The sequence below is a fragment of the Artemia sp. Qi Xiang Cuo genome, chromosome 1 (assembly GCF_049724085.1).
Source record: "Artemia sp. Qi Xiang Cuo chromosome 1, ASM4972408v1, whole genome shotgun sequence".
In the NCBI taxonomy this organism is placed as follows: Eukaryota; Metazoa; Arthropoda; class Branchiopoda; order Anostraca; family Artemiidae; genus Artemia; species Artemia sp. Qi Xiang Cuo.
The window spans coordinates 54,560,807-54,632,895 of NC_142794.1; the positions used below are offsets into that span (position 1 = coordinate 54,560,807).

Sequence of the window (72,089 nt, forward strand, 5' to 3'; positions counted from 1 at the left end):
CCTATGTCATCTTTAGTAAAATCACAATCTTTTTCACTTTTTTTTCTTACTTAAATTTATGTTAAATCATTACATAAATTGAATTTGGGTGCCCTTCCTCATTTTAGTTATTTCGTTCCCACTAATTTTTGATTGTAAATGTGCTTTCACGCTTATACTCTAAATGCTCGGTTTTTATTATAAAGGTGGTTTCATATTGATACTTAAATGCTAGTTGACTGTTCCTATACCCTAGTCCCTGGAGACATCTTAAAGAAAAATTTACTGGGAGTGGCGAGAGTTCTCGCGAAACTTATTCTATTGAGGTTGTGATCAACAGATTAGATGATATAGCTGTCTTATTGTTTTTCCACAAGTTTTTGCCAAATAAATTATTTGAAAGATTTAGTGTCTGAACCACTATTAGTTGTGTTTATCATAGGGTCATCAATTGCTACGATCTATGTTCGTGGCATTCTCTTCAGCATTTTCGGAGAAAAGAAAAGCTTCAAGCACCTTAATGCACTGTAATAATCCAGATAGTGCTTTTTATGAAAAAACTGGATGAAAAACTCTTAATGTAGACGAGTATTGAAGTCCCTTTTTTTTCCATTTTCTCAAAAGAAAAAAAAACTGAAGATTTTTGGGAAATGACACTTTTTATACAATATTGAAATTATTTTGCCACCCAAAGTGGCACGAAAAAAACCGGCTTAGTGGCAACCCTAGTAGTGCTACCAGTGTTGACTGCTACCTGCCTCCCAGTTTTCCAGAAAATGCCGAATGTTCACGCGGCCTAATAAACAAAGGGCTTTTCTTTATCGAGAAAAAGAAGAAAATAAACAGCGTGGCCTTGAATGTATGACAATTTATTGACAATCTTTAGTAGGCCTGTTTAATTTAGCTAATACTAAATTGCTTTGATTATTGTGCTGTCTGATTCCTCTTGTGAAGTAAACCAACTACCATAAGTGGAAAGATCTTATAGACAACACCCCAGTAAGCATCCACTCCTTCTCCCTCTAGAGGGCCCTGAAATTTGCCTAGCCTATATGACAGGTTGGGGTAAAATTCTACTTTAGCTACTTTTGGCTATCTTTGAAAGGGGTGGTAAATTTTTACCAAATCATATTATTGACACGAATAAAGTGAATATACCACTTGATGCCTTTTTTTATGCTCTTTCCAAAAATGATGATCATTTTTGTTGTAAATGAACTTCAGCCCCAATCCCTATATATACCAATTCAGGGTAGCCTATATATTTGGGTCAATATCTACGAAATCCTATTTTTGAGTTAGGACAAAATTTAAGACACCATTCGATGCCTTTTTTTATGTTTATTACGAATAGCCTATTATAAGCATTTCGGTAAAATTCTACTTTAGCTACTTTTGGCTATCTTGGAAAGGGGTTAGGTTAAGAAAATGAAACTTTCAGGGATGGGTCTACAGGCTAAAGTATGTCTTGGGAAGATATTTTGAAGTACTCACCTCCACTCCTTCTCCCTCTAGAGGGTCCTGACCTTTGATGACCTTTAAAAATATGTGAGGCATAGAAGTGAAACCTTACAAAATAGATATTCTGCTTAAATGAAGTACATCAAAATTGTTTTCAGCTTGACAACTTTGCTCAATCCCAATTTATAAGGTTTTAAAGATATGCAAATACATTTCCTAAATTTTGAAAATAAACTATTTATATGTCTTAAAATTCTGCTCAAATAACTGAAATTGCATTTTCAGAGCTAAAACCAGAGAAAAAGAAACTGATAACTGAAAATTAAGGTAAAATGTTGTTTTGTCAAAATTTCAATGGGTATAGACCTGTCATTTAGGCAAATTTCATGACCCTTTAGAGGGAGAAGGAGTGGAGGTAGGTACTTCAAAATACCTTCCCGGGACATACTTTAGCCTGTAGATCCATCCCTGAAAGTTTCATTTTCCTAACCTAACCCCTTCCCAAGATAGCCAACAGTAGCTAAAGTAGAATTTTACCAGCATTTCTATCGGAAATGAATTTCAGCACACCCCCCCCCCTTATATAGGCTAAACCTAACCTAACCCTGAATTGGCATATATAGGGGGGGGCTGAAATTCATTTCTAATATAAATGCTTATATTTGTAATCAGCATAAAAAAGGCATCGAATGGTGTATTCACTTTAGTCCTAACTCAATAATATGATTTGGTATATATTGACCTATATTTGCACATCAGGGGGGTGGGGAGAAAGTTTAATCTTACCTCTCGTTTACATCAGAAATAAAATTTACCCCCTAATGTGCAAATATAGGTCAATATATACAAAATCATATTATTGATTTAGGACTAAAGTGAATACACCATTTGATGCCTTTTTTATGCTGATTACGAATATAATAAGCATTTCTATCAGAAATGAATTTCAGCCCCCCCCCCCCCTATATAGGCTATACCTAGGGTATAAGACCTCTTTTTGGGAAAGACCACTTTTCTTTGGCATTTTGGAAAAATAGCAATGGGTTTTTGGACTGCCCCTTTTTTACTACAGTATGACACAATGCAAGTGTAGACCCAATCATCTCACTAGAGCCAGCCCAGTAGGAGTAATTTGTCATCATAAATCCAATGTGTGGTCTCTGTTTTGACAAGCAAGTGAAATGAAAGAAATATATATTTAATAGGCTATTTGTGATTTATAGAATAAAAATCAAGAAATAAAAGTTATATTTTAAGAATCAGAAGACAATCAGCTTTCTATTAATATGTGAATAATACTGAAACACTAAAAAGATATTTACATCAAAATAGGATAATTGGTATTTCCAAAAAGAGGTCTTTATAGGCAAGTCAATAAACTAATCATTTTCAGTGAATGATCTTAAATAATTTTAACAATAACCATGTTGTTGCATAGCTTGTATTTTTAGCTATTCATTGGCCTATACAAACCTTTTCAACTCTAACTTGATAACAAGATATGAGGTTTTAAGTTTTACATAATCTTGCTCAATTGGATACTGGTCTTTTACCCTAACCTAACCCTGAATTTGCATATATAGGGGGGGCTGAAATTTATTTCCAATAGAAAATCTCATTATATTTGTAATCAGCATAAAAAAAGACATCAAATGGTGTATTCACTTTAGTCCTAACTCAATTATATGATTTCGTATATATTGACCCAAATATGTACCCTGAATTGGTATAAATAGGGGTGGGGGTAAAATTCATTTCCAACAAAAATGATTATTATATTTGTAAAGAGCATAAAAAAGGCACCAAGTGGTATATTCACTTTAGTTGTCACCCAATAATATGACTTGGTAGCCTAAATATATACCAGGTCAGGACCCTCTAAAGAGAGAAGGAGTAGAGATAGGTACTTCAAAAGACCTTCCCAGGACATAATTTGGTAAATTTTTCACAGTTCATACTATTGACTTACAAATAAAGTAAACATACCATTTGATGCCTTTTTTGGTAAATTTCTACCAAATCATATTATTGACTTACGCATAAAGTGAATATACCACTTGATGCCTTTTTTTATGCTGATTACAAATATATTAATCATTTCTATTGGAAATGAATTTCAGCCCCCCCTATATATGCCGATTCAGGATGTATATTTCTACAACCTAACCTTGAATTGGCATATATAGAGGGGGGGGGGGGCTGAAATTCATTTCCAATAGAAATGATTATTACATTTGTAATCAGCATAAAAAAAGGCGTCAAATGGTATATTCACTTTATTCCTAACTCAATAATATGATTTGGTAGAAATTTACCCCTTTTTTTGCTCTTTCCAAATTTAATAGTAATTTTTTCCACAAATGAATTTTACCCCTGCCCCATATACGAGGGCAATTCAGAAACTAACCTCCAATTGGTCACAGTGCGTGTAGTGAGGGGAGTAGCGCGCCATCTGTGCATTCATGCGCTCAGCAGGTCAGTCGGCATCAAGCCATAGTCGAGTGAACATTGTACCTGCACTAGTTTAGTTATTGTGGTAGTTTGAAATGTGTGCTGCAATAGAAAATCCCGCCAAATGTGAAGTGCGTGCTGTTATAAGGTTTTTTACAGCCAAAGGATACTCTGCAGCAGCTATTCATTGTGAGCTTTGTGCTGTGTACAGACCAAAAGTTATGAGTGAAGGAGTTGTCTGTGAATGGGTACGTTTATTTAAAAGTGGACAAGAAAACGTTCATGATGAAGAGAGGAGTGGTAGACCATCCTTGGTGACTGACAAACTTGTTCAGACAGTTGATGCAAAAGTTCGTGAAAATCAACGTTTCACAGTGGCAGAGTTGTCTACTGATTTTCCACAGATTTCTAAGAGTCTTTTGTACGAGATAGTGACAGCAAGATTGGGTTACCGTAAGTTCTGTGCATGATGGGTGCCCAAAATTCTTACCGACCACCACAAAACTCAAAGAATGGCCTCTGCATTAGACTTTCTGTCATGTTATGAGGACGAAGGAGAAGCATTGTTAAACAGAATCGTGACCGGTGATGAAACCTGGATTAAGTACGTGAACCCTGAGACAAAAGAACAGTCAAAGATGTGGGCACATTCAGATTTGCCTACCAAACCAAAAAAAGCCCGGCAAGATTTTTCTGCCAGAAAACTGATGGCAACAGTGTTTTGGGATGCCAAAGGGGTGTTGTTGGTTGAATTCATAGAACATGGGACGACCATTAATCAAGACGTGTACTGTGAAACACTAAAAACATTACAACGGGCTATACAGAACAAATGCCCCCAATGCATCAAGCACCCCATATAAAATACCACCTTCTAAGCCCCCTAGCTCAAATCCCTATCAGAAGGAATCACCAAGCCAACAAGCCTCCTTGTCCGGTGAGATGAGGCCAGCCTGGCCCTCCCTCCCAAGAAGAAACAAACCAGAAACACTACCAGGAGTCAATCCCTTAACCAACAAACAGGATGCACAACCAAAAATGCAATCCCCAAATATATGCTTATTCATTCTAAACTGTAATGCAGTGCAGGCCATGAACATACATCAACTACAGAAAACAAAAATTATTGCAGAATTGGCAAAAATCTACATCCCAGATGATATGCTCATTCAAGCAAAAAAAGATCTTGCTTTACTCTTAACAAAGCTGAACATTGATACACAGTCATATGAAGAATAAATCAACAACTCAACATTTATCAATACTCCACTGGAATGTAAGATCACTCACAGAAAATAAGCTAAATGAACTAATATCATTTATGAATAATAATTCAATTAATATTGCTTGCCTCCAGGAAACTCATTTAACCCAAAATCAACAAATTAAGTCTCTGGGATATACTATCCTGAGAAAGGATAGATCTTCAGAGAGAAAAGGAGGTGGTGTAGCTTTATTAGTTAATAATAATATAAAATTTTGTGGCATCAATTTTCCAGATTTTGAAAATGATGTTGATGTAATTGGTATAAGTGTTTGGCTGAATAATTTAAAAACCTACATAATAAGCTTTTATAACCCTAATGGCCAAACTACAGATGCCAAGGATTTCTTTAATTATATAAATAATTCTAATATGTTAAAAAATATCATTATTTGTGGTGATTTCAATGCCCACAGCCTTTTGTGGGGGAATAAACCAGCAAATAAAGCTGGTAAATTTATTGAGCATATGACTTCAAATAATAATGAATTAGTTGTTGCTACCCCTCCAAACCTGAATACTTATTTCAACCCCAAAAGTGGCAATTTCTCCACAATTGACCTACAAATTGTGTCTTTAAATTTTTTGAACAAAATTTACATAAATAAAATTGATAGTCTATGTACAGACCACTTTGCTATAGTTTGCTCCCTAAATGAACCTGATTAAACTTTATCTCATACATCCAAATATATCAACACTAAAGCAAATTGGTCTATTTTCCAAAATAAGCTAAATGATGAAATTACAAGTTTCACCCAAAGTTCATGCATTTCTAACACAACAGTTGACACATATGCTGAAGCGTTGACATCTTTACTAATAAATACAGCTAATCATGCTATCCCCAGGACAACACCTAAGAAAACATTCCCTAAACAAATTCCTAAAGCATGGTGGACAAATGAGTGCCTAAATAAATGGAGGATAAAAAAGGCAGCTGGGACAGAATTTATAAAAAGCCAACACCTACTACATATTTAAAAAAATTACAAGCAGAATCTAATCTAAAAAGGACTATAATAGATGCTAAATATAAATACTGGAATAATTTTGCAAATAATCTCTCCAGAGAAACAAATGAGCCAATTATACATAAAGTCATAAGCCACATATGTGGGAAAAAGACTTCTCCCAACCCACTCCTGTATGAACTTATACATAAAAATACCCATTATGACAATGATAATGAAAAGGCTAACCTATTTGCAACTCTTTTTGTTAATAAGCTAACATCAAATAATCAAAGCAAACTGTCCACAATTCCTATGAACCCAAGTTACCAACCACGCCCAGGATCCGAATACATAACTAATCCATTTTCAATCCAGGAATTGAATAATGCAATACATCATATTAGGCCCAAAACTAGCTGTAACTATGACAATATACACCCTACATGGATAAAGAATCTCACACCTTCATACAAACAAGAACTGCTAAATTGTTATAATCACGCTTGGGTATCTTCTAGGTTCCCCAATATATGTAAATGTTCGTCCCTCCTACCAATCCTAAAGAAAAATCAACCAAAATATAACCCTGAGTCTTATAGGCCCATAATGATTACACCTGTGATGGGGAAAATAATGGAGAAAATGATTTATCACAGACTCCTCTGGTTTGTTGAGAAATAATATGATCCCACACACTCAAACTGGATTCAGGAAATACCACTCCTCAACAGATGCTTTCATTTTGCTAACAAATGCAATAAATGAATCTTTCTCAAAAAATAATATCCTAGTGGCAGCTTTCCTAGATTTTGAAGGAGCTTATGACAATGTGAACCACCAAATACTTTTATATAAACTTGCAAACCTTTGAGTACCTCCTAAGCTAGTATCCTTTATTAAATCCTTCATAGAAGTGCGAAGTTTTATTGTTTGTGTTGGTTCAGCCTCTTCACCCCAAAAGACAATAACCAAAGGCCTACCTCAGGGAGCAGTCCTCAGCTGCCTCCTATTTGCCCTATATCTCTGGGACATGAACCTACCCCACACAAATCTACAATATGCTGATGATCTGGTGCTATAGTCATCTGGCAAAACCTTTGAGATAGCACAGTAAAATCTGCTAAAGTCACTTTTCTAGTTTGGAAAATTCTCTCAACATTCAGATTTACCCATTGCACCCACCAATTCAAAAATAATCCAATTTCACCGAAAGCGAGACCATGTTGATGCAAAACTAACTCTAAATAAAACAACTATTCCAGAAGATAATAATATTAATTACCTAGGTCTCATGCTTGACCAAAAACTTAATTTCCACCTCCACATTTCAAACACAATAAAAAAATGTTATAGAAAAGCAAATATACTAAAAAGACTTCTTTCCACACCCTGGAGAAAACCTTACTCCAGTTTTATAAATCACATAGAAGACCCCATATTGACTATGGGCTCATTGTCTATGGTGCATGTGCAAGACCCAGATGCAAAAAATTGAAACAATACAAAATGATATAATACGTCTCATATTTGGTCTTAGGAAACCCACAATCACCAAGTTTCTGCTTATGTAGAGTTGATTAACAACAATAATGGAGAGACGTAGCTTTCTCTTGATAAAACATCTTACAAAAATTGAATCAAATAGCTCACACACATTACATAATTGGTTAAGAAATCCAGCCATGTATAGAGGTATTGCAGATGAGTATGCCAATATTCAAAAGAAGTTCCCTGTACCAGCAAAGTCTATTGCACCTACTTTCCCCCAATCCCCTCCATGGAATTGGTCATTTCACATAATAAATACTGAATTTTCAAAATGGAATAAAGATTTAACCCCCATTTTGTCCAGCTTTTGTCCAGAAAAAATTTGCAGAACTTAATACAATTACTTATAAAAATCACTTCCAAATATTTGTTGATGGGTCAAAAATGGATGAGTAGGTTGCAAGTGGTGTTTTCCTTCCTCACCTGAAAATTGCAATGGGCGAGAGATTATTTAATAATTTATCTACAATGTCTGCTGAGTTAAATGCCATAATCATGGCATTAGAACACCTTAAGCAAAACCAACCTTTGATTGAAAATTCGAATAATATTATCATCTATTCCGACTCTTTATCAAGCCTTGAGTTGCTGGCCTCAGCTCCTCAATATAAGTTGGACATTGACACTTATCATTGTCTCAGTATTATTGATAATCTTGCTTCAAGTGGCATAAAAACTTACTTTCAGTACATTCCTAGCCACTCTGGCATAAGTGGTAATCATCAGGTTGATGAAAGAGTAAAAAATTCTATAAATATTGACCAGCCAAGTGGGAGACCAATTCCGATTAGAGATATTTACCAATGGAGGCTATCAGATATTAATTTTAATAAGATTAATCCTATCCTTTCCCCCTTTCCCAATAAGTATCTTTCTAAAATTTATCATAGAATTCGTTCTGGAACAAATGGACTAAATTTCCTTGCTTTCTCATATAAGCTTTCTAATTCAAGTGGTTCAATTCCCCTGTCCCCTCTTTGCAGGCATTGTAATATGAATAATGAAACAATTGACCATTGCCTTTTTGAATGTAATATGCTGACGTCTGCACAACATACCTTGCTTTGTAAACTGTTAAAATACTTCAAACACCACAAAATCCCACTATCAGTCAAGAGCCTAGCCAACTATACCTGTACACAGAGCATAGAAATCGACATCTATCATCTTATATTTGAACTCCTAGAGTCAAAAGATCTGCTGAAAGATATCTGAATATATCTAATAAATATGAGGCAATCAAGCCAGTAGCTCTGTAGCCCACAGAGTGAAGCAAAAGGAAAAGGGCTAAATAGTTTTACTGAAAAGCCCGCCTGCTGTTAAATAGAAGAAGAAGAAGAAGAACAAACGCCATGGTATGCTGACTTCTGGTATTCTCTTTCTTCTGGTATTCTCTTCTGACTTCTTTCTTCTGACTTCTGGTATTCTCTTCTGGTATTGTTTTTTTCCACGATAACGCCCGTCCTCACTCTGCTCGCAGAACAACAGCCCTTCTTGAGTCCTTCAAGTGGGACGTTTTCAACCATCCACCTTACAGCCCAGATCTGGCGCCAAGCAATTATCACCTCTTCATGCATATGAAGAAATGGCTTGGGTCCCAGCAGTTTGATGACAACGAAGAGCTCAAAGATGCAGTCACAGGCTGGCTCAAGGCACAAGCGGGTGATTTTTATGCAGAAGCAATTTCAAAGCTTGTGAAGAGATACAATAAGTGCCTCAATTGTTATGGAGACTATGTCGAAAAATAGTGCAAAGATGTAGTTGTAAGATGTATATATTAAAATATTTTTACTTAACTTGGTGTATTTTTTTCAATCAACTGGAGGTTAGTTTCTGAATTGCCCTTGTATATACTAATTCAGGGTAGCCTATATATTTGCAAACTAGAAGGGGGTGGTAAAATTCATTACTGATGTAAATGAGAGGTAATTTTAAACTTTACTCCAACCCCCACCCCTAATGTACAAATATATACCCAGAATTGGTATATATAGGGGTGGGGGTGAAACTCATTTGTAGCAAAAATGATTATTATATTTGGAAAGAACACAAAAAAAGGCACAGCATGGTATGTTAACTTTACTTTTAAGTCAATAATATGAACTGCAACAACAGGCCTAACTCCTTTCCTGGATAGCCAAAAGTAGCTAAAGTAGAATTTTACCAAAAAGGCATCAAAAGATGTTTTCACTTTCATCCTAGGCTAGCTAAATTATGGGGACACCTAGAAATTTACCACTATTTCTACCTTATGGATCTAAGCATCAGGAACAGACAACTACTATAGCCTACCAGTGAACATGCAAGCAGACAAAGAATAAAAAAAAAGCTTAATCCATAAGCTTAAAAAGCTTAATCCATATGTACTTGAAGGGTGACTTATCGGTAAAGTTCTACAAAATCATATTATTGAGTTAGGAATAAAGTGAATACACCATTTGATGCCTTTTTTTATTAATATTATAATATTGTGTTAGTATATATAGGGGTGGGGGCTAAAATTCATTTCTGACAAAATGATTATTATATTTGTAAAGAGCATAAAAAAGGGCATTGAGTGATATATTCACTTCAGTCATAACTCAATAATATGAGGTAAATATTTACCAAAATGAAACTCAGGGTTGGGTCTACAGTCTAAAGTATGTCCAGGGCAAAGTACCTCCACTTCTTCTCCCTCTAGAGGGTCCTGAAATTTGCCTAGATGACAGGTCCAGACCTATTGAAATTTTGACAAAACAACATTTTAACTTAATTTTAGTTAGGCCTATCTGTTTCTTTTTCTCTGGCTTTAGTTCTGAAAATGCAGAAGATCTATTTTGCAAGGTTTCACTTTTAACACACATATTTTAAAAGTCAGGACCCTTTAGAGGAAGAAGGAGTGGAGATAGGTACTTCAAAATATTTTCCCAGGACATAGGGTAAAAAACCAGTGTCCAATTAAGCAAAATTATGTAAAACTCAAACTCTCACATCTTGTTGCCAAAGAGGAATTGAGAAGAATTGTATATGTCAATGGACAGCTGAAAACTTAAGCTTTGCATCAATATGGTTAGCCTGTTATTAAAATTATTTAAGATCAAACACTTGAAATTCTTAGTTGATTGACTTACCTAGAGGAACCTATTTATAATCATATCAATTATCCTATTTTAATATTTATATCATTTTAGTGTGTCAATGGCATTCACATACTCATAAAGAGCTTATTTGCATTTGGTTATTAATTAGTAACTTTTATTGCTTGATGCTTATTCTAAAAATCACAGATATTAAACGCAATTTTCTATTCAATTGCTTTTCAAAACAGAGACCACTTTTTTAATTTATGCTGAAAAACCAGTGCTGAAAATTTGATCAAGAAGGCAGGGTTCTTGTTACTGCCCTCACATTGCTTCATGTTGTAGTAAAAAGGGGTGGCCCAAAAACCCATTGCTATTTTTCTGGAATGCCAAAGAAAAGTGGTCTTTCCCAAAAAGAGGTCTTTTACCCTACTTTAGCCTGTAGACCCATCCCTGAAAGTTTCATTTTCCTAACATAACCCCTTTCCAAGATATGTCTAGGTTCAAAACCCCTATGTTTTCTAATAGTCAGAATATAATTTGCACTTTACTGAAAAAAATTGTTTTAAATGTTTTCACTTTTATAACTTTGAAAAATCAAAACTTAATTAAGATTTTAAGGAATAAATAGTAGCATATATATATTAAACTGACAATGAACATTCATTTGAATTTTTTTCAGTAAAGTACAAATTATATTCTCGCTGTTAGAAAACATAGGGGGTTTTGAACCCTACTCATATTAATTTCTGCTTGTTTTGAGTTTGACTCTGTTATTTATATTAATTTCTGTTCATTTATTTATAGATACTGATTTGTGGAAGTTGTATGCTTTTGGTTTAATGGAATTCTTTACTTTTTTTTGAAAAACTTGTTTTGCGGAGAAAGTTTTTTAATTAAATTTTGTTCATTTTATATCAACATCATCTTTTTCAGGCAAAAGGAAAATGTTTGTTTGAATTTTTCCAGTTTTCCTTAAAGAATTTATAGTGTGGCCTGCTGTTTATATGCTGAAGGAAATTTTTCAGCAATTTTTAACAGCATTAGCTTTTTTAAAAAGCATGACACAAATAGTAGTTTTTAATTTAGTCATATACATCCTCTAGTTGACCTAATAAATAAAAGTTAATACCATTCCCCAAAACTTATATCTATGCTCTTTCACAGCTTGGATACAATTACACTCTTTTGATTTAGTAAAATTATAAGACCGGAAGTAGTAATAGAGGTAACCCCAAAAATTTGAACTTAATACACTCAGTTGTTCTTGGTATGTTGATGAGATGTCTTATTGGCAACCAGCATACAAACATTGTATTTTGATTTAATTTTAAAGCAACATTTAATTTTTAAGCAGAATGGGCAAATTACACAACTGTGTGGGGGTTGACCTACCCAATAACCCTAGAGATATAGTTACTAGACCATTCAGCTATGCTGAACAAAATGGCTGTCTTAAAATTTTGACTGAAAGTGTCCAGAAAATAATGAGCTAAAGAGGAGGGCTGATTGCCCTCCAATCACTGTTGACTCTTAAGAGGGCACTAGAACTATTAAATTTCAATCAAATTAGCTCCTTTAACATATCAATGGGATTACTAGCCATGATAGAGTATTGCTGCCTGTGTCCTTTTATGCCCTGTAGTGCTTATATGCCCTTTTAATTCCTGCATGCATATAGATTTTTTTTTAAAGTGAAACTCCTCCTATAGGTTCCCTAAAAGTTTCAACTTAATGCCATTAGTGTTGTTAGTTACAGTAACTGTAGAAGCAGCATCAAATGAAAACACACAGTGTCATCTGGCTAGCTCAAAATCCACAACCTATGAAGGTATGAAGGTGAAGTTTTCAGAGAATTTTTCTGTTGTATGGATGACAACTGGTCATCTGTATGCAGATTGTCAAAAGGGCATATCAGTAGTATCTTAGGAACAGTTTTGTGTGTGAAATTAAAACTTACAATGCTTGTTTTTTGGTATGTTGAACTAACCAAAAGACAATATTTGCATCATAATACTAATGCTTCTACTCCTTCAACTACTGCTACTATTACTACTATTAACTGTACTTGTACTCATACTACTATATTTACTAGTGCTACTACTACAACTAATTAACCTAAGGGTATTAATACAAAAATGTTGGGCAATATTCTCACTGTATTGAAATAAATCAAAACACACCATGCCTATATAGGTTGTCAAGAGGACATATCAGCAATGCTTCAGGACTGGTTGATGGTATTAAGTAAAAAATTTTACTGTGTGTTGAAGGGGATTTGCATATTGCTACTACTGCTACTACAACTATTGCTATGTATAATTACTGAACCTTTCAACAATGCTGAAAAAATTGATGTCTCAAAACTTTGTTCATTACTTACAACCTTAGCCCTGCAACAAAATGGCTATATCAAAATTTTGATCAGAGGTGTTTTGGCAAATGATAGGTGTGGGGGGGGGGGGCATTTAATCTCTGATCGCTTTTGATTATAAGTAAGGGCACTATCCCTCTCAATTCCCAATTGAATGAGCCCTTTGTGAAGTTTCTACAACAACACTTTCAATAAAAAACCTTATATGCCTCCAGGGTATAACTTACAACCTTTGGCCTGGGGGCTGTGGGGGGTATGTCATCCTCAGACATAATTTCCAGACATTTCAACTATGTTGAACAAAAAGGCTATCTCAAACATTCTTATTGGATGTGTTTGGGGAAATGGTGGACATGAGAGGGGGGATAATTGGTTAATCCAATCACTTTCGACTATAAAAAAGGGAACTAGCCCTTTCAATTTCGAATCAAATGAGCCCTTTTTAAGTTTCTATGACAATGCTTTCTATAAAAACCTTATATGTCCCCAGGGCATAACTTACAACCCTTGCCCTGAGGGCTTTGGGGGGATTGTCATCTTCAAATACATAATTTTAAGACCTTTCAGCTATGTTGAACAATATGCCTATCTCCAAATTTTTATTGGATTTGTTTGGGGAAATAGTGTGCACAAGAGGGAGGTTAGTTGCCCTCCAATCACTTTTGACTATTGAAAATAGCACTAGCCCTTTCAATTTCCAATCAAATGAGCCCTTCTTAAGTTTATGTTACAATGCTTTCTATAAAAAACCTTATATGCCCCCAGGGCATAACTTACAGCTCTTGCCCCTGAGGGCTTTGGGGGGAGTGTCATCCTCAAAGACATACTTTCTGGATCTTTCAGCTATGTTGAACAAAATGGCTATCTCGAAATTTTGATTGAATGTGTTTGGGGAAACGATAAGAGGGGAAGGGGTGTTATTTGCCCCCCAATCACTTCGTACAATTAAAAATTTCTAATCAAATGAGTCCTTTTTGAAGTTTCTATGACAACTCCTTTGATACAATGTGCCCTGATCTAAAAGGGAAAAAAAAATAATAAAGAATACATTGTGCCTGCATTGTTCTTTATTTTGGCAGTGCTATTGTGCTGCCTATGATTGGAGTTTAGTTTTCAATTAATAAGAATTTATTTAATTTTGTTCTTATTTTTAATAACATCAACAACAACACAACAAAGAAAAATGACATCTGAGGATTAATAAAAAAAAAATGTAAAAAAAAAAAAATTGTAAAAAAAAATGGTGCTTTATTTCACTTTTCTTTTACAAATTATAAACTCTATTTAATTGAAAACTATATATTGTTTGAGCAGTTTATTTTTTTTATAGGGCCATATGTAGGATTAGTTTTTGGGGGAGGGGTGTGATTTATTGGGGGGAGGGTGTGTTTACAAAAAAAACTTCACAAAACACATCAAAATTTGTTTATATGCATTTTTGAAGCCCTTTTACGAGTAGAATTGAGCCTTTTGGTGAGCGGAGAGGGGGGGGGGATTGAAGCAAGATAACACCCTTCACTTTAGATAAGCCTTGAGTCTTTATGTGACAAAACATCCATTTTTTATTGTTTTGTTTTCAGTAAAACATGAATGACACTCATGCTATTATTGGTGTATAAAGCAGATGACTTTCCAGTTCATATATCTAGTAATTTCTGTTTTTTTTTAGTTTAATATCAATTTTATTTTTGGTATATCATAAGTTATATATTGTTTTCATTTTTTATTAAGTCTAATATGTGTTTCTTTCAACTTTAATATCTGTCTTTTAAAATCTGTTTTTATAGCTGTAGTGTCTTTTAATATCTGTTTTTTTTTTATTGTAGTGGGGTAAAAGGGGAATGACTTTCCAGTTCATATACCTAGTATTTTCTGTTTGTTTTGAGTTGAATACCATTTTTTTTTTTTTGGTTCTTCATAAGTTCATTATTGGTTTTGTTTGTTATAAAGTCTATCATCTGTTTCTTTTAATTTTTATTTCATTGTTCATTATAATTTCTGTTAGCTTTTTTGCTCTGCTCAAGAAATAGCTTTGCTCTTTGCTTTTATTATACAATTTTTTTGTTATTATTATTTAATCTCTGCTTGTTTTTAAATCATTTCTGTAAAAATAAAAAATATAAAAGGCAGAAGAAGTAAAAAATGTCTTGAAGATAACAATAGAGTAATTTATTGTTTTATTCAAAGGCCCTAATTGAATGAGCAATTAATATTAACCTGTAACTGTGTGACTAAATTAAAAAAATGAAATCAGAATGTGTGCAAAAATCTCTAATTGTATAATTTTTTAGTTGCCTTGTAAGCAAAGAGTAAATGAATACAATCTTTTAGTATTTTTAGAGTTAATATTTTGGGATGGTTTTACTCCAAAAAGTATTTAAACATTACCTTTATCATTATATTTTCACTGTCATCAAACAGACTACAGATTAAATTATAAATTAATTTCCCATCAGTCCAAGTAGTGCTATATTCTCTTTGAATGGTCACTATAAGCAAGTTGCTGGGTGTCAAAACATTACAAGTTTCATCCTCCTTTAAAGAAAAAGTTTCAACATAAGATGTAAGATAATATGGTAAATTAGAATGAAATGAAACTTAACCTCTGGGAAGGTTAATGTCCAGAAAGACCAAAAATGACATCAAAATTGGCAAATTCAATCACTTACTACCACATTTCTACCCTAAGCAAAGTCAGTGGAGGATAAAAAATCTGAATCTTATTTTGTGTAGTATCTGGTGGAAAAGTCTTTCCCTATTAATTCAAGGTTGGGGAGACCAAATTTGACATAAGAATCGACAAACTTATATCATCAAGTATTCAATTTTGACCCTAGACAAGGTCAGGAGGAATAAATTTCAATATTCTACAAAATTTTTCCCTTACTACCCTTAGCTTTAATAGTAGTAGTAGTAGTACCAATAGTAATAGTAGTAATAGTTGTAGCAGTAGTAGTAGAAGAAGCAGTAATGTTAAGATGCATGTATTTTCTTTTCTTCAACATTCCCCTCAACAAGCCCTATAAGTTTTAACTTGACACACCAAGCCATTCCTAAGATATTGCTGATATGTACTTTTGACAACCTGCATACAGACAGCATGCTGTGATTCAGTTCAATTTCCCCCTCAATAATTCCTTAAGATTTTGTCCTCATACCATTAGGCATAGTTGTAATAGTAGTCACAGAATTAGTAGTATTAGTGCTAGCAGTAATAGTTGTAGGAATAGTATTAGTAGCAACAATAGCACTAGTAATAGTAGCAATAGTAGTAGTATTAACATGTTGCCTTTTGGTGAGTTGAAAATCTCCAGCATCAAGCCCTAGAAGTTTCAACTTAATATAATTAGCTGTTGCTTTGACATTGCAGATATGCCCTTTTGATAACCTGTATATTCGCAGTTTTAATTTAGTTCAAGTTCCTTCTCAACACTTCCTGAAATTTTCATCCTAATACTCTTAGCCTTACAAGTAGTCACAATAGAAGTACTAGTTGGAGTAGTAGTATTAGCATGCAAATATTGCCTTTTGGTCAATTGATCTTTCCCTTTAAGCATTCTCTAAAAGCTCAGCTTAATACTCAGATCCATTCTTAAGATAAGCCTTTGCACAAACTGCAAGCATATAATGTGTTTGGTTTAGTGCAGACTTCCCCTTAATATTCTCTCAATTTTTCACCTTCATATGCTTGGTGTTAGTAGTACTAGTATCATAGTAGTAGTGGTAGCAGTAGCAGTAGTAGTGCTGTACTATTAGTAGTAGTAACATTAGAAGCAGCAGTATTGATAGCAGTAGTAGCATGTACATGTTTCCTTTTGGACAGTTGAACATCCCCCTCATGATATCCCGGAAGTTTCATCTTGATATGGTAAGCCATTCAAAAAAATGTTACTGATATGCCGTTTTGACCCCCTTCTCATGTTAATACTCTTAGCCTTACAAGTAGTTGCAATAGAAGTAGTAGTTGCAGTAAAAGTAGCAGTGGTAGGAGTATTAGTAGTAGCATGCACATCAGTGGAGTAATTTTGTCAAAACCTGGGGAGGGGGTAAAGTTACAGCCAAATTTCCCAAATAAAGTGGAAATGACAGTGAAAAATGAGCCATATAGTACTATAAAGACAAAGATATACTAAAGAAAACTGACATGTTTCTCTGGATGATTGAATTATGCAGGCTTATCTTAATTTTGACAAGATTTTTTGTAGAAACTAAATTTCAGGTGGGGGGTAAACTGGGGTCGGGGGGCAGTTCTTCCCCCCCCCCCCCTGCGCCATAGCAAATTACGCCCCTGATGTACATACTGCCTTGTGGTTAATTGGTCTTCCACTTTAATCATTCTCTGAAAGATCCAACTTAATACCCAAATCTATTCTTGAGATATGCTCTTTTGACCATCTGTATGTGCATAGTGTGTTCAAATTACTTCAAATTTCCTCTCAAATTTTTACCTTCCCATGCACCAATGGAACCAAAACCACCAGCCATCCCTAAATGTTTTTGTCCTGGTTCCCAGATAATAAATATTTAAACGAAATTTCTCCTCAGGCTTGTCTCTAAAATATTTATTAGCTTTATCTCTCACCAATGAATCCACCCAGTTTCCATTGAAAGCTATTACTTGAGGCCATTATATTTGATCTAGGTATATGTGAAGAAATATTATGATTCAAAATTAAGATATATCTGGTACTAGTTCTTCCTAGGATCATAAAAATTTAGAGACCAACTGAATGTATTGCTTCAACAATATGTGACATTAAAGTTGTCACTAGACAGTGGTAATATGCAGGGCTGTACAATTCAGACAAACATTTAAGGAAGAGGTGGTTCAAACTCCATAACCCCCCCCCCCCCACCTCCCCCCTGAATACAGTCTTGGTTACATGCCAGACATTTTGACAAGGTAATCATAAAATTTTGTTCTCTAGCCCATAATAACACAGATAAACATTTAAAAGGGGTGTCATAAGATTCAAAATTTAACTTTATCCGTATAATAGCATCGTTTGCTCATTTTTTTGCCTCTTACTGCTTTTGGCAAGAAGACTTTGGGGAATCTAATTTCTATTTTTTAAAGGTAAAGCAGGAATGGCAGGCCGTGGAGCCCTTTTAGAGCGCCTGAAGATTAAACGTGAAGAATCAAGCAATGAAGAAAGACCAGGTGATGTTGGAACTACGCCACGACCAGTGCCAGTTGGTCGAGCACAACTTTTGCAAAGATTTAATGTACAAAATCAAGCTGCAGCAGCTCCAACTGGAGGGCTGCAACCTATTGCGCCAGAGAGGGGTGCAGGTAAAACTTACATTCTTATGCTAGAGAAATACTTTTAGATCTAGATGTGTCATTTAACTAAGTTGTGAGTTTGCTTAAAAGCTCTTTGAATCTTTTGAAGTTCAGATTATACTTTTAAAATTCTTGTTTGGTTATGCTGAATTTCAAAGTAGATTACATCTTTTCTCTGCTCATATATTTGCTTGCCTTTGTGAGTGAATCAAATTATAATTGAGTGACTATAAAACAGAAGTAAGGAACTATCTACTAATAAGAGGCATGGTTGGTTCTGATTTTAATGTATCAATCAGTTGCTGATTGGTCTTGTGGCTTTTGTGTTTCTGTAAATTTGTATCAATGCAACAAAAAATTCTGCTTTTGGCCGAGTTGTCAATTTTTGGACTTTGGTGTTTCATTTTCACTAAAATTTATATTGGGAGGGGAATATTTAGATGCTGCTTATGGACCAACAACAATATCAAAACATTTCTTGTTTTAACTTGTTTACTCAGCCAGTAGTCTGTATGTCTGCTGCCATCTTGGCAGGAACTACGGTTCCATTGTAAGTATTATTCTTTTATGTAGAATTGAAACAGATTTTGACCTCAAATTATTCATATTTGGAGTCAATACTGACTCGCAAAATACAACAAGAATGGAAACTTATGAAACATATATCTTTTGCAACCTATATTCCTTAAGTGACTTTACTGAAGTGACAAAAATATAAATTTTCTGATGTTTTGTCCCAAATATTGACCTAAAATAAAATTTTAATGTGCTCAAGATTTGTGTTCAAGTTTTCTAAAAGGGAATACATTTAAAATGGCACGTTTAATCTTTTGGATTGTAAAGCTGAGAACTTCAATCCTTCTATAATATAGGTTTGGTTCTCTTTTATTCCTTCCTCTTGATGCTTGGCTGTTGAGCAAATTATGAACATTGATAGGATCATTGACAAAAATTTATGAAGCTTCTTATAAGGCCACAAGTTTTGACCACCTTGGTTGAATTAGGGATTTTTTATGATAAACAAGTTCTGAGGAACCAATGTTTTGTCAGGACTGTTGATTACTGATTTACTGGATAGAAAATTGCTCCAAATTGCGATTAAAGCTTTAAAAAACCAGGAATTCAGATTAAAAGGAAATTTTATTGCATGAATTAATGCATAGTTTTTTGTCCATTTTAGGTCGTGGTCGTGCGCAACTCTGGAAGAGCATGGCCCAAAGACCTGGTGAAGGAGCTGTAATGTATCCAGAAATAAAAAGCCAAGAAACACCTGTACAGAGACCAGCCACCCAAGGACAATCTTCTCAGCCAGATGTTACGAGGGTACAAAGTCAGCTTGATTCGATGAGCTTGCAGAAGAAGCGGTATGAGTCCATCATTCGTTCAGGTGTAGAAGGGCAAAAATTTACTGCAGCAGTTAATTATATAAGACTCATTTCGAAAGAAAATGCTCAAATATATGAGTATTTTGTTGGTTTCACTCCTGAAATTGATTCAAGAAGATTCCGTTTCATAATGTTGAAGCAACATGCAGAAGCCTTACAATTTGTTGGAAATGCCTTTGATGGAGCCAAATTGTATCTGAGGCATAAATTGCCGCTACAGGTAAGTTATTTTTCTATTTCTTGATCTTCTTTTTGCTAGTTGCATTGTTGCAGCAGCTTTCCCTGTGGGAAATTCTCCCCAAATGCAAAATTGAGTAGCCAAAGGGAAATTAAGACCAGTAAAAAGAACGAAGGAAGGCGTTTTTTTTTTTGTGAAACAGGGTTTAAGGACCCATTGTAAACTTTCTTTGCTGAAAATATTGCCTGCTCATTTGGAATAAGGACATCTGTCAATTTTGAGTTTGCTTGGTTTTGACTTCGAGTTTGACTTCATGCTATTTAAATTAAAGTTTGGAATAAGAATTTCTTTCAATTTCAAATTTTGCTGATGTTGATGCTGATAATTAAATTAATATAAGATCAAAAGGCAAGTCAAGTTTCACATATAAGAGTGATTCTTCCCTTCTTATATTGATGACTGGATAAGACATCGAGTTTTTCGGTTTACATCTGCTCCCTTCCTTAACACAGAATCTAAGGTCTAATCGACATCCAACGTTCCTTGGAAGTTCCAACTCAATCTCTCAAAAATTTCACCGGGAATGGTAGACGTGCCCAGTGTCTTCTGATCTACTCTGCTATGTGTTTCGTTCTCAGAGAATACTGTTTGCAAAATATTGAAATCTTGGCGTAGCAAACGACCCATAGAAGTTCATAGCTGATAAGACAACCAAAACCAATTTTGACTGCTTTTTTTGCTATTAAACAAGCAGCAACAAGTATTATCATGGAAAGCAAAGAGCAACATTGAGTCCTAAAACAAGTAGAATTTATTCTGTATAGGATGGTGGTTGCCCCCTCTTCAACCTTTCTCCTTGGAGTCGTAGAAACTTAAGAGGGTGCTCATTTGATCAGAATGTGCGATCAAAGACCTTGGGGTTCCAGTGACGTGAAACTTTAAGGATTATTTTCTTGGTTAAAATGGTCATCAACATTTTGCTGTGAGAAGTGGAAGCGGTAGGAGCCCGGAAATGAGCAAAAAAAAAAACTAAAACCTTTTTTCCCTGGTTAGTTTGGAACTTAGGCCTTTAATTTGGAACGCAAGTCCTTAGTCCAAGGGGACTCATGTACTAAAAATTATTCAAAGGATTAGTCCTTTTGATATTGGTCCCTCCTCTAGCCAATGGGGCTAAAAAAAGGGCCGTTTTCAAACGGCTTGGTGCTGCGGTGAATTGTTAGTAGTAGTAGTATTTTCAACGGAGGGAATTTTCCGTCGTGGGAGGGGGGATTTCCCGCAGGGGAGTATACGGCTAGCACCGTAATGAATTTTTTAATACTGTTAGGCGTGCTTTAGTATTTCTTATTACTTTTAAGACCTTTAGAGCAGTAATGTAAACATAGCCTCTGGCAAAGCAAAGTAAGGTTTTATTAGTGAGGACTGGAGGCTAAAATCGCCAACCATAGTAATTGGGCCTAAGTAGAAAGAGGTCCACAAAACAATTATCCCATTAGACAAAGTACTGGCCCTATGAATAGTGTTCTATATGGGAACCTACACTCCGGAGGGGTTGGAAAGGGGTGGTGTCTCCTATAAAATTGAATAACTGTGGCTTAACAAATTTTTATAGATTTATTCGCATTCCCATGGTTCCAAAACTACTTTGCATTAAGATCACGTTTATAGCTTGAATAGTTTAGATCCAAATCACTAGAAGGATAAATAGACACTTGTGTTTATGCGTATATAGAAGATATACTAGCGAAAGAACTGACTTTGCCTACTCTTGACCTAGCTTCCCTTTCCTGGGAAGAGCCTTTGGCCCTCGCAAGTGGCCCTTGATTTGCTTGACATGATATTCTGGCTTATTTACTTTCACTGTCTTAACCTGATGGGCCGGATGTTTCCTTAGTCTCCTAAGGCTTACTCGGACCTTCGACCCTCGCTTATTTCCCGCCTCGTTGTTGTTTGAAAAAAAACCTGGCAATGAAACGTCATAGCTACAATCCTGTGTTGTACATAATAACAAATGAAATATTTAAGCTAAAAATGTTAAAAGTTTTGCAGAAAATATTGGAAACATGATATGGCTGTAAAATATTACGATCAATAACATTTTACTTCAAGGATATTTTTTTTAACTTCACTTTGAAGTATGGCATGCAAGGGCAGAAGGCCTGAGCTGTCTGGATAGGCACAGGAGGCAACAAAAGCCATCAGGAGTTGCTTTTTGGTAGACTGTGATATATATGTATGGTATATTCATAAAATTAATTGTTGTTTTGTTTAAACTGAAATAAGCTAAACTACTTAAGCTACAAGCATCTATTGAAACAGAATTGCAAATATACACCTTTTTTAGTAGAATTGTCATTATTTTTGTGTGATTATTAAAAAAAATAATGTAATCGTTGGTTGAGTCTAGTTAGGACTAATTATACAGTTTCTGCAAGCTAAGGCATTCAGGTGAAATTATTGTAACTCAAACCATTTTAGAGTTGAAGATGATCCCTTCTCTATTATAAGCTCTGTACAACATTCAAGTTTATTCTATATGCAATGAAAAACGTTTACTGATTCTTTTTTAGCCTTATAAAACGTTGAAACAACTTCTCATGCAGAAAAAAAAGCTAGAATAATGCTCAAAATGGTTGAAAAAAACGTTTAATGTTTAAAGCAGTCATGAGATGCAGCTTTCAGCTTGAGTTGGCTTATTACGCATTGTTTCTTTTACTATCGCACTCAAGCAAATTACAAAACTTGGGTGTTTTTCTTTGTAATAGAGTCAAGAAATTTCTTCTTTATAGTTAGTTTTGCTTCGTTTATAATTATCCTTTTTATACCCCTGTTGAATCGTCTCAAACCGTTTGGTTTTTGTCGCTCTTTCTTCTGTTTTTAGGTATGCCCATGGTTAAACTATTTATTTTGTTCAAGGAAAACGTTTATGAATGTAGTCATCCAAGCGACAATTCTGCGGTTCAAATGAAAATTATCTACAAGAACCAAATGAAAATGTCCGAAGCAATGCATTGGTGTGGTATTTTATTTCGTCGAGTATTAGACTCCCTTAATCTCACACAAATTGGCAGAAACTTTTATGATACGGAGACACCCACGCCAGTGCCGCAATACAACCTTGAAGTAAGTTCATGACAGATTTCTTAGGTCTGGCATTCTTAACCGAGGATGTCTTTACCCACTTGAGGTGCGGGATGCGGGGATGAATCTGTTGATGCTGGTTTTGTTTATTTAAAATTTATAAATTTATGCTTGGATAGAAAGTTAAGGGGTTGCTTTGGTATTGAGTGAATGAATAGGATACAGGACAATACCAAGCAATCCATTATAGATCTCTAGTCGGATCATCAATAAGTTAAAAATGACACACGAAAGCGATTTAAAAAAAAATTTATTCAACTGGTAAGACAATCTAAATCAATCGTGACTGTCTGCACTCCTTTGACTTCATCTCTTCCTTAAGAGAATTAGGATCAATTTTATACGATATTGGACACCGGTTTATATGCAATAGATATCGGAGACGATGACCAGAAACAGTATACATTTTTGGCTTTGTCCAATATCTATTGTACTATTTTTAAACTGTTTTTACCATTCTGAAAACTGACCAAAACAAGAAGGATGTTTTTCCTTTAGTCTGAAATAGCTCAGTTTCTGGATGGACTGAGTTTTTTTTTTCGTTATCTACTGGCCAGAACTAAAATATGTATCACATACTTCAGTTGACGTCCACTAGACAGTGCTTTCACTTCACTTCTCTTTAGGGGTTTCCTCTGCTCATTTATTTCCCACTCCCTTAAAGTGATATATTCACTATTGCTTTAAATCTAAACTTTTTACGCACTTTTCTTAATCTTAGTTTAAGTAACCTGTTTACTTAGCATCAGTAAAGTGCACGATCTTATTGAAGCAAAAAAGAAATTGGTGCCAAGTTTCATAAAGTACTTTCTCATGATCTGAAAAAAGTTTCTCTTATATTTTATTCTTACCATCAATTTACTTTTGCTTGTAAAGAGGGACATGTGGCTTGATAAACTAGTAGAAAAGTTGGCATTTTTAATCCCATTACCTGGTAGTCTCATTCCTCTGTGATTCCAGAATCCTATTCATGTTTAAATTTAGTGTGTGATATTATCAGTGTTATCTGCATTTAGTAGGAACGAAATGGGGTCAGCGGTGTAAATAGCCCCCCCTCCCCTACGTTAAAGGTTATGTTTTAAATCTTAATTAACCCAACTTTTAAATATATGAATAGGATTTTTAATTTAATTTGTTTTTTTCTTCTGATTTTTACATCAGGAGATAAGTTATTCATCTGTCAGAGCAAAGTTACATACCCTCTCTTATTTGGCCATAGTTAGAATTTCTTTTCTTTTTTTATGCTCGCATGCCCCGTTTAAATAGTTATTGCGCCTGAGGAGGCTTTGACTTATTACATTCCCCCATCTAGTGCATGATTTCCCTGGAGAATGTTGCCCGCCATTTTCCAAGGGGTTGAAATCCTTGATACTCATTGTGAGTGTACTTGGCGGAAGGCGGAGTAGAGAGAATCTCTACTTGAGTAGAGAGTTTTGTCTCCTTGAAGGTCGTGAGGATTTCAGTGTTGGGGCTCGTGTTATACCAAGAAACCTTCAACTAGACGCAGAGTAGTTGACCGGCATTGATTTTTCTTAGCTGGGTGTGAGTTGCCGACTAGGTCTCAACAGAGTACACTGATACCTGAGACGTTGCGACGTTGTGATGTGGTGTTGTAAATTCAAATAGCGACGAAGACCACACTGCCTTTCCATCATAAACAAATAAGTAGAACAACAGGGAAATTTTTATACAAGACAGTGGAACGCAACTTTAGATGAATATTTCGACCGTATATCCAAGGGCCGTCCTCAGCAAAACAGACGAAGAGAATAAAAACACTATAAAAGAAACTTACATTAAAATTCAATCATTAAAATTGTTTAAAAAAATTTTAGAACAGCCCTAATATCATTAATTCAAGGAAGTTCAACCAGGACTGGCACTCCAAACGAAATGGACAGAGAACAATTCATTCAGATGGAATTAAAATATTTACAGACAAGCTTTTAAAGCTAGTCTCGCCTTCTTGGCAGCCAGCCTAGAAGGTCTATTCGTAATAGGTTGAGTGGAGTTATTACTGTTTTTTTTAATATAATTAGTCAAATCATTTTTAATTAAATTTGGAAGCGAATATTCCCCCAAATCTCTATTTAAAGGAATATTACTATTGATTTTTATTTTAATTTCAATTGCCTCTCGAACGACCTGTTTTATGCCTAAATCATTGCTAATAAGGCAAGTTTCTTCAAAAAGCATTTTATGACTAGGGTTATCATATATGTGACTGCTTAAAGCATAATCAAAGGAAATATTTGTATTGTTAGAATTTAAAGCTTTAGTTATGTCATCTTTGTGTTGTTGCAGGTGTTTTTCTAAATTTTCCTGCTTCCAATATTGGAAAGTGGTTATGTACAGTCTTCAAACAGTTGCTTTATTCCCAAAAATCGTACATATGTAATTCGGTAGATTTAGTAGAAAAACCTAAAAGTGCCGGCATTTCAGAAAATACAATAGTAAGTAGTTTCTCCATAGTTCAAATGTACACAAATATTGATGTAGCAATATCTGAGCAGTTACTAAAAAATAAAATAGAAGAAAACTATCATTTAATTGAAGATTCAACAACTGGAATAGATTGTGAGGTTTTAATGTTCCTTAGTCAAAATTTGTAATAAGTATTCAATGTATTTTCAGTTCCGTAATTCTTTTTATCAATAAAAAAATGGTCTCCCTATGGGGGCGCCGCTATCCAGGTTTTTAGCAAATATTTATGTAGAACAGATCGAAAATTGGGCCTTAAATTCATATTTTTTAAAACATGTATGTTGGGGGCGTTATATGGATGATGTAATATCGCTCTGGAATTATGGGGAAAATGAACTTAGGGGCTTTCTAGATCACCTTAATACATATGACCGAAATTTACAATTTACCTTAGAAATTGAATATGCAAATAAATTACCGTTTCTGGATGTTTTAATTATTCGTGACATTGATAAACTGGATTTTACAATTTACAGAAAACCCACACAAAATAACAGATATCTACATTTTAAATCCAATCACCCCCCACAAGTTAAAAGAGGTGTTGTTACATCTCTTGTTGACCGTGCCCTAAACATTTACTCTGAATCTTACATCACAGGTGAACTAAATTTTATTAGACACATACTTTTTGGAAACGGTTATCCTATTGTCTTTATTAACAATACAATTAGCCGAAGATTGGCAAGACACTCCCGTAAAATTAAGGGTCTTTTGCAATGCGAAGTTCCCGTCAAGCCCTCTAATATAATTTTCTTTCCATATATTCCAAAAGTCACTACAAGTTTAAAAAAAGTTTGCACACAAAATAATGTTTATGTCGTATTTACAAATAATTTTAAAATCATGAATTTTCTAAACTCTGGTAAAGATATAACCCCAGTTACTCGCCAGAGAGGGGTTTATCAGATACCATGTGACTGTGGCCATTTTTATGTTGGTAGAACCCATCAAAATTTATAAAAACGCCTGCAACAACACAAAGATGACATAACTAAAGCTTTAAATTCTAATAGTACAAATATTTCTTTTGATTCTGCTTTAAGCAGTCAAATATATGATAACCCAAGTCATAAAATGCTTTTTGAAGAAACTTACATTATTATCAATGATTTAGGCATAAAATAGGTTGTTTGAGAGGCAATTGAAATTAAAATAAAAATAAATAGTAATATTTCTTCAAATAGAGATCTGGGGGAATTTTCGCTTAATGCCCTATATACAAATTTAATTAAAAATGAGTTAACTAATTATATTAAAAAACCAGTAAATAACTCCACTCAACCTATTACGAATAGACCTTCTAGGCTGGCTGCCAAGAAGGCGAGACTAGCTTTAAAAGCTTGTCTGTAAATATTTTAATTCCATCTGAATGAATTGTTCTCTGTCCATTTCGTTTGGAGTACCAGTCCTGGTTGAATTTCCTTGAAGTAATGATATTAGGGCTGTTTTAAAATTCTTTTAAACAATTTTAATGATTGAATTTTAATGTAAGTTTCTTTTATAGTGTTTTTATTCTCTTCGTCTGTTTTGTTGAGGACGGCCCATGGATATAGGGTCGAAATATTCACTTAAAGTAGCGTTCCACTGTCTTGTATAAAAATTTCCCTGTTTTTCTACTTGTTTGTTTGTGTTGTAAATTAGAGCTTCGTTCTTTTTTTTTTCAAAAAATTGAAGTCTGAGAAAATACAGAAGAGAAGACAGAGGTATAGAGAAGGAGGAAGAAACGGAACTTAAGAAGCATGAGAAAATGACAAGGAGATTGAGAAATAGGACGAAATGAAAACTAAGTGACAGTAACCAGATTATATAACTCGAAAGACTTGAAGTAGATATAAAGAAGTAAAGGTTTTTGGGGGGAATTTCGAAGTATGAAATTTGAAGCTGCTGGGGTTGACCTTAAAGCCGGTATAAATACAATTTTGTTTGGAACATGATGAAGTTAGAGACACTTAAACGCTATTAGGACCTGTTAATAGATCTTGTCATCAATTTCGTATAATTTTTTAGCAAGAACAATAATCATATTTTCAGAAAAATTGCTGGGAATGTTGCAAGCTTCCTAGAAACTTTTATCATATGTTTGACAATCCCCATAAAGAAAGAAAAAGAAATCCAAAGGGAAAAATTAGCTGATACCATTACCAAGCTACAGACTAAAAAAAAAAAAAAAAAAAAAAAGAAGCTGTAGAGCTGCTCTGCAACTCAATGATTTTCTGTGTGTTATTAAAAAATCACTGTGCAGTCAGTTAATTTCTTTTGTTAGAGAGGCTAATTTGTTGTTTGTAGTTTGTGCTTAATCAAGGTATATCAAAGAGATAATACACCCACTGTGCTTCTTGGATCTGTATATTATAGTGTTTGTGATTCCGAATCAAGATTTGTATATATATATATATATATATATATATATATATATATATATATATATATATATATATATATATATATATATATATATATATATACACTACTACTACTAACAACTCATCGCAGCACCAAGCCGCCTGAGGCCAATGCAGCTACGCACGCTCCTCCTCCACCCCAATCTATTCAAAGCCTCCTTTTTACACCCGTCCACGAAGTTCCCATTTCCTTTAAATCTTTCTTTATGACGTCCTCCCAACCCAGACGGGACGACCTGCTTTCCGTTTAGCCCTAGATGGTTGGCCGAAAAGAACACTCTTTGGCAATCTGTCATCCCTCATCCGAACAACATGCCCTAACCACCTCAATCTTTCTTTCATTATAGACCTAGAAAGCGGTATTGAACCACATTTTTCGTATAGCCTATTGTTTGAAATACGGTCAGTCAGCCGGGTACCGAGAACAATCCTTAAGCTATTTCTCTGGAAAACATCTAGCAAATCTTCATCCGCTTTTCGGAGCGTCCATGCTTCAGAGCAATATTTGACCACTGTCATAACTATAGCTTATAAGATTAAAATATTGGTTTGCAGACTTATCTTCATATGCTTTCATACTTTTTTTAACTTCGAAAAAACACCCTGAGCCTTGGCTATTCTATTTTTAACATCTTCACTGCTCCCACCATCTTTACTAATAATACTACCAAGGTAAGTGAAACTGCTCCTCCTGATCAATCTTTTCATTACCCAACGTCACCTTTTCATCTTCACTTATTCCTAGCCTTAGTGACTTAGTCTTCCTAACATTAATTTTCAAACCAATACTAGCACCCTGAACTCGCAAAACCTCTAACACTTCAGTCATTTTGCTCACACTTTCATCTAGGATGCTTAAATCATCAGCATAATCCAAGTCCAGGAGACTTTTTCCTCCCCATTTGATTCCGTGGTCTCCCATTGCCTTTCCTGTGCTTCTTAAAACAAAGTCCATCAAAATAATCCATATAAAGGGGGATAGAACACAACCCTGCTTAACTCTTGGCTTAACACGAAACCAGCTGGTAGCCTCATTTCCTTCCTAGACCGCAGCTGTATTACTCTGGTATATAGTACTAATCATTTTAATGTGTTTGTTTGATATACCATACAAGGATAAAACCTTTACTAAAGCTCCTCTATCAACAGAATCGAACGCTTGCTCATAATCTATAAAACTGAGGACCAAAGGTGTTTGAAAACTTAGGCACTTCTCAATTATTAACCTAAGAGTGAAAATTTGGTCAACACATCCTCTACCTTTTCTAAAACCGCACTGCTCTTCTCTTAAAACTTTGTCTACGGCATCTCTCAGTCTAAAAAGTATCATATTACTAAGCAATTTGCTACCTACAGAGACCAGACTAATGCCTCGATAATATATATATATATATATATATATATATATATATATATATATATATATATATATATATATATATATATATATATATATATATATATATATATATATATATATATATATATATATATATATATATATATATATATATATATATATATATACAAAGATAGAGCTTTAATGTCTCTGCTGATGTCTAGTAACAGAAATTTATTAATACCTGTTTAGATTTTGCCTGGGTTCGTGACTGCTATTGCAGAATATGAAGGTGGTATCATGGTCCAAGTTGATGTTAGCCACAAAGTATTGCGTCGAGCCAATGCTTTTGAAGCAATGAAAAGCATTTACAAACGATTCCCGAAAGACCAGGTTCAAGAACAAATTAAAAAGGAGTTGCTTGGCCAGGTCGTTATGACCCGCTACAATAATAAAACATACCGTATAGATGACATTGACTTCAGCGTAAGTTTTTTATTTTTGTTGCTTGGCATTTTACTTGGGATCCTTGTACTGATCCTCTTCTTTATATGGAGAAAAAAAGAACAATATAAAACTATTAAGATTAAAGTTTAAATTGATGAAAGTGGGAAATATTGTCAAGTTCTTCTAAATTTCTGGGAAATATTATCAAGTTCTTTCTTCTAGTTTTTTTTTTTTTTTTTTTTTTTTTTTATTCCTGCCTTACTGCTTTTGACGTTAGTTTTTGATATACCCTGATTCATTATTACTGATTTGCATTGCCACGAAGTTACTCTATTTTTGCGGTTGTTATATACATGTATCTAGATCCCGGCGCCGCGCCGGGGGATCGACCGAACGCCGCCGACAATAAGCCCGGTCGACCGCTGCCGAAGTGTTGCAACGCCGCTGGCAGAGGTGGCGGCGTTCGGTCGACTTTAAATTAATTTTGCGGCAATCCTTTATTGTGTCAACCGCAAAGTTGGAGCTTTTCCTTCTCGTGTGGTTTAGTATTTCGATTTTCCTGATTAGAAATCAAGACTTGCTTTCACTTTCCCGGAATTTTCGGGTATTTCCCCGAAAATCTATGCGTCACCCCGAAAAAAAATTTGGTTCCCCGAATTCCCGAAAATCACGCAATCACGGTGCCACCCCTAGCGATTTATCACCAGTGACTTTCCCTGCCAAATATTACTTTGAATACCATAATTCTTCACTAGTATCTTATTCGTTAATTTTCGTCTCTTTTGTTACTTTGCATAAAAACCAGACAGATGCAATATGCAATTGCAAATATTACAATATACACAGTTCTTCATATGTTGACAAAAAAAGTATCGTCTTTTTGAAATGAGTTTAAATCATTTGGAATGCAGTTTCCCAATCGCTATTTCTTACATCATTCGTAGTCAAGAATTTTATTTTCAAGTTGAATAGAATTATAGAACCCATTTACTACTATACAACTCCAGCCTTTAGTTTAATTTTAAGATTGACAGCCGACAAATTGTTTCTACAACTGAATTGTAAGTTTGCTGATTTTTTTTTATTTTTTTGGCTGTTTTTAGATAAGATTTTCTTAATGTTTAATACTCAATTGTTGAACGCCTGATAGAAAATACAATCTTCTTTCTGAAACTTTTCTTTTTAATTTATAGCAGAGACGGCATTTTATCAAGGTGGTATCCAGAGGGGGGAGGGGGGGGGGGGTAGTGAGCAATCATATTTAAATGATAATACTTCAATTTTTTTTGAAAGCAGGGGTGCCAATAAGTTAATTATTTTTTATATTTAAAGCAGAGACGGTATCCTATCAAGATAGTATCCATAGGGGGGGGGGGATAGGGAGTTATTATATTTAAGTGATAGTACCATGATTTTTTTTTTTTTTATTGAAAGCATGGATGCCAAAAAGTTGAGAAGTTGACAAAAATTAGCAAGATTCTCGTGAGTTATACTTGATACAGCACTTGCATGTTTTTATTGTCCAAAGGGAAAGGGACATGCGTCCAACCGGTTTTTTTTTTATTGATGAAACGGGTTTAATTTGAAAACATTCATTCACAAGTACCTGGCAGATTCACACTAAACCCCCCCCCCCCCCCCAAAAAAAAAACCCTTCTATGGAGACAAAATTTAGCGATAGACTAAGCTATGTACAAGGTTGGGGAATTAAAGATTGAAATTGAAGTTACCCCAAAAATATGATTCATAAAAATTGTAAATTATTGCCTATAGGGGGGGGGGGGATAGGAAGCTATCATTTTAAAATGATAATACCTAATTTTTTTATTGAAAGCAGGGATGCCAAAAAGATAATTATTTTTTCATTTAAAGTGGAGACAGAAAAAAAAATGATATAAAATTCCCGGGGAAGCCATTGAAATATTTTGATAGACCCAGGGCCCCCCCTTGGAACTTGTTCAATGTCTTGGGTATGTTGCGATTTCTCATAGGCTACTGGCCTAATTTGGCTTTTGTGTGTGCTCCCTTTTAATTATATTCTTTGAATTTTATTGAATGCCACGGCGAATCTATGACTCAGTTTTCCAATAATTTGAGGTATATCTGAATAATTTCGACATTTTTGTTGTTGTCTTTGTACCCCTTTACTCATACCCTCAATTTTTTTTTTCAATGAACACTTAGCTGTTTAACGTTATTTTGCGTGTTTGTTTCAACTATATAGTGACCTAGTTAATTATTAAGTAAATTAATTTTCTAATGTAAAGCTGAGACGGTATCCTATCAAGGGGGTATCCAGGGGGGGGGTAGGGAGGTATTAGATTTAAATGATAATATCTCGAAATTTGTTTATCGAAAGCAGGGATGCCAAAAAGTTGAAAAGTTGACAAAAATTAACAAGATTTTCGTGAGTTATACTTGATACAGAACTTGTATAGTTTTATCGTCCAAAGGGAAAGGGACATATGCGTCCAACCCGTTTTTTTTTTCTTATTGATGAAATGAGTTTACTTTGAAAACATTCATTCATAAGTACCAGGCAGATTCGCACTAAGACGAATTGGTGTGACGAAAGTGATATCGACATCCCCACCTAACATTGCGCTCGGGTGACAATGGCGCCCTTGGTACCAGTGCCAAAGTTACATTAAAAGGCCAGGTCATAGTAAAAGCTTTCAATTTGAGAGGTTCAAGGAGGATTCTTTGACAGTCTTATGACCTCAGGGTACTAGGTGTTGCAACGTTCTTACGTATCTACAATGGTTTAAAGAATTCGATCACCCCACAAATGGTTACCAAAAATATGCACAGATATAACAAATGTAACATTTGGAATATTATAAAACTTTTATCAAAGCTTTGAAGAAAGCAAAAAAGGTTAAATACCCCTAACTACGCTTGAAAGCGATTTTAAAAAGAAACTCTTTGGAGATTTCCATGGATATGGCCATAACAGAAGCTTTGAGCCTGGGTGGGGATCAGAGAGGAGTCTTTTTGACCACAGGTGACTCATTGTTGCGACTTTCTTAAATTTGGTAATTTTTGTGAGCATTTGGAAATCAAAGCTTAAACTCAATAACTGATACTAAGCGTCCTAATATTTTGCTTGGATTAAAAGTGACGGACTAGGATGAAAATCTCAACATCTTCCTGGAGCTATTTCAGTCTGCATATTATTTCATTTAATTACATTTAAAACGCATGAGCTTTTCATTTTTTACCAGAAAATAGCTGGCATTTAATCTGTCTTCATACCGAATAAACCATTAAGTGTTTTTTGTTTCATTGTAATTAAAGTGTTCATCATGTATTTTTCAATTTGATAAATTTACTCCTTTTAGATGCAGTTTATAATTTGACTGATATTAGGTATTTATGAGTATAATTTGGAATAAATCCCTAAAAGAAAAAATGAATAATATCTTAGACAGCAGCCAAAAGCAATAAAAAAGCAGCAGCTGAGCCTTAGCCAACTTGACATATATTCTATAAAGAAGCCAAAAAAAACTTTAAATGCATTTTTTTGAATTATTAGAAACCAGTTTTTAATACAAGAAGGTTTTTTAGGAATCCAAAAGAGCAAAAAAAAACAAAAAAACAATCAATATCAAAGTCGCCCATTTCAACTGTTTTAAAGGTGACAAAACAGATATAGGCAAAGGGCATTATGAAAAAATTAAGCTTTTAAGTTCAAAGTTATATTCAAAGTTTTTACCAAGATAACTGACGAATTTTGTGATACGGTATTTGAAGTTTTGTATGCAGTAATGCTCGATGAAAAAAAAAACTACTAATTTTGATAATTATTTATGTTAAGACTACATAGCTAATAGATACTTCAACTTCTCATATTATGGAAGGGTTCTGAAACGCCACAGCCATTTCGTTTCTACCAGATTTCTACTTCCCTTGATGAATAACGAAGAAGACCAGTTTCCAGCCAGCGACTTGCGAATTTTTGAACTCATTAATAGGCTCGAATCTGTTGTAAATTTAAGCTGTGATTTGAGGAAGACTGATAAAAACATTATTGTTTGCGGTCAACATTGATCGCGCCGGCGGCGCGCCGCCGACAGCTTACCGGCGGTGCGGCGGCGGCGCGCTGTTTTGGCTTAGCCGCCGCCGGTCTTCCCTCATTGGCGCGGCACCGGGGTCTACATGTATCTATATATATAATATACATATAGTTTTCTTTCCTTTTCAGAATTTTTTTTATCCAATGAAACATATATGACTGATATTTTTTATTTTTCATTTATTTTTAGTTAAATCCGAACGACACCTTTCAAAAGAGAGACGGTAGCGCTTGCTCTTATAAAAAGCATTTACTAGACCAGTACCAAGTCCGAATAGTTGATGAGAAGCAACCCCTTTTGGTTCACCGGCCAAAAAAGAAGAAAAGGGGACAAGAAAATGTAACCGAAACTATTATCCTTGTTCCCGAAGTTTGCTCTCTAACTGGTATTACGGATGCAATGAAAAATGACTTCCGTATAATGAAAGACATATCTGGTTTCACAAGAGTTAAACCAGTTGATCGTATTGGTCGATTGGATGACTTCATCCAACGAATAAATAACTGTCAAACTGCAAAAAAAATATTAGAAGATTGGGGATTAAAGCTTGACACAAAACCATTACGAATGGAAGGCCGAAATTTTGGGCCAGAGAAGATTTTGGTTGGAGCTGGAAGATCGGTTAGTACCGGTGATAAAGCTGACTTTTCCAGAGATTTGACCAGGGCCAAGATGCTTTGTTCTGTTGATCTTTTAAACTGGGCTGTGGTTTTTTGTGAAAAAAATCGTGGAAATGTAAATAATTTTATTGATACTCTTTTGAAATGTGGCATGGAACTGGGCATGACAATTTCGAGGCCTAGAGTTGAAGGTTTGAGAAGTGATAGCGCTTCAGAGTACATCAACACCTTGAAACGTCTTATTAAACCAGAGCTCCAGCTTGTCGTTTGCGTTTTTCCCACGATGAGGGAGGACAGATATTCAGCTGTTAAGAAGCTTTGTTGTGCAGAACAACCAATTGCGTCCCAATGTATCAATGATAAAACCATCTGCAAGCCGGACAAGTTGAGGTCAGTCACCCAAAAAATCGCATTGCAAATCAACTGCAAGCTAGGAGGAGAACTTTGGGGTGTTGGAATCCCACTAAAAAAGACCATGTTCATTGGTGAGTGTCTGCACATTTTATTATTCAGACAATTTTAGTAGATACAAGCCTGAAGTGCAAGTTTATTTTCTCTACAGTATGCAGGAGAAATCTAAATATTGTATAAAAGTCTTTTATCCACTAAAATTACGCCTTTGAATTGTCGTTTTAGCAAAGCACAATTTTTTATTTTTCACACTTTCTGCTTCGAGTTCCTTCAGCAGAACGCACTACGACATAACACTGTTCCCTTGGAAACTGGAATGTTCTATTATTGGTTATTCCATGCGTCAAGACTGATATCTTAATATAGAAGGCTGACCTCAATTGTCGTGCTGTTAGAGATGCTAAATCCGGTGGTATACATTTGACCAAGATTGCACTCTTTTTCACATATTTTTATAAATTTTCCGTTGATTTTGAATTGAAGTTATCAAGTATTTTGCAGTAGGTTGCATAGGTTGCATCAAGACATGGCTAATTGTAGAAAGAGAAAAGCCAAGACAGATAGTCCAAGTAATCACATTTTTTGCACTCTTTTTCTAGATTTTGTAAATTTTCATAGTTCGGGAGCTTTTGCTAGATGGCGTAAATGTCGCGTAAAATAACTGGCTAAAAATCGAGATTTGATTTTTGTGTTTTAATTCCTTTCAAATTTTCGTTAGTTTTTTTTTTCTTGTCTTTGGTAGGACGGCTCTATAACATCTAGCCAACAAACTATTGTGCCCTCGATTTTCACTTCATTGTCAAAAGTGTCATAACTTTTTGTTTTATGTGGTGTGTGTGTGTGTTTTTTTATTATTATTTGTATGTACTTTTGCCACATAAATTCGACACCAAATTTTCTACCAGTTCCGAATATTCCTTTGCTTTCAAATAATATAAGCATATGCACTTTAGATGACAGTGTAATAATACAACGTCAAGATTCCCCTGCCTCGAATACTCTCGATCCCAACTTGTGGCAAAGCTCCGTCATAATATACAAGATATACACGAATGACGTCATATATTGCAGGCTTATGCCCGTGCCACATCATAGTCGCATCTATCGATAAAGAAAGCCAAATATCATGAATAACAAGGCTATTTTCTTGATTTTAGCGTCACACTTGCATTTAAAAAGCAAAAAATTAAAATTGCTAGAAATTATTTTAAATAGTTTGCACCAACACTAATTTGCGTCCAACTGTTCTCTACTAATACTAAGTCTTCTTGACTTTTGTCAGATTTTTCTCCCAGATAGAAAGCCCACTGTTCTACGTTCTATTTTTTCTAGTTGTAAAAATTATGAATTAAATCTTGACTCTGATTGGTCAATAAAAAAAAATTAGTTTGAAAGTTGAACAATGTTCACCTCGAGAAATTATGAACGAAGAAATTATGTCTTTTCTTTCATAATAACAGCGTAGACCAGAAATATTCCTAGAAATCAAGGGGGATTCAATATTAGTTTCTAACTGCCCTCCACCCCTTCCTTAGAACGAATTCTGCATTTATCTGAAGGCTCAATGAGATTCAGGATGTTTTGGCACTGAAATGCACCCTTTGATGTATCTGCCCCCTCCAAAGTTTAATGTCGCTGTAGTCATGCATAATTTTGATTTTATCGACAAGTGTGACTATAATCTGGCGCGGGAATTAGTCTCAAGCGGAAGAATCAGTAACAATATAGATGAATGAAGCCCCTGAACTAAAAAGACCTCGCTTAGAAGACCAAAGAAAACGACAAAGACCAGTTCTAGCCACTGAATTGCCGCAGGACCAATTAAATTGATAGATTTAATTATATCTATGGTCAATGCGGCTTTAAAGGCCATGCAGTACGTTTTTGTCCTTTGCATTTTTGGTCAGCCAATGCTGCCCAGATAATTTTCTTAGAGCACAAATGTATGATGATGATGTGGCGAGTGTTTGCTTTGATTTTAGAAAAAATGGAATTCGTCTAGTAAAACCGCAATATGTTCTATTTACTATAAAAAAAAGACTATGGAACCGTTGAGAGAAGATAACTTCCATTTGCTTTCAGTTGGGCATGTCCTATGTGTAAAATATAAAAAGGTCATCAAGATCATCAAGTGATTTTCTATCTAGGTAAAAACAAATTATAAAAGGCCAAGAGCATATCGCATTGAGCTGGTTGCAATCTTTAGAAAGATTGCGAATTAAAGAACTAGACTTTGACAATATCAGTAAAGACACCTTGCAAAAAGGATGCAATCAAAGAGAAGGAACCAATTTAGAATTTCCAGCCTCAAAAGTAAAGATTCTCGCTAATAAATTCGCTCCATTTTTCTCTCTTTTCAGGCTTTTATTCTTCATTTGTTTTGTCTTTGTTTTTGTTTGTTGATGTGTTTCTCTTTTTCTGTGTCATCGGCTGCAGTGACAGCTGCAACCTAGTAAAGAAAAAACCACGTCTCATAGTAACCAAAAAAAAAAAAAAAAAAAAAAAAAAAAAAAAAAAAAAAAAAAAACTCTGTGTTTCAATGAACTCTGGTCTGTGACAAAAAAATTGCCATTTGTTGCTGATTCAGGAATGGTAATGATTAGTCTTAATTGTAAAATATTATTTTGAATGCAAATTTATGGGGATTCCGAAAAATAGCCTGAAACACCGTATAAAATTGCGTCGGATTGAAATAAAAAGACATTATTAGAGTTGCCATGGCCGAGAACCTTCTACAGAAGATTTAGAGTCCCCTGGCTATGATTATAATATACTACTATGACTCATACCTTTAACTTTATTGTCGTAAAATGAACAACTAGCATCTACCTTTAATAATTTCCCAACCAAAGCATGAATTAATATTTTCACAACCTAAATTTATAAATGAAATATAGGCCACAAATTGTTTTACGATGTATTATATTATTTTCTTTCTCCGTTTTCTTAGCCATGGAGTCTCTCGGGGGAGAGGAGGGGGGATGTGCTTTTTTGTGTACTCTTTGTCAATTTATTATTCAACAAGTAAACTGAGCCTTGCAGCTTCGTTATTTATCATCAGCCCTACTCCCTGTCTAAGTATCCCATCCTTTTGGTCAGATTAAATTCTCGGGCATAGCACTCATCACTTTACTAAGCACTAGTCACTTTAACCTACTTATCTGGTATATCACGAAGGGATAGGACTTTTGCTAAAGCTCTTCTATTGGCAGAATCAAGCACTCGAGAGAGTAAATTCATGAGAACTAAAGGGTCAAAAGAGAGCAAATTACTTAGCATGATGATATTTTTTAGACTTGTTAATGCTATAGATAGTTTCAAGAGAAGAACAGTGGTTTTAGGTAAGGGGGGGGATGTGTCCGCCAAATTTTCCCTCCTAGATTAAAAATAGAGAAGTTAACCGTGCACCGACTAAAATGCGCTTTTATGGTTACAATGGGCCGTAGTTCCAGCTGCAACTATAATAAATAGAAAGGGCTTTACTAAATAATAGGGGTCCCTGTTATTCCCAGGCATGAATTTTAACGTTGTGAAAGAATCTAAAAGTTTACGGATTAACAAGATTATTACTTAATTATTTTTAGTATAAATGAGAGTATCATTTAAATACAACTAAAGTATTGTAATTATATCAAAAATTATCAAATGTAATGTAATAATTATTATAAAATAAAAATTAGTTATGATTAAGCATTTATAAATATTTTGTTGTACTGTATGCAGCATGGTTTTGATCGGGATTACCGGTGAATTTAGAACAATATTCAATACAGATAAACACCGCGCACTCACTGTCCTCTGTCTAAAACGGTTGAATGTAAAAAAAAACAACACTTAAACAAAAATGTAGAAAATTTAGTCCTTTTTAATACTTTTAATGAATACAAATAGCATAAAGCCCACCGGACCCAAGATATTTAAAAAAAAAAAACTTGCAAAACACCGATTTTTTCACCTCTAAATTCTGAAGTCGCGGCAATACTGTGATAGATAGGGTCGGAGACAAGTTTTAGGGTGTCATAATTAAGGTTTTTACGAGTTTATAGCTGGCTGTCTCAAATTCTGAGGTCTAACCACTAATATGACTTGACTAATATCCTTCCAGTTGACCGTTACAGATTAGTCCTAAAAACCATGTGGGTGGTCGAAGGCACCGAATAGAAAAGAGTTTTACTGTATTTAAAACAATGACACCTTGTCCCATGACAAAAAAAGAAGATGACACTTTGTCCCGATGACCAAAAGAAGGAAAAGAAATGAAACTCATTACAATGGTTCTTATTGTGATTGCCAGAAAACAAATCACACAAAAAATGTCGAAACGAAATAGATTATGTAAAAATCCAAAAAGAGATTGTTGCCAATTCATAAAAACATGCGGGAAAGAGGAGGCAAGGATTGTTTCGATTTTTAAAACAGGACATACTAAACAGATTTTTTTTTCCAAAATGTAGGGGTCTGTGGTATTTACTTTTTTTTTATTGTTTAATGGAAATTAAAAAAATAACACTTGTATAATCTACTAGGGCAATTGTTCCCTCCCCCTCGCCCGAACAGTAGCTTCTCTAATCTTCCCATAATTCTTGAATTTTAACGGTATTTGTTTCTACATTTTTGCACATGGTTTTCGAGCTTTTTTAGTCTTCGAATTTGTGCCTTCATTAAAATATTTTCAAGCGTCCATGTTTTATTATATGATTTTTATCGTCCCTTGATGTCAGTCGTGTATATCGTTGTAAAATTTATAATTATTAATATATATTAATTATATATGCGGCTTGTTGTAATCTCCTATGGATTAAATCATTAGAGTATCAATACATACTAACTATATACCAGAGTATTTGTTGCAATCTCCTATGGATTAAATAAATCTCTGGAAATCATGTCTATCGTTGGAAAAGTTGGAAATTCTTCATTCTATGATTTAAAGGCGATGATACCTTTTGAACAGAGAAAAAAAAAATACAAGGAAAGACAGTGGAACTTCGTAAGGTTACAGGAAAAAAAAGCAATGACACTTTTTACAATGATAGAAAAAAACAAAAACAATTTGTCCATCGGTAGAAAAATACGATTACACTTATTGCCGTGACCGAAAAAACAACAGGACTTTGTTCAAAGACAGGAAAACAAAGACACTTTTTGCTACAACAGAAAAAAAATCTATGACGTACTGTCTGCAACAGAAAAAAAGACGACAATTTATGCAATGACAAGAAAAATCACGCTTTGTCTGAAGACAGAAAAAACAACAACAGTGCGACTGTGTCCTTTGACAAAAAAAACCGCAACAAACAATGATACTTTTCAGATTAATTGTTAGCAATGACAGGACAGTCAACGACATGAACCGTGATGACAAAGAAATTTTGTGGCAGTTCTGTTATGATCCCAAATTCCCGCTTTAAATTAGCCTTGGATTCTAATACGTTGTGATACCTACCTTTAAAATGAATAATCATCATACCTTTACCCCTTGATGTTCTGTATTGTTCCTTCCAGTCTTTGGGAAATTCCATATTGTTGTAGATGTAGAGGTGAAACCCTTACTACATGGTTCTTTGACATGTTAAGTTTGATCGTGTAATTGTTATAAAGATAGAACTGTTTTACGTTTTTTTTCTTTCTCCAAAATCTCGAGAATGTAATTCCATAAGTATTTTTTAATAAGTAGCACTACAAACCTGTGTAGAATCAGTATAAAAAGTAGATTTGTTTTATGCGTACGACTGAAAACACTTTTGTTTCATAGAAGTCCCGTTACTATTGATAAATATCGGTTATGATAGATTGATGACATTATTGTTATCTAATACAAAAAACTGTACAATGAGAAAAACTTGTGACCATATATCATTTTATTCTTAAGGGATGGATACGTACCACGATCCGACAAGGAAAGGACGTTCAGTGGTGGGATTTGTGGCCAGCATCAACGATTTTGCCACCCGTTGGTTTTCCAAAGCAGCTTTTCAAGAAGCTGGACAAGAGCTTGCTGATGCATTAAAGCTGGCATTTCAAGGGGCTATCAAAGCCTATTTTGATGTAATTATTTCTTTGAGTATTCTTCTCTTTGATTCTAAATATACAGGCAAATGCACAGTTCGTTGGAAATGGGATAAATTTTACATTATGCTGCGGTTGCTTTTGGTAGAGTTCTATATTTTTAACATGGATGATAAAAATAATATTGAAAGACCAATCTTTGCTGGAGACAAAATAATAAAAGTAATGACGGCTTATTCAGACTTAATGCTAATACGTTGTGATATCTACCTTTAAAATGAATAATCATCATACCTGTACCCCTTGATGTTCTGTATTGTTGTTCCAGTCTTTCAGTAATGCAAAACAAAAAATGTTCCTGACCATGTTTCGTATTTTCTTCCCTCTTCTTTCTTAAAACAATAAGGCAGTGAGAGCTTTAGCTTAACACGATGCCCAAGAAATCAGTGTAATATACCTCAAAGTTAGACATTATAGATGCGTAGCATATGTTACTTATCTGGCAGGAACAGGTGCTGTGTAAGGGCTTATTTAATTTTTGACATAGGCTTATTTAATTTGACATAAGACTGCAAGATCTCAGACTTAAGTAGCTAGTTCATTTTGCTCGAAATCTTTTCTAAACAGGAATTGAATGAATCCACTCGCACTCCATGTTCCGTTACATAATCTGCAATGCAGTATGCTTTTAAGCGACAGCTTATCATATTGTATTTGTTCTTGTTTCTTGGATAGTGGATCCCAGCTTTTGGATCCAAACATAGTATATAGTATTACCTTTAAGCGACGACTTATGATATCGTACTTGTTTCCTTGGATAATGGATCCCAGCTTTTGGATCCAAACATAGTATATAGTATACTTTTAAGCAACAGCTTATGATATTGTACTTGTTCTTGTTTCTTGGATAGTGGATCCCATCTTTTGGATCCAAACATAGTATATAGTATACCTTTAAGCGACAACTTATGACATCGTACTTGTTTCCTTAGAGTAATTAAAAAAAAACTTCCCGAAAAATAAGTTTTTCAAAGAAAAGTAAAGGTCATTTTAAACTTGAGCTCAGCAGATGCAAATATCTTTTAAAATTCAAACTCAAAACGACCAGAAATTACTATTAAAGGATAAATGAAATCCAAAACGAACAGAAATTAAATAAACAATCATAGAAAAACATACAACAAGTAATAATATAAACGAATAAATAGATCTTAAAGCTAGTAATGCTTAGATTGAATATGGATATCAAGTTTAAAACGAAAAAGAATATTTTCCTATTGAAGTATAAATAAAACTTAAAACAAACAGAAATTAAATAAACAATCAATGCAAACAAACATACAATAGATATTAATCTAAATTAATAAATAAATTTTAAAACAAGTAAAACTTAAATTAAATATATAAATCAAGCTAGAAACAAACAAAAATCACTACAAACAAGAGTTTGGGTATGACCTCCATCTCTTACTGTTAAAGTCTAAAACCTACTGCGACATTGGCGCTTTACTGAAAACCAATTTTATGACAAATATTTTCTTTTGTACTTGATATTGAAAATAAACATTAAAATTATAGTAACATTTTGAACTGATGACCTTTCAGCAATTGATATCATTATACATCAAATATTCAGTTTAATTTATTGGCTCTTTTTAAATTTGTTAAAGACGAATATAGTCTCCCTACAAACAAGTGTTTGGATACTGCCTCCTTCCCCAACTGTAAATAAAAACCAAAAGCCTACTGCGTCATAGGCGGTTTACTGAAAACGGATATCATTATACATCAAATATTCAAATTGATGTTGTTTATACTTTCCAAGACTGTTCTAGACGCATATAGTTTTCGGTAAAGCGCCAATGACGCAGTAGGTTTTAAACTTTTACAGTGAGAGAAGTAGGTCATACCCAAACTCTTGTTTGTGGTGATTTGTGTTTGTTTCAAACTTGATTTGCATATTCATTTTAATTTTCACTTGTTTTAAGATTTATCTATTCATTATATTAATATCTATTATATGTTGGTTTGCATTGATTGTTTATTTAATTACTGTTGGTTTTGAGTTTCATTTATACTTCAATATGAAAATATTCTTTTTCGTTTTAAACTTGATATTCATATTCAATCTATTACTCGCTTTAAGATATATTTATTCATTTAGATTATTATTTGTTTTATTTTTTTTCTACGATTGTTTATTTGATTTCTGTTCGCTTTGAGTTTCATTTATTCTTTAATAGCAATTTTTGATGTTTTCTAGTTTGAACTTTTACAGGTATTTGTATCTGCTGAGCTGAAGTTTAAAATGGCCTTTACTTTTCTTTGAAAAACTTAATTTTACAAAAGTTTTTTTTTAATTAATTTTTGTTCGTTTTTGATTGCATAAAATTTCAAGTTTTAAAAATTCCATATTTCGAAGTCAAACTAAAAAAAAAAATCAAATATTCATCAAAGTATCAAAACTGATATCAAAGTAACAATATCAAAGGGAAAAAATGGGTCTGTGTCAACCTAGCAGTTTTTATTATCTGATGTTTGAACTATTTTTAACAAAATTGCTATCTCAAAATTTTTATCGGATAGGTTTGGGGAAAAAGGGCATGACTTTTGACTTTTTAAAAGTGAACTAGAACTTTCTATTTTCAATCAAATGATTCGTCTCTGAAGTTTATACGAGTATCCCTTCTATAAGAACCATATATTTCCCCAGAGTATAACTTACAACACCTGTCTCTGGGCCCTGTGGGGTTGTGTCGACCCTGGAGTTTGAATATCTGATGGTTGAACTATTTTTAACAAATGGTCACCTAAAACTTTTATCGGATGGGTTTATCCATCCGATACACCCAAAGGCGTGGAGGGCGGGAGGGGCTAGTTGCCCTCTGATCTTTTTTCGCTCTGAGAAAAAAGATCTGGGCTTATCTAAAGATCTTTCTTATCTGGGCATTGAACTATTTTTAATGAAATGACCATACGTTAAGGAGTTTTTGTTATATGATCTTTGAACTAGTTTTTACAAAATGGCTACCTCAAATTTTTATCAGATGTATTCTGGGAAAAGGGTTGGGGGGCCAGTTGCCCTCTGATCACTTTTGACTATTAAAAAGGACACTAGAACTTTCGATTTCCAATCGAATTAGCCCCTTTGAAGTTTAGACGACGACCCCTTCTATATGAAGGGCCTCTGGGAAAAAATAAATGGAGTGTGGGGAGAGGCTAGCTGCCCTCCAATCACTTTTGACTCTTAAAAATTGAATTACAACTTTCAATTTCCATTCAAATGAGCCCTCTGGGATTCTTATACGAGCATCCCTTCCATAACAACGATATATGCCCCCAGTGTGTAACTTACAACGCCTACCCCCGGGCCCTGGGGGGCTGTGTCGACACCGGAGTTTTTTTTATTTGGTCTTCGAATTACTCTTAACAAAATGTCTATCTCAAAATTTTTATCTGATGCACTTAGGTCGTAGAGGGGGGAGGGACTAGTTGCCCTCTGATCTCTTTTGACTCTTAAAAAGTGTACAGGAACTTTCAATTTCCAATCAAATGAGCCCTCTCCGAAGTTTATACGAGTATCCCTTCCACAAGAACTATATATCCCCTTAGAGCATTACTCATAACGCCTGCTTCCGAGCCCAGGCGGGTTCTGTCGACACAGGAGTTTTTCTTATCTGACCTTTGAAATATTTTTAACGAAATGGCTATTATAAAATTTTTATCGGATGGGCTTAGGGAAAAAAGGGTGTGTGTGGGGGGGGGCTAGATGGCCTGGGATATCTTTTAACTCTTAAAAAGTGAACTAGAACTTTCAGTTTCCAATCAAATGAGCCCCCTCTGAAGTTTATACGAGCATCCCTTTCATAAGAAGCATATACGCCCCCAGGACAACACTTACAACGCCTATCCCCCGGGCTCTGGGGGGCGTTTTTGTTATCTAATTTTTGAACAATTTCCAAAACTCTGGCTATCTCAAAATTTGTAGCGGACGGGTTTGTGGAAAAAAGAGTGCGGGGGGGGGGGCTAGTATAACTCTCTCGACTCTTAAAAAGTGAACTAGAACTTTCAATTTTCAATTGAATGAGCCCTCTATGAAGTTTATATGAATATCCCTTTCATAAGAACTATACATGCCCTTAGGGCATAACTTAGAACGCCTTCCCCTGTGCGCTGGGGGGCTCTATTGACACCAGATTTTTTCTTATCCGACCTTTGAACTATTTTCAACAAGATTTCTATCTCAAAATGTTCATCAGATGGATTTTGAAAAAGAAGGGGGGGGGGGGGGCTAGCTGCTCTCGGATGCCTGTTGACTATTAAAAAGTATATACAAGTCGTCCCTTATCCGCAAAATAAGCCCTCTCTGAAGTTTAGACGAGCATCCCTTTCATAAGAACAATATAGGTTCCTTTGTAGAGCAAGTACCACCTGCCCCCAGGCCCTGGGAGATTGTGTCAGTCCCGGAGTTTTTGCTATTTGGCTTTTAAAATTTTTAACTTAATGGCTATCTCAATTTTTATTGGATGCATTTGGGGAAAAGGGGGTGGGGGGGGGGGGCTAGTTAACCTCCAATCTCTTTTTACTCTAAAAAACTTAACTAGAACTTTAAATGTTAATCAAATGAGCCATCTCTGAATTTTTTACGAGCATCTCTTCAATAAGAACTATATATTCCCCCAGGGTATAACTTACAACACCTGCCCTCGGACCCTGGGGGGCTGTGTTGACCCCTGAGTTTTCGTTCTATAGTCATTGAGCTATTTAAAAAAAAAGCTATCTCAAAGTTCTTTTCGGATGGGTTTGAGGAAAAAAGACTGTGGAGGGGGGAGGGGCTAGGTGCCCTCCAATCTCTTTTGACTCTAAAAAAGTGAACCTCCGATCACTTTCGACTATTAAAAAGGGCAATAGCCCTTTGAATTTCTAATCGAATGAGCCTTTTTTGAAGTTTCTACGACGACGCCTTCTATAAAAACCTTATATGCCCCCAGGGCATAACTTAAAGCCCCTGCCCTGAGGGTTGTGGAGGAGTGTCCTCCTCAAATACATATTTTCTATCTGGAAATCCACTACGCTGAACAAAATGGCTATCTCAAAATTTTGATTGTATGTGTTTGGGGAAATGATGGGCGTGGGGGGGGGGGGTAGTTGCCCTCCAATCACTTTCGATTATTAAAAAGGGCACTAGCCCTTTGAATTTACAATCGAATGAGCCTGTTTTGAAGTTTTTATGACAATGCCTTCTATAAAAACTTTATATGCCCCCCGGGCATAACTTAAAACCCTTACCCTGAGGGTTAAGGGGAAGTGTCCTCCTCAAAAATATATTTTCTATCTGGAAATCAACTATGCTGAACAAAATGGTTATCTCAAAATTTTCATTGGATATGCTTGGGGGAATGATGGACGTGTGGGGGGGGGGGCTAGTTGCCCTCCAATCACTTTTGATCCTTTTAAAGGGCACCAGAACTCTCGATTTCCATTTGAATGAGCCCCCTTTGAAGTTTCTACGACGACCCTTTCCATATGAAGTGCCTCTGGGAAAAAAATAATAAATAAATATTAATAATAAAACATTGGAGCCGTATGGCCTTTAATATAGGCAACACTACTGCATTCCCTCTGATAGTGGATCCTAGCTTGCAATCAAAACAATATAGTAATTACTTTGAATTTTCTCTCGTGTTTCTGACGTTCTTTTGTATATGTACAAGTTCAGAAATACTGGAAGCAAATCAAAAGAAAAGTTAATATGTAAATAGTTTTTCGTTTCTGCTGACATCAATTTGCAAGGGTGTGGTTGAATGTTGGTTCTTACGTAATATATTTAAGAGTACAGAGTTGTATACTCTCAAAAAATATTTAGACGTGGCACTGGAATTTCCTGAAAGTTTCTGTTTTATCAAATAATAAGACAGAAAAACCTAACAAGTGTTTGCTTTTATTCAGCATAATCTGGTCCTTAATTCAAAATCCATCAATACAGGGGGAATACTGTCTTGTAGAGTTAGTTGGATTCCATGATGCTATTAAGAAATTAATAGTTTTAATGTTTAAACCCTTTATCTTGGTAGAGTTAGCATTTAGCCTATACATATTAATGTACATTGACACATTTTGTTTTTTAAAATTTTTATTGTTACATTGTTTTATTTATTTATTGATCTTAAATTGTTTTTAGGCAAGAGCCATGGTATCAAAAATAAAAGAGGAGGGTTTTTTTGTTTAATTTAACAGTCTGTTATTTTTTTTTTTTTTTTTTTTTTTAGGCGAATGGGGGTTTGCCCGAAAACATTATCCTCTATCGTGATGGCGTCGGGGATGGAATGCTACCAATTGCCCGTGATTATGAGCTTCCCCAGCTAAGAGAAGTAATAGCAAATGTACAGCCAAATTATAAGCCCAATTTCTCATGTATTGTTGTCCAGAAGAGGATAAACACTCGAATTTTTCTGGATCATCAGAGAAATGGTATTGGAAACCCAGCCCCTGGCTCCGTCATAGACAACACTATAACACGCCGTACCTGGTGAGTTTCCTAGTTGGCATAGATGCTCATCAAGGTCTATGCAACTCATAACCACTATTTTCAATGTGGTACTCAAATAGATATTCTCAAAAACGTCTGGTGCAAAATTCACTCCTACTTACTTTTTACGCTAGCTAAAACGTAACAGCCAGTCTAACGGCTTCAAACTAATAATTGCCTGGATATTTTGGGTAGAAGCTCATAAATGTAGTTAGTACGGTTGATTGATTTTACTGTTTGAATAAGTTATCTAATTCTTTGGTGCCCAACCCATGGTATCTGCGCCCGTGGACGCACGCTGACAGCTAGTCGGGATTACGGAAAAATTTGGTTGAGTAATGGTGAAATAGCCACACTTACCGATTACTTTCTGTTTTGATCATCTGAGCGTGTCCATACCCCGAAATTAGTATGAACAATGCACCGTGTATAGTTTTCTTCTTCGACCCCTTCTATTTGCTTTACTCATTTCTACTTATATTCTTTATTTGTTTTGTTTTATTCGTTTCTCTCGTAAGAGCATCACACATTGGCTGCTTCTTTTCAATATTTCTCTTCAACATTTTTTCCCCTGGGGAGGGAATAAATGGAATAGACTGAAAAAGCTACGATTTATTGAGCTAAAGAATATGCAAGATTGAAATGGAACTGTTGGAACCTTTGGTCCCAGTTTGTTCAGATAAATGTCGTTCCCAGATTCTTTTCTTTTGGTCCCTTAATTATTCTTTTCCCCAAGTAATAATTATTAATTTTCCTTTAATTTTGGTGATGCCATTTTCTGTCCTTTATAATTGCGTAGTTGGTTAAACAGACCACGAGGTATTAAGTGCGCAGTTGGGGATATTTGACCAGTAATTAGTATGCCCTCGGAATGGCTGGAAAATTTCACCACCACTCCATCACCCCTTCGAAGGCAAGCGGCTGGCTGAACGGGCTGGGGAAAATTGGAAGTGTCATCTAGTTACTTCCTTTTTTATAGCGTGACTGACTACAGTAAGATTTTTTATACTACATAATCTTTGACTTTTTAGCCTAGGTCGAGTCCAAGGAGATAGTTAGAAACATTACCGGTCACCCTTAGCCTTAAAGTGGCCCCTGGGACCATTTGATCACGCTATCGTACCCTAAAGCAGGATATATTTTAAATCGGGCACTGACGTACCCGATAGAAAAGGAACCGTTGGGGTAAGAGCGGGAATCCCACTATCATTTGGGCCGAAAAGGGGTTCTCCCCCTCGAGTAAGTGGCATAGCAATCTTTTTGCGCCATTTTTGCACCAACAAGTGGTGACCCCCGTACCTTACGCACCAATAAGTGGTGAAAGCAAGAAAAGGTCCTATCAGTAAACATGATAGTAAAAGAATTCTGCGTTTTCGAAGAGACAAGTAATTTAGCCTACAAGAGTAGCCTATTGTGGTTACATATATAAAAAAAAGATCGCAAAGAAAATTCTTTTTTATCTGGGCAGTGCCTAGTTGGATAGATAGGTAATAAAATTTACGAATCAATATATCACGCAACTATTTAGTGTGCAAAAATAAGGCTAATTGAGTCGCAGCAGTTTTTCGCGAGAGACCGGAAGTTACATTGGCAAAAGGATTTTCATTTGTCGGAAGACGTTAAGTAAACCTTGAAATAATGGCGGACAAACGGAGAATTCAAACAAAAAATCGAATTCAGACGCACAATTGTATGCGACTCCCGCTGGAAATACCCTAAGAAGAACACCATCAGGTAGAACCATATATTACTCAACAGGTGAAATAGACATTCCTGGGACGTGTGAAGAGGAAATCTTCAAAACAAAATCAGTAATAGAACGATCTCCGGTACGAACCAGGGAAGAAGAAAAAAGTCTAAGGCAAATTCAGAAAGAATTATTCCCAGATAGAGAAACCTGAACAAAAGAAACAGGGGCGATAATACATGAGGAAAAATTATTACATGAAAGTACGGGTAAAACATAACCAACAGAGGAGGTACAAAAAGTAGGGGAGTTGCGGGTAAGAAAAAATATTATACAACGAGCAGACCCAGAAAACGAATTAAAAGAATATAAAGACAGTGAGAATCATAGTAGGCCAAGTAGCAGGAGAGGTAGAAGCTCAATTTCCAGCAGGAGCTCGCGAAAAAGCACTCAAATAGATATGACACATCAATTATTAAATTTCATGGAGAAAGAAAGAGAGAGAGATAGACAAGAAAGAGAGAAAGAGAGGATAGCTAGAGAGCAGAAAGTTATGAAAAATCGGCTCTGAATATTAGAATTTCTTCGTCCTCTAGCAAAGCAGTTTTTGAATTTTATTCTCATTTTCAACAGGTTCCCTACTGTACAAATGATTCAAATTTTTTTAGTTATTGGTTAATTCTGTAATATTTATATAAGAATAAATTACAAAATAGTGGAGGTTAAAGGACAAACAAAAATCATGACATTCTACTCAATTCAGACTCGTCTCAAATTGGCCCTGTGTAATTTTTAATTTTCATTATTGCTTAATAATTGTGAATGTATTTAATTTGCGGGAAATATGAATATCATAATTCCGGTTTTTCAAGACAGGACAGAATTTCTCCATTGATCTTATGGAAATGGCATCGTTGCTTTTGCTGTTTATATGCATCTGAATTTTGAAATACTCTTTTTCACGTAAGAATTAAAAATCACGTAAAGTCTCTCATGATTGCCAGATTGCCTTAATTTTTTCTCCTACCTCTTTCAGCTATTGAGATTATTTGATAGCGATGCAAAAAAAGTACAAATTCTGCTTTAAATTAGCCCCGTTTTTCGAGTGATTTCAGACTTTGGGGGTTATTTAAAAAATCAAGTTATGACTGAATTTTTTAGCGTGGGCTTTTGTTTTGTATTATTTTCTTAATTAAGTAGAATTGACTTAAGGACACCCTAGACGGTCAATCATTTTTATTAAAAACTTCCATCAATCAATTGATTAAAGCACGATTGACCGTCTAAGAACCGATTGGGTCATTCAAACTTTCTATCAATCACCATCAACGCTTGCCTCAAGCGTCAAACAGGTTCCTAGATGGTCAATCATGCTTTAATCAATTGATTGATGGAAGCTTTTGATCAAAATGATTGATCTTCTAGGGTGTCCTTTAATGTCACATCAATCAAAGTAGCCCCCGCCTACATTACGAAGTTCGGATGTACAAATGTGGGCTGATCATCTTCAATTAAAACCTCTGTGACTATCTTAGTTAGATATGTAAGACTTTTTCTTGTAGCCAAGACTATAATCGTAACTTTAATACATTTAGCTTAACAGTTTTAGCTACTTAGTAAGTTTTTAGTTAGAAATAAAAAAATAAAAAAATGTCGAATTGGGCAAAAAAAAATTCTCCAAGGTAAGTAAGCTACACTAAAACATGATAACTACAAATTTATGTATTTTTTAATTGATTTTGATTTAATCGAATATATTTCTTTAATTGATGTGTTTTATAAAATAGTTGTTTTTGTTTTTCTATCTCCAGTCTGACCGCATTAGACATTTTGATGATGGACATTTCCGAGACACATCCTGCAGCATTTATATTGAAGTGAAATTCTAAAGGAGCTGGGATTAATTCTTCTCCCCCTACGAAATGTCTAAATATACTTGAAAACATGTACTTTTCGAATTAGTATTTCAATTTTTCATGTCAAACAACGAGAAGACGGAACCTAAAACGGTATTAAGTATCAGAATCTTCAAGATAAAATGCTGTGTCAGAAATTATGCGCTAATGTAACCTAATGTCGTCTAGAGCTGACGTTTTCTCCAAGTTCAGCGAGGCTTTTTCCATGTAAAATAAGATGTTTAGTCCGATTTTGGCCTGTATTTTGAAGTAAAATGACCTTTCTAAGATTGGGCGCGACACTTGTGGTCCATGGTCAAATAATTCAAATAGACAGCTCTGAATAGCTTTCGTTGGTTATTTTTGAAGTTAGAACTGATTCGTAATGCATTTGAAAAACTTAAATTGCGAACTTGAATAAAAAAAAAAAAAAAAATCAGGTAAAGCAATGGGGAATTCACCTAAGTCAGTGAAACTTTTTTGAACCGTAAATGAATATTTCAGCTCTATATCCAAGGGCAGTTCTCAGCGAAGTACATATATCAATAAAATAAGACTTACTATAAAATATAATTATTAAAACTAAAATTAAAACAGTCCTCGAATCATTACTCTAAGGAAGTTCAATCAAAACTCAAGGACTCGTTATTTTCGTACTTGAATTGTAATGAAAACTGAAATATGATTGTTTTCTCGCTTTTGAGCGTAGTCACCGTTAACATTTAAGCATTATTTAAGTCTTGACACTGATATCTGACTGCTACTAATTAGTTACTAGATGTTACTAATTGACCAACGTTGTTAAATTTTAGCAAGGGCGGATCCAGGGTTTTTTTCGGGGGGGGGTTACTAATTTTGACTCAGTTTTCGACTAATTTTACTGATTTTTACCTAGGTTTTACTAATTTTCGACTTATTTTCGACTCGGTCAAAAAATTCGGGGGTGGGGTTTCAAACCGGGTAACCCCCCCCACCCTGGATACGGCCTTGAATTTTACTATTGAGTAGCAACTTCTTTCAATATATCATCATTTGCGAGAACTTTTCACCAGGAATTTTTTAGGATTTAGAAACAGGTAAAAAGTCAGAAAAGTCAGGGCTGAATAATTAATTCTCTTGTAATTGCTGATGAAAATTGCACATTGCGGCCGTTAATTGAACGCAGAGGATAAAAGACGAAAGAAATAGAAATGAGAAATATTTAAAAGCTTTAAAACCTCCCTCCCAAGGCGTGTAGAAACCTGATGTAAGATTAAATTCTAGTTGATCACTAAAAAATGAAAGACCAGTACTGTCTCACTTTATCCTGAAAAATTATTATGTTAATGATTGAGACATGAATCAAGTATTATTCATGCTTGTATTCTTTTAAAATCTTTTTTAATTCTTTTCATTGAGTTGAAAATAAAATAAAACTATTGCCAATAGGGGACAAAAAGTATATTTATGTGCATTTCTTTTTACTAGACTATGTTCTGCATAGTAGTTTTGATTTGTGTTGCAACCCTGTAGTTTTGAATTTAAGGTTTGATCCAAGTAAACTTTACTTTGCAACTTTACTTCAGGCCTTTACTTGGAATAAAAAAAAAAAAAAAAAAAAAAAAAAAAAAAAAAAAAAGACTTAAATCAGACGTAACCCTCTAGCGTTCGCTATATTACCTTAGAAGTTAGATCCTCCAGAGCCAGGAATTGCGCATAGGGTGCCTATGAAACCTTACCGGACATTACGGAGCTGAGCTGCAACCCTGACGTCCTCCCACTGTGGTTGAAGAAACATCTCTCCTCTACTTAGATCCTTTCATACTGCCGTCGTAATGTGTGTCTTGGTCGACTGCTTTTGCACATCTTTACAGAGCATCACTCAGTAACTATACATGGGGGTCAATCCTCGGATATACGAAGGAAGTGGCCAAAATATGTCCGTCTCCTACGTTTCAGAAAGTCCCCATGTTTGTGACCTTTTCCTGCCATGGTATGTTAAATATTCTTCTAAGGCACATGTTTTCAAAGGCTAGGACGTGTTTCTCCTGTTTGACATTTATTATCCTGTATGCTCTTGTATAGAGGACAATAAACCTCACATTGCTATTCATGGTGCGGAGCTTCAAGTGCAGAGTCTTTCCTACTGCGCCAGATTGGTTTCAACTTATTATCGAATGTCTTTTCGAAATCAATGAAGAGTTTATTTTTTGTCCTATTCCATGGACTCTTCAATCATTAGTCTAAGAGCAACTTAGACCGTGTTGCTCTTCCCTGAGGTGCGAATATAGGGCTGTTCTAAGTTGTTATAATGTGACAGTGGCTAGTATTTTACTAGGTACAGACGTTAAGTTGATGCCCCTCCAGCTGTCCCGGATTAACACATCGTCCTTCTCGAAAAGTTTGACCAGTATGCCACTGATTCAATCTTTTGGGAATTTCCAGATGACCACTAGGAGAGCAGTCCAAACCTTTATTTAGGCTGGAAGGGATGTTTTCAGTATCTGTGTCGTGATTCCATCGGCTCCAGATGCAAGTCCATTTCTCAACTTATTCACAGCTGTCGTCACTGCTTCAGTGCTGGGGGGGGAGTGTTAGTGCTTGCATCAATTTGTAAGAAAGGCGTATCCCTTACTGTTTCTAGAACATCAGGTGTGGGTCTATTTAAGACTCTCAGAATGTGAAGCCCATCTCTCGTCAGCTTTCTATTGGTCCATGATTATGCCCCCGTTTTCATGTTTCACCAGGTATAGTCTATTTGTTTTCTTTCCAACTTTTTGTTTTTAGTCGATATACCATTTTCGAATCTCCTTTTTTAGCAGCTTCTTCTGCAAGTGCTGCTTTTTCTTCAGTGACAGTTCTTTTGTCTTTCCTAGCTCTTATTTTCACTGTCTTGTCATCTTCTTTGTAACGGAGTTGTAACTGGGCTTTTTGCTCAGGGCTCGAAGTCTTCAGGATAAGTGCCCCGGGTCTCTTAGCACTTACTGATGCATATGCAGGTATTATCCGATATCCATTCTGTCTTTTTTTCTTTTCTTGAAGCCAAGGTTGGTCTTTGCAACATCGTGATACACACTGTTGACCGAGGTCCACATTTTTTCAATATCAGAGTCATCAGCTCCGTCAAGCAGGTTTAACGGTTCGAATCTGATATCCGCAGAAGTGTGCGGATATCAGGATCTTTCAACTTATCGGTGTTGTTTTGTTTTTGTGTCGCGACATTAGATTTTTGCTTCTGAGCTTTCAGGTTGATTCTTCGGTTTTCATCAGTATATGCTCCGATCTAAAGCCCCATACGTCAAATAGGCTACTTCTCCAGCGTCTTGATAGAACGAAATGGTCAATTTGATTCTTTGTTCGGTTGTCAGAGGATACCCATGAGTACTTAGGAATCGTTTTGTGTTTGAACATGCTACCACCTATTACTAAGTCGTTGCTTAGTGCATAATAAACTGGCAGGGTTCCACTTTCGTTTATCTCTCGCCGGCCATGTGGGCCCAGAACTTTAGGACAGTACTGGTCGTCTGCATGCATTTAGATCGCCAACCACATAGAGTATATCATCCTAGGGAAAATCTTTGGTGACTGATTGTAGAGAACATTCTTCTCTTCATGATCAACTTCGTAAGTCGGAGCATAGCAGGCGATGATAGTCATTTTTGTATGATAAGATATGAAGCGGGCTGCCATTATCCGTTCGCTAAGTTGGTTCCAATTTGTCACCGCTTAGTGTGGAAGCGGTGATATCAGAATTCCTACTCCAGAGCGGTCGACGGAAGAGTTGCCGCTAAATGCCATAGTATGTCCATCGTCAAACTTCTCTAATCCGTTTCCTGTCCACATTATTTTACTGAGAATGAGTATATCTATAAGGTATTGTCTCACCTCTTTAATATCTTGTTCCGTCTTGGATATCTGGTTCATGGTTCTCACATTCCAAAAGCACATCTTTGGATTTTGTTTCGCATTCAAAAATTGGGTCCAGGGGTATGCAGGGGCTGTAAGCCGGAGAGATAATGTATCCGAGGCTGTCGTAGACGTAGGGTTGCAGGTTTGTTTCCCCCTTGCCCCTCAAGGTCCCGGGCGTAGGTTACAAACCCACAACCCGATCCTCCTCATTTGAGGACTTGGGATCATCATGCTCTTCCGACCTCTGAGGTAAGGATCCTTACATGGTTGAGTTAAAGAGGTGCGGTATTATCCTATATTAAAGAGCTATAAGGCATAAATGTATTATTCAATTAATATTTTTGTTTCCCAGAGTCTCTTAATATAGAAGGGGTGGCTATAGAAACTTCAGGGAAAGCTTATTAGATTAGAAATTGATAGATTCAGTCCCATTTTTATGAGCCAAAATAATTGGAGGACAACCATCCCCCCCCCCGCTTATACCCTTTTTAGCTACCCTCCGTTTAAAAGGCATTCGAACCAAATTTTGAGATAACCATTTCGTTCAAAATAGTCTTAAGGTCAGATAACTATGCCTCCAGGGATGACATAACCCCCCACGTAGCATCTGGGACAATGCCTGTAAGTTATTCAAGTTTCCACTTGTTTGCAAAAAAAAAAAAAACTTAACCATAACGAGTTGGAGGAAGAGGGACGGCCTCCTCATATACATGATAATATCCGTTTCTCTTTAGTTTTAACGTCACTATTTACTTTCATTTGAAAAACGTGTTTTAGGTTAAAAAAAACAACAAAGATAAAAATCTCATTGAAAAAAAAAAAAAAAAAAAAACAAACGAGACTGCGGCCAGTGGAGAGAAAAGAACGAAAAATGTAAAACTTAACCCTTTTTAGGTTTAATTTCTGTTCATTGTTAATATCTTTTTCGTGGAATATAGATGAGACGAGATCCCGCCCCAGCTGCTCCTGACCTTAATGCTATAATTTAATTTCTCATAGCAATGTTTCGAAAATGGAAACCATCCCTGAAAAAGACTATTCCCTACAATTTCTTTTCAGAGGGGCCTGACATATTTTTACGGAAAGATTCGCTAGAAAAACTTTGCATCCGGGAAAATGTACCTCTTTTTTGCCTTTGTGCAGGTAACCATACGATGCTTTTACAAAAAGCAGCCACCAGGTCATTGCAACAAACAAAATAATGAAAAATTATCAATGAATGAACATCTAATCAATATAAATAAATTTACTCATAAACTAGCTTACAATGCCCATCAATGTTCAATTCGTTCCATAATTATCCTAAGAAGCCTCCCCTGCCGCCTAATAGCATCATGTAAATGTAAATTTTACTTCATATATTCGGGGAGCCATTCTCCCTGTATGTTCAAAGCTTAGTCCAGGTGTGCTATTCAAAATCAGGGGATGCTAGAGGTTAAATCCCTTCTTCATATTAATCGCAAGAACCTCTCACGAACGTTGGAAAGTTTGGCCCTAAAATTTGTTGGGAGGGCTAGGGCCCTCCCTCCGCTCTTCCTAAAATAGCTACTGACTTTCCACCCTGCCCCAATAACTGGTGTGTAGAAATGCAACATAAAAGTTAGTATCACTGTACACATTTTTTTACCCTCCATTTTGTATTGACTGTATTTATGTTTTGGGACAAATGTGGCACCATGTTGCAATATGACCTTTGAAACTGGGAGGATATTTATACAACTTTTTGATCGTTCTAAGCCGATTTTCCCAGAATTTTTCTCGACAACATTTTGCTGTAGCAAGATCTAAAACTTTTAAGATCATACCATGATAATGATTCTGTTAAATATCTGAACATTTTTCTTCGATAGCGTTTTGACCCTGTTCAGGTCAGGATCTAACTCACTGTACAAAAAAACAGAAATCAGTACTTTCCTGCTGCATGATTTATTGCTACTTAAAAAAGACCCTGGAACTTCAAATGACTCCTTTCGATGTTATATAACCACTTCTTCAATATCATCACCCCTGGGAGGAGTGGAATGGAAACAAATAAACATGCAACCATTGCCAAATTTCTCGGGAGGATACAAAATTTCGTGTTTTTGTGCAAAACAAACTTGCGATCTCCACAATAAGGTTCTTTGTCATGCTGAACGTTATTCCGCAACTTCATCAAGCTCGAACCCCTTTTATTCCCTTCTTCATCCCTGAATATGAAGAAGGGTTAAATCCCTTCTTCATATTAATCGCAAGAACCTCTCACGAACGTTGGAAAGTTTGGCCCTAAAATTTGTTGGGAGGGCTAGGGCCCTCCCTCCGCTCTTCCTAAAATAGCTACTGACTTTCCACCCTGCCCCAATAACTGGTGTGTAGAAATGCAACATAAAAGTTAGTATCACTGTACACATTTTTTTACCCTCCATTTTGTATTGACTGTATTTATGTTTTGGGACAAATGTGGCACCATCTTGCAGTATGACCTTTGAAACTGGGAGGATATTTATACAACTTTTTGATCGTTCTAAGCCGATTTTCCCAGAATTTTTCTCGACAACATTTTGCTGTAGCAAGATCTAAAACTTTTAAGATCATACCTTGATAATGATTCTGAACTGTTAAATATCTGAACATTTTTCTTCGATAGCGTTTTGACCCTGTTCAGGTCAGGAACTAACTCACAGCACAAAATAGCAGAAATCAGTACTTTCCTGCTGCATGATTTATTACTACTTAAAAAAGACCCTGGAACTTCAAATGACTCCTTTCGATGTTATATAACCACTTCTTCAATATCATCACCCCTGGGAGGAGTGGAATGGAAACAAATAAACATGCAACCATTGCCAAATTTCTCGGGAGGATACAAAATTTCGTGTTTTTGTGCAAAACAAACTTGCGATCTCCACAATAAGGTTCTTTGTCATGCTGAACGTTATTCTGCAATTTCATCAAGCTCGAACCCCTTTTATGGGGCGTTTCCTCTTTTCCTTTAATTTTAAAATTTCCTCTTTTGTTGAGATTCTTCTATATTCCTATTGTTATCGAGGTTCCATTTTTTAGAGCTATGGTTACTATAGGCGCGTTTCATTTTTTACTTATTGCTCGTTACCAAGAACCGTTTATACCTATCTAATAGACTAAACCATAGGGCCAAAGTCTCCTCTCCTATCAGTTTCACACGCTCTTTTGCTTCCCAGTCCAGGCTTAACCCTAATTTGGCTGAGGAAACGTTAAAGGATTCTTAAGTTTTTTTTTGCTTTTTTCTCTGTGTGATGATGAGGATCATAGAATATATAGCTGAAATATCAACTTTTTTTCTTTCTTTTAGTTTTATCTACGGAAGCCTATTTGAGTAATCTTTCTGTCAACCTCGTAGTAATTTATTTAAAGCACCTTTTTTTTTCAGGTATGATTTTTTCCTCGTTTCGCAACATGTAAGCCAAGGCACGGTATCGCCTACGCATTATATCGTCTTGGACTCTGAATCCAAATTTCCTCCAGACATGCTTCAAAGAATCTCTTACAAATTGACATTTATGTATTATAACTGGCCAGGAGCTATTAGAGTCCCTGCTCCGTGTCAATATGCCCACAAATGTGCATATTTGATCGGACAGAATGTTAGAAGAGTACCGGATGCTTCGTTAGATAGTCGCTTGTATTATCTTTGAATTTGTTCGGTAAATCTTTGTGTCATCACTTAAAAATTGAAATTGTTGAACTGCATTGCTATGATTATGGTGTTATTTTCGAAAGTATTTTTTGTGCTTCCATAATGTTTTTTTTTTGTTTGCTTTCCAGTAAATTGTTCATTTCAAAATAAAACAGAAAAAAAAACTTATAAAAAAGACAGTTGCGTTTTTATATTAATATCTGTAAAATTGGACCACCAAACTCATTAGTGAGTCCTCATTAGATATGTATATGTATGAATAGTTTTCTTAAATGGAGCGATAAAATGACCCGTATGTAAGATATTTAATGAAGTCGGACGAAAAAAGCGGATAATTTCAAATTTCGGAAAATGCCAGCATCAAGGGTTTTTCATGACTGTCTCCTAAACACCTCACATTGTTTTGGCTCACAATTTTTCAAAATAAAAAATTTAGGTTAGCAGTATATCCGGAGTTAAATGAGAAATATTCATGGACGAGTAAAAAAGAAATCTAGGATGAATTACTGTCGTTTTATTAGTGCTTTGACTTTTTTCAAAATCGGAACGATTTCTAGAAGAAATTTTCATTTTTTAATATGAAGACGTGGTGGAGCTTGGTAAGTTAGAGAATTTTAATGTAAGAAAATTTAGTTTTTGAAGCTTGGGGACGGGATTTGCGGTGATGTCTCTATTATGGATGACCGTGTCAATTGTCCTAAGTTGAGCATAAAATAAATAATTACTGTATCAGCTTAAACATTGTAAAGTCAAGTAAAGTAGCTTGCCTTGCATGGTATTATTATCGATTCATCATTTTCAACCCTGGAAGTGATGTCATAGATTGTGCATAAAAAAGGTACATAGAAAAATAATCTAGTAGACTGTGTACAATATTACCGTCGCTAAGCACTAAATCTTGTATGACCTTATGTTGAAGTGTGCTCCGTTTTATACCTTTGTTGCATTACCATCAATCTTAGACTTACTTTATATTCGAAACAAAAAGTAATGCTAACAATATTAAAAATTGTACCCGTATTCAGAGTGTTGAGACCGATTTTAAGGGGAAACATCCCCCCCCCCTTTCTTTTTGCCGTACTAATGTATAAATACAATTTATAAAAAAAAAGAATCGTATCAGTAAATATTTATTTTTGCGTGGTTATATCCTGTCTAATAAGCTATTTTATTTCATCAAACAAATTTACATGCATAGCTTGTAAAGCAAATTGATAGGGATGACCAGATGAGTTATTGTTCTTGCGCAAACACTTAATCCTATTTATCCTAATCATGTGCCAACTATTTCTCAGCTGCATGTAAACTAGATCGGAAACATTTCCCCTTTATCAAATATGTTGTTAGTTAGAGTCTGGCTCTGGCCCTCATTATTTCGAAAGCTACTGCCTCAGTGCGTTAACTACAAAACAGAATATCAGTATACTTAGATTATAAGTATGTATATGTATCGCTTGTTATGTTTGTTACTGTTCTAATCTCTAAAATATTGCTCTTGTCCTCACGAAAGCAGACTATGTCATACCCTTCAATGAAGAGGTTCTATTTTGCTTTTTTATATTTTCTTAATTATATATTTGATTAACAGACTTTACGTTTTTGTGTTTAGTTTCAGTTAGAAAATGAAAAAAAAAAAAGATCACGTGTTTGATCCTTCCATATAAAACTTAGCTGCTAGATAAAATGACTTTCACCAGCTATAGGAATTGGAACTCGGTTGACGTCTTCAATGCCATCTCATTCCATCCTTGGATACTTTAGATCAACAAGCTAGTGAAGTATTGATGACAATCATTTGATCTTATAAGAGAAACAAAAAATGAATTCTCCTTTTTTTTTAATTTAACTTTATTTGGACATGGTAGATACTTGTTCTAAAAACGTGGCGTAATAAAAACGTAGTTGGAAAGGAGATATAAGTAATAAACTAATCAGTTGCTAGGTAGATGGCTTTGCATAACTTGCAACAAAATCGGTTGAGTTTTCGTTACTCTATTATTGTTCTACATTTATATTTAAAACAAGAGTTTTCTTTCTTTTTGCTGATTTCTCTCCATTGAACAGACTTGTTTTTGGATCAAATCAATGAAAAAAAGAAAGTAATTTGCAATAGTTCATAGATATGTGTTACAGATGCTGCAAAACAATAATTTTTGTTCTTTTAAGTTTCAACTTCGCTCTTTACTTTCATCAGACAGCATCCCAAGCAATGTTCCTCAAGGCACCTGCACTTCCAACCACTAGGGGGGGGGGGGGGGGGACATAAAAAAAAGAGCATAGCCTGTAAAGCTAGCCTGCCCCTGAAGATATTCGTAAGAATCCAAAAAAAGAATTGACCCCTTGGCTATCTCCCTCTCCAATATTTTCTAATAACCTGCTATCGCTGAAAAGGGGAAAATCATTGCTATCAATAGAAATAAAAGAAAGAAAATTGATTGTCTTTGTTCTTCAAAGTAAGGGACATAGTTAACGAGTTTAAGATGATGGCTGTTTCAACCCTTCAATTTTGATTTAGATTTGATGTTACATTATTTTCGACAGGTCTCAATCTCTTATAGATTCTCAAAAATTAGTTTTCATATTAAAAATTATTACTCTCTTTGATCAGTGGAATTGTTAGTATTTCTTATTTAGCGTTAATTGGATTTTTTTTTGCTACCCTTTCTTTGACAACGCTAGTTCAAACTTCCGGTTACTAAAGAGACTCGAAGAGGGAATATTCAAGGAGGGGTTTAGAACCACGGGTTTAGGGCTTTCGACCAAGAAGATTTCAATAGTACACTGTTTGTGGTTTCCAGTCCTTCGAATCCAGGAATGACAAAAAGTCCCATTTCCAGTCTAATAAGGCATCTCATTATGGCATGATCACGACTAATTTACAAAAAGCGTGTAGAGTAAGTATTAGCTTTCAAATGAACCCATAAACAGCTCTACGATGATCTATTGCCCCGCTAGTAGTGAAGAAATAAAAAGAAAAAGGAGAAACGTCGGCGTATCGAGCTCTTTTTCAAATTCGTAATCAACTTTTACTGCTAAGATAAATAAATCAAAACTATTGTTCTTGAATCAAAATTTAATTATTTTTTTCATTAGTCAGATTTTTTCAAATGGTATAGTTTTCACTTACAAAAGTAGGCTGGGGGGAGGAGTATTCAAGAGCGGGGTGAAGAAATTCCGGTTAATGGTGGTACACTTGCTATACTCCCCAGCTCTTCCACTTCATAAATGGCACCAAAATGCGCCATTTATGGAACTTTGCTTTTGTGATATCTAAGAAAAATATAATTAAAGTACGTATAAACGAGTGATAGCTGTTAAATGAGGCATGAAATGTCTAGAATCTTACATTAGCCTGCTAGCTCTGGCGGAAAGAGATCGACCACTGCTATTCATGCAAAAAAGCGATTTTCCTAGTTTTTATAAATGGGGGGGGGGTCTCAGAAACACGGCAATAGGTTTTAGACCATGATGAATCCAATGATATACATTTATTTCTTTCCGCCATCATTTTCGAGGAGGGTTTCAGGCTTTTTTTCAAGATTCCAGAACATTTGTTTTTGCAATAGACTTAGCATTAAGATAAACCTATATAAAATCGATTATTCCTGGATCACCTTTAAACGAAAATTTGTATCATAAGGCGGCGTTGTTTAAAAAAAACACTTAATTTTTGATTACTATTGGCTGTAGTTCACTTTTGACGGCTGTAGTTACTGCTGCTATCATTACCTTACCTAAGCTTTTCACGATGACGAGAATACCAACGTCTATCTCGCTGCTGCAATATTTTCAAATGTGTTTGAATGTTGAAAAGTGTTTATGTACATTTTAATATAAATTTAACCATATCGCTCAAGGTTACTTAGTAATTAGTGGCAACAATTGATTTTCTTGTCTTCATCAATATTTATTTCTAGGAAATATCCTTGTGAGCGTACAAAGTAACCAAGTAATTGATGCTAAAAAAAAAACTGCTTGGACTGAGTTGGCTTCTGAACAGCTCATACTCTACTGGAACTTAGTCCCGCTATCACAGTAAGAAGCAATTCAATGCCGCATTTATGTAGCCTATATATCTTAAACTTTTGGCAAACCAAAAATGAAAAAGCTGTACATCTTTTGGGCAAAATCGTCGCTTTGCAGTGGCCCTATTTGCCAACACAATATGGTTATCTCAAAGAAGCAAAAATTCATGATTTCGAGCAACAGCGAGCTTCAAGTGATAAGATAAGGTTGAAAACCTTATAAACAGCCCTCAATTATTATTTTAAATCCTTATTATACTTTTCCTCCCCGTTAATGTTCTTATGGGAATTTCTTACGAACCATAAAACAAAACAACTATGAGTCTTAAAGCATAAACTATAGTTTTTCACTATTGAAAGGCCTAAAATGCCTTTAAGATACATTCAGTCTTTCTCGAGCCACTGCAATGTACATGAAAGGGTCGATGTGGGAATAGTACATCTCTATATACCCTGTCCAAAACTTATTGATAGCCTTAAGATTTTATAACCAATATTTTTCTATCAATATTCTTTGTCAATTCAATTTTTCTGTCAAAGTCAGTATTTTCTATAGCTCCCTTGCTTGACGAAGCTTTCATATAGTTTTAATCCAATTTTCCAAATTTGAAATGAACGGAACCTGACAGGGTATATAACGGAACCGACAGGCTTATATAAACGGAACCTGCCATAATAATAATGATAATAATTTATTATAAGCCAAAAAAAAAAAAACAAAAAAAAAAACAGGCCATACAGAACAGTATTCTTAATTACACTCCACAAGAAAAATAACATAAATATCAAGTTTCACTCATTAATGTCAACGCTTCATTTACATATTTACATAACTGCCTGATTGTCCTTTTTACAGTCGTTTTCATGATCCCCGGGAACTACAATTTATCACCCACAAAATACATTCCCCTTAATAGAGAAAGTTTTTGGCACTCGGCGAGAATATGGGCCACATCCTCAATACCTATGTTACATCTGGGGCAAGAGTAATCCGCATCTGCATCTGAGGCCACCCTATTTCTGTCAAATACTCTTTTTCTATTTTTGAGTGGCAGGCAATTCGCTCGGATCTGAAACCAAGTCCTCCATGTCTCCCCCGGTAATCCTAGTTTAAAATAATATTCAAATCCAAATATCTCTTTTACTTGGGAATAAAACTTCAATGTTTCAGATGTTTTAACTGGCTGGGTCCACATTCGGACTTCCTGGTCTTTTATTTTGTCTATAATCAAAAACAGCTCACTCTGATCTGAGGGTCCTAGCCCCTCATTCCAAATATAGGATAATCCTAATTGATCTAAAACATTTTTTATTTGATACGGCCACGATCTTTTACGTTTCGACCGTAGCATCTCCACATAAGCTGCTTTTGCTAACCTATCTTCTGGCAGACTTAGAACTTTTAGCCAGTGCCGGATCATCTGTGCTAATCTACTCATTCTCAGCGAAAATATTCCTAGGTCACCTTTTATTGCCTGATTGTGGGTCGTTATGTGAAGACCAATTAATCTTAAAGTGTTGCAGCTGAATTGATTCCAATTGTGCTGCCGGTTCATGCCCCCAGAGTTCAGCTCCGTAATGGATAGTAGGTAAAATTTTAGAATTAAAAACATATTGATGCATTTTTAGATCTTTTATACTTGAAAGCCTTGAATTATGTACAATGGCAGTTGAAACTGCTTTCCCTCTCTTAATCATCTCTTTTATATGATCTTTCCATCCTCCTTTTGCTGCAAGAGGTACTCCCAAATATTTGAAATTTTCGCTCTCTTTTACTTTTTCACCTTTATAATAAAATTCTACTTTTTTATCATCATTATTCACACGAATTCCTCTAAAAACCACAATCTCAGTCTTTTTGATATTCAACACTACTTTATTTCTATCTAAATATTCTTCTAATATACTCAATAAGATTTGGAGCTCTTCTGGTGACTTGCCTATCAACACCGCATCATCAGCAAAAAGCAACAGAGATAACGTCAGGTTCCCTAGTGACACCGTAGGGGCCCATACCTTTTTAAATGGTCAGCAATATCATTTATATACAACGTGAACAACCTAGGCGAAATACTACTATCCTGTTTTACTCCTTTTCTAATTTCAAACGGCGACGATAATCCCTTCCCTAAAACTTTAACTATACCAAATGTCTTTCTATACATATCAACTAATATCCTAACGAAAAGTCTTAGTAAGCCTACCTTTAACAGTTCTAAGCACAGGAAAATCCTATCAATACTGTCGAAGGCCTTTTCTAGATCTAAAAATGCAATGTACAATCCATTCTTCCTTTTTGCACATTTCTCTACAAGCGCCTGTAGGACTAAGACCATATCAATAGCATTATGTCCATCTCGAAACCCTGCCTGCTCTTTCTTCCAAATCCTATATTTTTTTAACCAATGAGCTAATCTAGCATCTAGTATTATTTCTAATATTTTGCTAAGACTAGATACTAAAGATATCGGTCGATAATTACTGTGATCCGCTGGGTCTCCTTTTTTAAATAGCGGCAAAATCAAGGATGTTTTCCACGGCGAGGGCCATTCTCCAGAAGCCAGAACTGAGTTGAAGATAGCCAAGAAGATGGGCATAAATAGAATTTGGAAATGTTTAAAGATCTTTGTTGGGACTCCATCGCTACCAGGTGCTGATACACCTTCCATGGCGCTTATGCATTCTTCAATTTCTTCTTTCGATGTGGGTTTTATCAGATCATAATCGTGTTCTTTCAGTGGGAGGCTGATCTCATTCTCTGCATTCGATAAATTCGTCGCTGAACCAGCAGTCAAATGAATAGTCTTCCTGAACCGCGTCGTTGTAGTATGTCGGCCGTGTTTTCGGGTCAGGTACTCTTGACTGGGCTATGGAGGCCCCTTTTTTTATTTTTCTCCAAAAAGACCGCATATCACTCTTTTCATAAAACTGGATCAGCTCCTACTTACCTTTTTGAATAGCCAGTCTCTTCTTCTGTTTTAAGAGGCGTTTATATTCCTGGCGAACATTTTTAAACTTTGTTACTAGTCTAAGCCTATTTTCCACTTTTTCCTCTTCCCTCAAAATCTCCAATTCTTTAATCAATTCTAATTTTTTTATTCTAAATTCCTCATCAACAAATTCTATATCCTTACAACCTCCTTTATTTCCTAGAACAGGGCCTGCTATTTCATGTAAAATTTCCGTGAACTCTTCTATCAATCTATCATGGTTATTTATCTTCTCTAAATCACTTAGCCTTATAGCTACATCATCCTCTGAAAACGCTTCACTTAATTCAACATTCTCCTGTGTTTACCATTCCCTAGGTATCTGACGTCTAACATTTTTATTATAAATACGACTTTCCCTTGAAATATCCCTCCTATGGGGAGCACTTCTTGATCTAATTTCTAAAAATACCGGTAGATGATCCGATCCTACTAGCTTCAGCACATCTACATTAAGGTAATTCGGATCCCAGCGAATATCCACCAAAACATAATCAATTAAACTTGCTTTAGCCCCAGATACGCAGGTAAACTCACCGGATTTTTATCCTTTCCAAATCTTCCATTTCCAATCATCAAACCCGATTCTGCGCATAGTGTCAGCAACCTTCTTCCCCATTGATTTATTCTTCTTTTTTTCATTCCTGCTAGTTCCTGTAGACGGCTGGGACTGCTGACGGAATACCTGGAATTAACACATCTTTTAATTCAACTTCGTCACTAGTATAAGCATTAAAATCACCCATTAATATCAATCTATCATTTTCAAAACGAGCTCTTTTTTATCTATTTCTTTTACCAACAAATTCCACGTATCTTCATTTTGGTACGAGCTATTTTGAGGCGGAATATAAATCGATCCTATTACAATACACAGTACATCCAAACATTCTAATCTAATCCAAATAACATTTTCTGATTTACTTTTCAGCTTTGTATAACTTTTGAAAGACTATCAACACTACAAGGCCTCCAAAATAACGATTGTTCAAAGCTAACTTTCGCGATACACTTTCCACATTGAAACCTCTTACTTTCACTAGGGCAATACCAGGTTTCTATTAATGCTACAAAGTCAAAATTTGACAACTCACTTTCCACAGAACTTAACTTATTTTTTATACCCTGTACATTCCAAGATACAAACTTCAGGGTTTGTGTATGGCCTTGCCGATCATATTGGGCTCCGTAATCACTTTGGGGGAAATCTAACTGGTAATAATCGTCGCTCCTAGGCCTATTAACATGGGCACCCATAAACTGAATTCCAGGGGGGGCAAACCTCGTCTAATTGGCACTTTTGATGCTATATAATAGAAATCTCAGAACAAAAATATAAAAATAAGGCAGCGTCATTCAGCCAGGGGGGGGGCGGGCGCACCCTCTTATGGGCGCCCATGCCTATTAATACCCCTGTACTGCCAAGGCTGATTTTTCTGTAGCTGCCTGAACGGGCGTGTGCTTTGTCTGTAAATTGGGGGCCAATTCCCTTCAGTAACCCTGCTTATCAATGGCTCGTCATTTCTCTGCCGTACATTTCTAGCGGTGCGACTGTAAGTATTATCGACGGGGCTAATCTCGCTGCTTTTACGACCTTTCCCTGTTCCTACTGTTTTCGGCAAGTTGCTGTTTCTTTCAACTATTGTGTTCATGTCACTTTCATTACCAGAACAGTCCGACTGATCTGAAAGGCAATTCTGGACTGAGCTCTGGTTATATTCATTCACATTAGCGGCATTAATACCCCTAATCTCTGAGTTACTTTGCGCTGGATTAGGGTGCCTAATTGGGTGGCTTACCGTCATTTCTTTTACTTTTTGACATTCACAGTCGTATGTGTACGTTTTACCTTCATAATAAGCCTATCACCTTTGAGCCGCGCATTTTGACCTTTTACAAAGGCTTGGGACAGCACTGCCTTTAAATTTTTTCTAGCCTCGCGGTTGATACGTAGTGTAGTCCGGAGCAACCCCTACGCCGCTCTGTTTCAATACAAAACTTTTCCTGAGAACCGCATTTCGTATTTTCAAGTTGTGCCACTTAGCTAATGCAGGGCCTGATATGAGGCGGAAAGCATCCTTTATGTCCCTCCAAGAAAGCTGTAGGTTCAGGAGGCACCAGATAAGAAACTCACAAAGCTCATCCTTCAAACTCGACTGGGACTGACCAGTCACAGGGAAATTGTAGAACACGAGGTTATAACGCTTTATTTCTGCCTCCAATGAGTCAATTTTCAGTATAGACTCCCTGAGTTTGTTCCTCATTTCCGATAGATCGCTAGAAATTTCTGATTTTGTTGTATCTAGCTGTTTACTAAAACTATTCTTTTTTACCTCTATACCGGATAAGCTGATTGAGAGCTGTGGGATCAAATCCAGTTTGAAATTTATTTCACGCATAAACTGAGAAATAGCGTCCGGATCTGATGCATCCGGAAGTTGAAGTGGCTGAATCTGGTTCCCCTCCATTTCTGCTTGCTTATTCAAGATAATTAAGATTGCCTACCTTATTCTCTGCCAGTAATATTCTCCGGCAGTAGAGTTTATTCGTTGCATCCCGCTTTAGCCCGGGACACAGCTTTGTAGCGCTCTCCTCCTCAGTTGTCAAAGAAATGAATCTTTATCGGAGACGCTGCTATGCTGGGAGGCGTGGCTAACTTCTCCCCGTCCTTGCGCACTGTATTGTGTATTAACTGTTTTAAACTAATAGATGTTATCGCTCTGAATGACCGATGAATACTGCATGTTGCAGTGTTGGACTAACAACTGAAACTTTGCAATGCTTCAAAAAGAAGAAAAAATGTCAATATCAAATAGGCCTATTTGATTGTAATGTTTTTGGAATGATTGTGCGGTGACAGGGTATAGGCCTTTCGGCTGAAATCTAAATAAAATTGAGTTTTTTCTATCGAATAATTAAAAATAAGGAAGCTTGCACTAAAAAAAAAACATATTTGCAGAAAAGCCGGATTCTTTTGAGCGGACATACAAATTGTTTATTCTGTGAGACATGGGTTTCTGGAATCTACTAAAACGAAACTGTTTGCTAGTAATTTTTAACAATATTGAACTTGAAAAAAAACTTGAGCTGAACTTGTTTGAAGTAAGTTTAAACGCCTTTAACAATCTTTTTGTCGTCTGTAGCCTAATGGTTTTCAGTTAGTTTATTAATGATGGTTCGTTTACACATGGCGGAAATTCATGCGGATTTAGCAATCCGTGCGGAAATTCCGTCCGTTTTTGTGGTAGAAAAATCTCAAGCTTTCCGCAACGTTTTGGTCAAATCAGGACGGAATCTTGGCAAGATTTTTAAATGAATAAAATCATGAGTATGAATTATCAAAAACTACACGATCTTATAACTTTGGTTCAAGGCTACACCCAGCTTCTATGATCCTGCGCACCCAGCCTATAAGAAAACTAACAAAAACGGTGTCATTTGGCTCTCTATTGTTCAACAGCTTTCAGAAGAGGGTAAGAACATAGGTCATGCTGTTGCAATAATTTGAAATCTTTGCCTTAAAACGCAGCGTTATTTTAGCCATAGTTCGAACAGATACGGACGGATTTCCGCAATGTGTAAACGAACCATGACTTTTGTTTACATTTTTAATTTCCTTTTTAGCTGAAAATAACTATCAGAGGCAACGCTATAGCGTTGCCGTAGTAAAGGCCATACGGCTCCAATGTTTTATTATTTTTCTTTTACCAGAGGCACTTTATATGGAAGGGGTCGTCGTAGAAACTTCAAAGATGGCTCATTCGATTGGAAATCGAGAGTTTTAGTGCCCTTTTTAAGGGTCAAAAGTGATTGGAAGGCAACTAACACCCATTCCACGCCCACCAGTTCTCTGAACACATCCAATCAAAATTTTGAGATAGCCACTTTATTCAGCGTAGTTGATTTCCAAATAGAAATTATATTTTTGAGGAGGACTCTCCCCCACAGTCCTCAGGGTAAGGGTTGTAAGTTATGCCCTGGAAGCATATAAGGTTTTTTATAGAAAAATTTGTCGCAGAAACTTCAAAAAGGACTCATTCGATTGGAAATTCAAAGGGCTAGTGCCCTTTTTAATAGTTGAAAGTCATTGGAGGGCAACTAACCCCCTCTCTCACCCACCTTCTCCCCAAACACATCTAATAAAAATTTTATGAGAATCATTCTGTTCAACAGTTAGAAATTCTGGAAATTAGGAATTTGAGGATAACAACCCCCCCCCCACCGCCCTCTGGGCAAGGGTTGCCAGTTATGCCCTGGGGACATATAAGGTTTTGTACTGAAAGCGTTGTCGTAGAACCTTCAGAAAGGGCTCATTCGATTGGAAATTTAAATGGCTAGTTCCCTTTTTAATAGTCGAAAGTGATTGGAAGGCAACTGACATCCCTTCCATGTCCACCATTTCCCCAAACACATCCAATCAAAATTTCCATATATCCATTTTGTTCAAAGTAGTTATATTTCCTGGAAAATATAAATTCTATGAGAACTCTCCACCCAAAGTCTTCAGGGGCAACGGGTATCAGTTATGCCCTAAAGGCATACCCGGGTCTTGTTGAAGGAATTCTTGTATAAACTTTAAAGACGTCTCATTTTATTAAAAATTGAAAGTTCTAGTTTACTTTTTAAGCGTCAAAAGGTATTGGAGGGTCACCAGCTCCCCCCCCCCAACCCTTTTTTTCAACATGCATCCAATAAAAATTTTGAGATAGCCATTGAGTTAAAAATTGTTCAAAAGTCAGATAACAAAAACTCAGGTGTCGTCACAACCCCCCAGGGCCCCGGGGCAGGCGTTGTAAGTTATGCCCTGGGGCAGATATGTTTCTTATGAAATGGATCCTAGTATAAACTTCAGATACGGCTCATTTTATTGGAAATCTAACGTTCTAGTTCACTTTTTAAGATTCAAAAGATATTTGTGAGCATCTAGCCCCCCCCCCCACGCCTTCTTTTTCCTCATCCCTATGATAGAAACTTATAAAAAAACATTTTGTTTAAAATAATTCCAAGAACGGATAAGAAAAACTACGGTGTCAATACAACCCCCCAGGACCCAGGGGAAGGCGTTTCCCTAAGGGCATGTATGGTTCTTATGAAAGGGATACTCGTATAAACTTCATAGAGGGCTCATTTGATTGGAAATTGGGAGTTTTAGTTCACTTTTTAAGTGTGAAGAGAGTTAAGGGCAACTAATCCCCACCCACGCTCTTTTTCCCCAAGCCCATCCGCTACAAATTTTGATAGCCAGTTTTTTGGAAATTGTTCAAAAATTAGAAAACAAAAACTCCCCTCAGGGCCCAAGGGATAGGCGTTGTAAGTGTTGTCCTGGGGGGTATATGGTTCTTATGAAAGGGACGCTCGTATAAACTTCAGAGAGGGCTCATTTGATTGGAAATTGAAAGTTCTAGTTTAATTTTTAAGAGTCAAAAGATATCCGAGGGCACCTAGCCCCCCCCCCCCACACAACCTTTTTTACCCAAGCCTATCCGATAAAATTTTTATAATAGCCATTTCATTAAAAATAGTTCAAAGGTCAAATAAAAAAATTCCTGTGTCGACGCAACCCACCAGAGCCCGGAGTTATGAGTAATGATCTAGGGGCATATATAGTTCTTATGGAAGGGATGATCGTATAAACTTCGGAGAGGGCTCATTTGATTGGAAATTGAAAGTTCTTGTTCACTTTTTAAGAGTCAAAAGAGATCGAAGGGCAACTAGCCCCCCCCCCCCACACAGCCTTTTCCCCCAAGCTCATCCGGTAAAGTTACTATAGTAGCCATTTCATTCAAAATGGTTCAAAGGTCAGATAACAAAGATTCCTGTGTCGACGCAACCCGCCAGGGCCCGGAGACAGTTGTTATGAGTAATGCTCTAGTGGCTAGGGGCATATAGGTCGTTTTAAGTTTGAATTTTAAAAGGTATTTGTATCTGCTGAGCGTAAGTTTAAAATGGCCTTACTTTTCTTTGAAAATCTTATTTTTCGGAGTTTTTTTTTAAATTAATTTTTGTTCGTTTTGATTGCAAAAAGTTTCAAGCTTTTAAAAATTCCTTATTTCAAAATCAAACTTTTTTTTAAAAATCAGATGTTCATCAAAGTATCAAAAGTAGTGTTAAAGTAACAATATCAAAGTAAAAAACGGGTATGTGTCAACCTCGGAGTTTTTATTATCTGATGTTTGAACTATTTTTAACAAAATCGCTATCTCAAAATTAGTATCGGATGGGTTTGGGGAAAAAGGGGGTGGGGGGACTGATTAACCTTCGGTCTCTTTTGACTCTTTAAAAGTGAATTAGAAATTACTATTTTCAATCAAATGAACCCTCTCTGAAGTTTATACGATAATACTTTCTATAAGAACCATATATATACCCAGAGTATAACTTACAACGCCTGTCCCTAGACGCTGGGGGGTTGTGTCGACCCCGGAGTTTTAATATCTGATGGTTGAACTATTTTTAACAAAATAGTCCACCTCAAATTTTTATCGGATGGGTTTATCCATCCGATAAACGCAAAGGCCTGGAAGGCGGGAGAGGCTAGTTGCCCTCCGA

General features: G+C 35.6%; 1 protein-coding gene across 2 annotated transcripts; it reads left to right on the forward strand.

The window, feature by feature from the left end:
* Positions 1 to 825: 825 nt before the first annotated feature.
* LOC148956489 (piwi-like protein Ago3) lies at positions 826 to 60,106 on the forward strand. Of its 2 annotated transcripts, none has more exons than XM_089108360.1 (9): positions 826 to 838; positions 18,173 to 18,388; positions 19,560 to 19,984; positions 22,856 to 23,062; positions 29,561 to 29,794; positions 34,021 to 34,936; positions 40,735 to 40,910; positions 47,141 to 47,400; positions 58,259 to 60,106. In XM_089108360.1, exons 2-9 carry the CDS (start codon positions 18,184 to 18,186, stop codon positions 58,521 to 58,523), a joined length of 2,688 nt encoding a protein of 895 aa, XP_088964486.1. In that variant the 5' UTR covers positions 826 to 838; positions 18,173 to 18,183; the 3' UTR covers positions 58,524 to 60,106. The 2 variants fall into 2 exon arrangements, with proteins under 2 accessions (XP_088964486.1, XP_088964479.1); XM_089108353.1 differs by lacking the exon at positions 826 to 838 and adding an exon at positions 860 to 978.
* Positions 60,107 to 72,089: the final 11,983 nt, after the last annotated feature.

What these genes read in the sequence shown, in the direction of transcription:
- LOC148956489 (XM_089108360.1), top strand. Translation starts at nt 18,184, where the DNA reads ATGGCAGGCCGTGGAGCCCTTTTAGAGCGCCTGAAGATTAAACGTGAA. An exon ending in TGCCGCAATACAACCTTGAA is followed by an intron (nt 23,063 to 29,560) that starts GTAAGTTCATGA and finishes ATACCTGTTTAG; the next exon opens with ATTTTGCCTGGGTTCGTGAC. An exon ending in CTATCAAAGCCTATTTTGAT is followed by an intron (nt 40,911 to 47,140) that starts GTAATTATTTCT and finishes TTTTTTTTTTAG; the next exon opens with GCGAATGGGGGTTTGCCCGA.